The following is a 72089-nucleotide window of genomic DNA, read 5'->3' on the forward strand; positions in this document are numbered from 1 at the left end:
CATAAGATCGAAAGGGGGTAGATACACGATTTGTCTGGTTTGGATATATCTAGACCTTGTTTATCAACTTGATTGCTTACGATATGACATAAGAAGACTATGTGATTTGGTTTTTCATTTTTCTGATTTTTTTGAACATTGTGCCCACCCATTTGTATCTTCGTCAAATCCTAGGTTTGACCAAGATAATTAAAACAAGTTTTATAAAACATGAAAATGAAAAGGGAAGCATGTATCCTTCTTAGGCACTCTAAAATGAAGCTTTTGGGAGTTTTTTGAAATTTCCATGTTTGAAACCCAAAACCACATCTGTTCACATGCTTGACTTCATAAGACAGAGTTTAGGGGTTAGGGGTATAGATACATGATTTGTCTGGTTTGAATATGTCTAGACATTGTTTATCAACTTTAATGCTTACTATATGACATAAGAAAAATAATGTCATGTAAATGAGTTAACTTGGATTTCCTACCTTGAATCCATAGGAAACTTTGTTCTAATGCACTATAATAATCAACCGAGTTTTTACACCAACAGGTCTGTCACTTACGTGTGGTGCCCACGCGTGAGGTCCCACACTTCAGTGAGCACAAGTCACGTGCAATAGGTACGCAAACTCCCAGCCATCTTCTTTGTCAAGAGAAGACGCATCAGGATGCGTATTGGAAGTCTGTGGGTCCTTCTGGATCCTTCGGTTGTCCCTCTCACAAAAAAAAAACAAATCTCTCTCATTCTCGGCCTCTCTCGACTCGCTCGCTCGCTCGCTCGCTCGCACCTCCTGCGCACTGACAAACCCTGCACAAAAGTCAACATCATCACCCGAAAAAGGGGAGACACCATAATTCTCTCCCTTCTTCTCTCCTTCCTCCGAGTGATCCCTCTTCCTCCGAGTTTCACTCGACGGGCAAACACACTTGTGCTGCATAGTAATAATAAAAAGGTATAGAAAAATCAACCTACGAATCTATAATTAAATAGGTTAGTAATAATAAAAATGTAGAAAAATCAACCTACGAATCTGTAATTAAATAGGTTAAACTAGGGTTTTGCCCACTACTACAGATCAAGGTTCAAACCTTGTTTATCAACTTGAATATGCTTACTATATGACATAAGAAGACTATGTACTTTGGTTTTCATTTTTCTGATTTTTTAAATTTTCTGCGCATTTGAATCTTGGTCAAATCCTAGGTTTGACCAAGATTAGACAAGTTTAACACGTGAAAACGAATAAGTAAGCCTGGATCCTTCTTAGTCACTCTAAAATGAAGCATTTTGGGATGTTCTTGAAATTTCCATGTTTGAAACCCAAAACGACCTCTCTTCATGCTACACTTCATAAGATCGACCGAGTTTAGGGTTAGGGGTAGATACATGATTTGTATGGTTTGAATATGTCCAAACCTTGTTAATTCATCAACTTGAATGCTTACTATATGACATAAGAAGACTATATGCTTTTGTTTTTCATTTTTCTGATTTTTTTTTGAATTTTATGCCCATATATTTGAATCTTGGTCAAATCATATGTTTGACAAAGATTTAAACAAGTTTAAATTGTGAAAATGAAAAGGTAAGCATGGATCCTTATTAGTCACACTCTAAATTAAATCTTTTGGGAGGTTCTTGAAATTTCCATGTTTGAAACCCAAAACCACTTCTCTTCATGATTGACTTCATAAGAAAGAGTTTAGGGTTTTAGGGGTAGATATATACATGATTTTTTCTGGTTTGAATATGTCTAGACCTGGTTTATCAGTTGAATGCTTACTATACATATGACATATATAAGAATGCTATGTGCTTTGGTTTTTCATTCTCTTTTGATTTTTTTTCTAAATTTTTATGCCCATTTGAATCTTGGTCAAAATCTTTGGTTTGACAAGGATTTAAACAAGTTTAAAACATGAAAATGAAAAAGGGAAGTCTGTATATCCTTCTTTTAGTAACTCTAAAATGGAAGCTTTTGGGATGTTCTTGAAATTTCCATGTTTGAAACCGAAAACGACTTCCCTTCATGCTAGACTTCATAAGATCGACAGGGGGTAGATACATGATTTGTCTGGTTTGGATATATCTAGACCTTGTTAATTTATCAACTTGAATGCTTACGATATGACATAAGAAGACAATGTGATTTGGTTTTTCAATTTTCTGATTTTTTTGAATATTGTGCCCACCCATTTGTATCTTCATGAAATCCTAGGTTTTACCAAGATAATTTAAACAAGTTTAAAACATGAAAACGAAAAGGGAAACATGTAACCTTCTCAGTCACTCTAAAATGAAGTTTTTGGGAGGTTTTTGAAATTTCCATGTTTGAAACCCAAAACCACTTCTCTTCATGCTTGACTTCATAAGACAAAGTTTAGGGTTAGGGGGTATAGATACATGATTTGTATGGTTTGAATATGTCCAAACCTTGTTTATCAACTTGAATATGCTTACTATATGACATAAGAAGACTATGTACTTTGGTTTTTCATTTTTCTGATCTTTTTTTAATTTTCTGCACATTTGAATCATATCTTGGTCAAATCCTAGGTTTGACCAAGATTTAGACAAGTTTAACACGTGAAAACGAATAAGTAAGCCTGGATCCTTCTTAGTCACTCTAAAATGAAGCTTTTGGGAGGTTCTTGAAATTTCCATGTTTGAAACCCAAAACCACTTCTCTTCATGATTGACTGAGTTTAATTATATAGGATTTTAGGGGTAGATATATACATGATTTTTCTGGTTTGAATATATATGTCTAGACCTTGTTTATCAACTTGAATGCTTACTATACATATGACATATCTAAGAATGCTATGTGCTTTGGTTTTTCATTCTTTTGATTTTTTCTGAATTTTTAGGGCCATTTGAATCTTGGTCAAATCATTGGTTTGACCAAGATTTAAACAAGTTTAAAACATGAAAATGAAAAGGGAAGTCTGTATCCTTCTTAGTCACTCTAAAATGAAGCTTTTGGGATGTTCTTGAAATTTCAATGTTTGAAACCCAAAACGACTTCCCTTCATGCTAGACTTCATAAGATCGAAAGGGGCTAGATACATGATTTGTCTGGTTTGGATATATCTAGACCTTGTTTATCAACTTGATTGCTTACGATATGACATAAGAAGACTATGTGATTTGGTTTTTCGTTTTTCTGATTTTTTTGAACATTGTGCCCACCCATTTGTATCTTCATGAAATCCTAGGTTTGACCAAGCTAATTTAAACAAGTTTAAAACATGAAAATGAAAAGGGAAGCATGTAACCTTCTCAGTCACTCTAAAATGAAGTTTTTGGGAGGTTTTTGAAATTTCCATGTTTGAAACCCAAAACCACTTCTCTTCATGCTTGACTTCATAAGACAAAGTTTAGGGTTAGGGGGTATATATATATAGATACATGATTTGTATGGTTTGAATATGTCCAAACCTTTTGTTTATCAACTTGAATATGCTTACTATATGACATAAGAAGACTATGTACTTTGGTTTTTCATTTTTCTGATTTTTTTTAATTTTCTGCGCATTTGAATCATATCTTGGTCAAATCCTAGGTTTGACCAAGATTTAGACAAGTTTAACACGTGAAAACGAATAAGTAAGCCTGGATCCTTCTTAGTCACTCTAAAATGAAGATTTTGGGAGGTTCTTGAAATTTCCATGTTTGAAACCCAAAACCACTTCTCTTCATGATTGACTGAGTTTAATTATATAGGGTTTTAGGGGTAGATATATACATGATTTTTCTGGTTTGAATATATATGTCTAGAGACCTTGTTTATCAACTTGAATGCTTACTATACATATGACATATCTAAGAATGCTATGTGCTTTGGTTTTTCATTCTTTTGATTTTTTTTTCTAAATTTTTAGGGCCATTTGAATCTTGGTCAAATCATTGGTTTGACCAAGATTTAAACAAGTTTAAAACATGAAAATGAAAAGGGAAGTCTGTATCCTTCTTAGTCACTCTAAAATGAAGCTTAATTTTGGGATGTTCTTGAAATTTCAATGTTTGAAACCCAAAACGACTTCCCTTCATGCTAGACTTCATAAGATCGAAAGGGGGTAGATACACGATTTGTCTGGTTTGGATATATCTAGACCTTGTTTATCAACTTGATTGCTTACGATATGACATAAGAAGACTATGTGATTTGGTTTTTCATTTTTCTGATTTTTTTGAACATTGTGCCCACCCATTTGTATCTTCGTCAAATCCTAGGTTTGACCAAGATAATTAAAACAAGTTTTATAAAACATGAAAATGAAAAGGGAAGCATGTATCCTTCTTAGGCACTCTAAAATGAAGCTTTTGGGAGTTTTTTGAAATTTCCATGTTTGAAACCCAAAACCACATCTGTTCACATGCTTGACTTCATAAGACAGAGTTTAGGGGTTAGGGGTATAGATACATGATTTGTCTGGTTTGAATATGTCTAGACATTGTTTATCAACTTTAATGCTTACTATATGACATAAGAAAAATAATGTCATGTAAATGAGTTAACTTGGATTTCCTACCCTTGAATCCATAGGAAACTTTGTTCTAATGCACTATAATAATCAACCGAGTTTTTACACCAACAGGTCTGTCACTTACGTGTGGTGCCCACGCGTGAGGTCCCACACTTCAGTGAGCACAAGTCACGTGCAATAGGTACGCAAACTCCCAGCCATCTTCTTTGTCAAGAGAAGACGCATCAGGATGCGTATTGGAAGTCCTGTGGGTCCTTCCGGATCCTTCGGTTGTCCCTCTCACAAAAAAACAAATCTCTCTCATTCTCGGCCTCTCTCGACTCGCTCGCTCGCTCGCTCGCTCGCACCTCCTGCGCACCGACAAACCCCGCACAAAAGTCAACATCATCACCCGAAAAAGGGAGACACCATAATTCTCTCCCTTCTTCTCTCCTTCCTCCGAGTGATCCCTCTTCCTCCGAGTTTCACTCGACGGGCAAACACACTTGTGCTGCATAGTAATAATAAAAAGGTATAGAAAAATCAACCTACGAATCTATAATTAAATAGGTTAGTAATAATAAAAATGTAGAAAAATCAACCTACGAATCTGTAATTAAATAGGTTAAACTAGGGTTTTGCCCACTACTACAGATCAAGGTTCAAACCTTGTTTATCAACTTGAATATGCTTACTATATGACATAAGAAGACTATGTACGTTGGTTTTCATTTTTCTGATTTTTTAAATTTTTCATAGCATTTGAATCTTGGTCAAATCCTAGGTTTGACCAAGATTAGACAAGTTTAACACGTGAAAACGAATAAGTAAGCCTGGATCCTTCTTAGTCACTCTAAAATGAAGCATTTTGGGATGTTCTTGAAATTTCCATGTTTGAAACCCAAAACGACCTCTCTTCATGCTACACTTCATAAGATCGACCGAGTTTAGGGTTAGGGGTAGATACATGATTTGTATGGTTTGAATATGTCCAAACCTTGTTAATTTATCAACTTGAATGCTTACTATATGACATAAGAAGACTATATGCTTTTGTTTTTCATTTTTCTGATTTTTTTTTGAATTTTATGCCCATATATTTGAATCTTGGTCAAATCATATGTTTGACAAAGATTTAAACAAGTTTAAATTGTGAAAATGAAAAGGTAAGCATGGATCCTTATTAGTCACACTCTAAATTAAATCTTTTGGGAGGTTCTTGAAATTTCCATGTTTGAAACCCAAAACCACTTCTCTTCATGATTGACTTCATAAGAAAGAGTTTAGGGTTTTAGGGGTAGATATATACATGATTTTTCTGGTTTGAATATATCTATACCTTGATTATAAGATTAAATGCTTACTATAAATAACACATAAATAACAATGATATGTGCTTTGGTTTTTCATTCTCTTTTGATTTTTTTTCTAAATTTTTATGCCCATTTGAATCTTGGTCAAAATCTTTGGTTTGACAAGGATTTAAACAAGTTTAAAACATGAAAATGAAAAAGGGAAGTCTGCATATCCTTCTTTTAGTAACTCTAAAATGGAAGCTTTTGGGATGTTCTTGAAATTTCCATGTTTGAAACCGAAAACGACTTCCCTTCATGCTAGACTTCATAAGATCGACAGGGGGTAGATACATGATTTGTCTGGTTTGGATATATCTAGACCTTGTTAATTTATCAACTTGAATGCTTACGATATGACATAAGAAGACAATGTGATTTGGTTTTTCAATTTTCTGATTTTTTGAATATTGTGCCCACCCATTTGTATCTTCATGAAATCCTAGGTTTTACCAAGATAATTTAAACAAGTTTAAAACATGAAAACGAAAAGGGAAACATGTAACCTTCTCAGTCACTCTAAAATGAAGTTTTTGGGAGGTTTTTGAAATTTCCATGTTTGAAACCCAAAACCACTTCTCTTCATGCTTGACTTCATAAGACAAAGTTTAGTGTTAGGGGGTATAGATACATGATTTGTATGGTTTGAATATGTCCAAACCTTGTTTATCAACTTGAATATGCTTACTATATGACATAAGAAGACTATGTACTTTGGTTTTTCATTTTTCTGATCTTTTTTTAATTTTCTGCACATTTGAATCATATCTTGGTCAAATCCTAGGTTTGACCAAGATTTAGACAAGTTTAACACGTGAAAACGAATAAGTAAGCCTGGATCCTTCTTAGTCACTCTAAAATGAAGCTTTTGGGAGGTTCTTGAAATTTCCATGTTTGAAACCCAAAACCACTTCTCTTCATGATTGACTGAGGTTTAATTATATAGGATTTTAGGGGTAGATATATACATGATTTTTCTGGTTTGAATATATATGTCTAGACCTTGTTTATCAACTTGAATGCTTACTATACATATGACATATCTAAGAATGCTATGTGCTTTGGTTTTTCATTCTTTTGATTTTTTTCTGAATTTTTAGGGCCATTTGAATCTTGGTCAAATCATTGGTTTGACCAAGATTTAAACAAGTTTAAAACATGAAAATGAAAAGGGAAGTCTGTATCCTTCTTAGTCACTCTAAAATGAAGCTTTTGGGATGTTCTTGAAATTTCAATGTTTGAAACCCAAAACGACTTCCCTTCATGCTAGACTTCATAAGATCGAAAGGGGCTAGATACATGATTTGTCTGGTTTGGATATATCTAGACCTTGTTTATCAACTTGATTGCTTACGATATGACATAAGAAGACTATGTGATTTGGTTTTTCGTTTTTCTGATTTTTTGAACATTCTGCCCACCCATTTTTATCTTCATGAAATCCTAGGTTTGACCAAGCTAATTTAAACAAGTTTAAAACATGAAAATGAAAAGGGAAGCATGTAACCTTCTCAGTCACTCTAAAATGAAGTTTTTGGGAGGTTTTTGAAATTTCCATGTTTGAAACCCAAAACCACTTCTCTTCATGCTTGACTTCATAAGACAAAGTTTAGGGTTAGGGGGTATATATATATAGATACATGATTTGTATGGTTTGAATATGTCCAAACCTTTTGTTTATCAACTTGAATATGCTTACTATATGACATAAGAAGACTATGTACTTTGGTTTTTCATTTTTCTGATTTTTTTTAATTTTCTCACGCATTTGAATCATATCTTGGTCAAATCCTAGGTTTGACCAAGATTTAGACAAGTTTAACACGTGAAAACGAATAAGTAAGCCTGGATCCTTCTTAGTCACTCTAAAATGAAGCTTTTGGGAGGTTCTTGAAATTTCCATGTTTGAAACCCAAAACCACTTCTCTTCATGATTGACTGAGTTTAATTATATAGGGTTTTAGGGGTAGATATATACATGATTTTTCTGGTTTGAATATATATGTCTAGAGACCTTGTTTATCAACTTGAATGCTTACTATACATATGACATATCTAAGAATGCTATGTGCTTTGGTTTTTCATTCTTTTGATTTTTTTCTAAATTTTTAGGGCCATTTGAATCTTGGTCAAATCATTGGTTTGACCAAGATTTAAACAAGTTTAAAACATGAAAATGAAAAGGGAAGTCTGTATCCTTCTTAGTCACTCTAAAATGAAGCTTAATTTTGGGATGTTCTTGAAATTTCAATGTTTGAAACCCAAAACGACTTCCCTTCATGCTAGACTTCATAAGATCGAAAGGGGGTAGATACACGATTTGTCTGGTTTGGATATATCTAGACCTTGTTTATCAACTTGATTGCTTACGATATGACATAAGAAGACTATGTGATTTGGTTTTTCATTTTTCTGATTTTTTTGAACATTGTGCCCACCCATTTGTATCTTCGTCAAATCCTAGGTTTGACCAAGATAATTAAAACAAGTTTTATAAAACATGAAAATGAAAAGGGAAGCATGTATCCTTCTTAGGCACTCTAAAATGAAGCTTTTGGGAGTTTTTTGAAATTTCCATGTTTGAAACCCAAAACCACATCTGTTCACATGCTTGACTTCATAAGACAGAGTTTAGGGGTTAGGGGTATAGATACATGATTTGTCTGGTTTGAATATGTCTAGACATTGTTTATCAACTTTAATGCTTACTATATGACATAAGAAAAATAATGTCATGTAAATGAGTTAACTTGGATTTCCTACCCTTGAATCCATAGGAAACTTTGTTCTAATGCACTATAATAATCAACCGAGTTTTTACACCAACAGGTCTGTCACTTACGTGTGGTGCCCACGCGTGAGGTCCCACACTTCGATGAGCACAAGTCACGTGCAATAGGTACGCAAACTCCCAACCATCTTCTTTGTCAAGAGAAGACGCATCAGGATGCGTATTGGAAGTCTGTGGGTCCTTCTGGATCCTTCGGTTGTCCCTCTCACAAAAAAAAACAAATCTCTCTCATTCTCGGCCTCTCTCGACTCGCTCGCTCGCTCGCTCGCTCGCACCTCCTGCGCACTGACAAACCCTGCACAAAAGTCAACATCATCACCCGAAAAAGGGGAGACACCATAATTCTCTCCCTTCTTCTCTCCTTCCTCCGAGTGATCCCTCTTCCTCCGAGTTTCACTCGACGGGCAAACACACTTGTGCTGCATAGTAATAATAAAAAGGTATAGAAAAATCAACCTACGAATCTATAATTAAATAGGTTAGTAATAATAAAAATGTAGAAAAATCAACCTACGAATCTGTAATTAAATAGGTTAAACTAGGGTTTTGCCCACTACTACAGATCAAGGTTCAAACCTTGTTTATCAACTTGAATATGCTTACTATATGACATAAGAAGACTATGTACTTTGGTTTTCATTTTTCTGATTTTTTAAATTTTCTCATGCATTTGAATCTTGGTCAAATCCTAGGTTTGACCAAGATTAGACAAGTTTAACACGTGAAAACGAATAAGTAAGCCTGGATCCTTCTTAGTCACTCTAAAATGAAGCATTTTGGGATGTTCTTGAAATTTCCATGTTTGAAACCCAAAACGACCTCTCTTCATGCTACACTTCATAAGATCGACCGAGTTTAGGGTTAGGGGTAGATACATGATTTGTATGGTTTGAATATGTCCAAACCTTGTTAATTTATCAACTTGAATGCTTACTATATGACATAAGAAGACTATATGCTTTTGTTTTTCATTTTTCTGATTTTTTTGAATTTTATGCCCATATATTTGAATCTTGGTCAAATCATATGTTTGACAAAGATTTAAACAAGTTTAAATTGTGAAAATGAAAAGGTAAGCATGGATCCTTATTAGTCACACTCTAAATTAAATCTTTTGGGAGGTTCTTGAAATTTCCATGTTTGAAACCCAAAACCACTTCTCTTCATGATTGACTTCATAAGAAAGAGTTTAGGGTTTTAGGGGTAGATATATACATGATTTTTCTGGTTTGAATATGTCTAGACCTGGTTTATCAGTTGAATGCTTACTATACATATGACATATATAAGAATGCTATGTGCTTTGGTTTTTCATTCTCTTTTGATTTTTTTTCTAAATTTTTATGCCCATTTGAATCTTGGTCAAAATCTTTGGTTTGACAAGGATTTAAACAAGTTTAAAACATGAAAATGAAAAAGGGAAGTCTGTATATCCTTCTTTTAGTAACTCTAAAATGGAAGCTTTTGGGATGTTCTTGAAATTTCCATGTTTGAAACCGAAAACGACTTCCCTTCATGCTAGACTTCATAAGATCGACAGGGGGTAGATACATGATTTGTCTGGTTTGGATATATCTAGACCTTGTTAATTTATCAACTTGAATGCTTACGATATGACATAAGAAGACAATGTGATTTGGTTTTTCAATTTTCTGATTTTTTTGAATATTGTGCCCACCCATTTGTATCTTCATGAAATCCTAGGTTTTACCAAGATAATTTAAACAAGTTTAAAACATGAAAACGAAAAGGGAAACATGTAACCTTCTCAGTCACTCTAAAATGAAGTTTTTGGGAGGTTTTTGAAATTTCCATGTTTGAAACCCAAAACCACTTCTCTTCATGCTTGACTTCATAAGACAAAGTTTAGGGTTAGGGGGTATAGATACATGATTTGTATGGTTTGAATATGTCCAAACCTTGTTTATCAACTTGAATATGCTTACTATATGACATAAGAAGACTATGTACTTTGGTTTTTCATTTTTCTGATTTTTTTTAATTTTCTGCACATTTGAATCATATCTTGGTCAAATCCTAGGTTTGACCAAGATTTAGACAAGTTTAACACGTGAAATTTTGGGATGTTCTTGAAATTTCCATGTTTGAAACCCAAAACGACTTCGATCTCTTTATGCTAGATTTCATAAGACTGAGTTTTAGGGGTTAGGGGGTAGATACATGATTTGTCTAGTTTGAATATGTACATAGTACTCCCTCTATAGGAACTTGGAGAAAGCAACTGTTGTGCCACACAATTTTGTTGTTTTCCTATTTTTCTTTCATGAAGCTTTACGATGTGGTTCGTGTGTGGGGATCAAGCTCGTAATCTCGTTTCAATTACACAACCAACTACTCTGCTCATCCTTGCATGTAATTAACCAATATAGGAATTTGATTCCACGGAACTTTTTCAGTACATAAGTCTCCTCCTTAACTCCTCTAGTCTCTACCAAGCCGGCCGCCTCGCTACTTCCCTAGCTTCCTCCCTACAGCACACCTCGCCCCCGTACGCGAGCTAGGTCCAGCCGGAGATGGGGCACAGCCGCCCCCGCTGGAAGAATGCTCAGAGGAAGTCCGGGCAGGAGGACAAGGGTGACGCCATCCCGGATGAACTTCTCGGGCTGGTGTTCCTGCGCCTCACCTCGCCTCTGGATCTCGTCCGCGCCGCGTTCGCCTGCAGGAGCTGGCGCAAGGTCATCGCGGCGGAGGACTTCCGTGTCCTCTCCGCTCGCCACGGCGCGCCATCCTCCATAGTCGCCGGCCACTACCACATCAGCTTCTCCCATTGTCACTATCGGCCGTCTGGCTTGCTGCCCCACTTCGTTCCCTCTTCCTCGTCATGTTGGGCCGGGGTCGCCGCAAATAATCTCGCGCTCGACTTCCTCCCACGGGCGCCAAACGGCGACCTCGGTTTGGAGCTCGCCGACTCTCGGGGCGGCCTCCTACTCCTTGCGGACTTCGACCACACCGAACACGGAAAGCCTTTCGAGCAGCCTTCACGTCTCGTCGTCTGCGATCCCCTGGCAGGTCAGTATGTGACGGTCCCTCCACCCCCTGCTGTTTCGCACACAACATTCGTAAGCTTGTTCCTGGGCGCCGCCCTCCATGGCGAGGACGCTGCGGCGCGCATCAGTCTGTCAAATTACAGGGTGACGTGCCTGATCTATCATGACGGCATCTGCAAGACCTGCGTGTTCTCGCCTGGCCCTGGTGGCCACGCTTGGACCTCCTCCGGCGCCATCGTGCCTCTCCACGCCACGCACACAGGCCGGTCGGATATCCTCTTTGTGGGGTGCAACGCCCGTTTCTTCCAGTGGTACGTGTTCGGTGGGCTCGGAAACTTCATTCTTGCTCTCGACAGAGAATCCGGCGAGCTCTCACGCTTCGAGAGAGCTCGAGACGAGGACTGGCTTCACACCGTGCCGATTGAGATGCTGGGCGGGCCCTCGCGCGTGCTGAATTGGTACGTGCTAGAGCTTCCGTGGCCACCTACCTTCCGAGCTTGCTTATCCTAGGATTCTGGCTTCCTGGGTTGGATTAGTGTCGGCCATGGTGTCGTCGACATGGTCTGGAGGTTGAAGACGAAGGGCATCTCAAGGATTTTGTTGTAATTTCGTTTTTTTTCAGGTGTTTTGTACTATTTGATGTTTCTCTTAATGCCAGAGGGTTTATTTGCACTAGTCATACTTGACATAGTTGTACGTTTTGAAGATTAACTTGTTCATCATGATCCGAACTTCTCATACTCTTAATGCCAGAGGGTTTATTTGCACTAGTCATACTTGACATAACTTCGAACTTGTTTTGAGTAATACGTAGTATGGTATAGTACTAGAATAGGAGGAGTAACACTTTTCGCATTTGGGCCAAATATAAAGTACTACCTCCATTTCAAGGAATAAGGCGCACGCGTACTCCAAGACGTATCTTTTGGTCAGATTACCTTGACCATTGAATTGACAAGACAACACACAGAGCATTGGGGCGTGCTCGATGGTGCTAGCTGCGGCTATACAGACATGTGATAGGCATCGCGGAAGCGTCGCAAATAGAAAACAAATCATATTTTTTGGGGGAGGATGTTTTGGCTCCTGGTTGCGTATGCTCCCTTTAGTTTGAACTGCAACATCTATATATTTTGAAATGTAAAAAAAATCCAAACAAAAAATTAATCTTTTCATCTTCACATGCTAAGAGCGCATAAAGTCTTTCCATAAAAAACTAAATTGTCGTTTGGGCTATGTAAAAAAGATAAAATTTATTGCTAAAAATAAAGCTGTTTACATCAACCACAAAAAATATCGGCTTTTCACGAAACTACACGAACACACATAGATTATCGAGAAGTACATGCGGATTTTTTTGTTAGAATTTTTTGAAAATTAAAAATATGTTTTTTTGGGTCGAGGTAGCATATCCGCCCAATAGCCGAATTAAATTTCCGATTTTTTTGGACTGACAATTTCATCGGGAAGACATGGATGCGCGCAGACGGCGTGCAAGGCAAGGCATCGATTTGACCGGACGTACTTAGGGCAGGTCAGGCTGCCAGCGTACTTATTCCGGCCAGGTGAGGTACTAGAACTCAAAGTCCTCCTCAGCGTCTCTCCTCTCTCTCTGTCTTTATTGAGTGTACTAGCGCGCAGGGACTCAAAGTCAGGGAAATGTTTGAGATGCAAAGTAAGAGAATATTTACCAGTATAATTGGTTGATTAGAAGATTAAGTGGTGAAATCACAACAGATTGGAGCAGTACATGGTGGAAACCGCAAAATATCCTTCCAAATGGTGTTTTTGTGCAACATACGAAGTATGAGGTGGTGGAACTTGAGGCCAGTGACTTTACTTACTCCAAAATGCAACTTTACGTACATGAGCCATCGGATCAAGATCCAACGGACACAGTTGATCCAGAATTTGTAGTCACATTTTAAGTTGCTCGAAAAAAATCGAAAACATTACAGTAAGATATATATCTTTCTTAAGTATTCTGGTAAAGTTTTACTTCATTTGAAAATTGAGTTTAATTTTAAGTTTAAAATTTGGATCAACCATGTGCGTTGGATCTTGATCGAATGACTCACGTACAAGTCGCCAGTGAAGTTACTGGATCTCGTTCCTTGGTGGAATCTGCAATTCCCTCCCCTATATATACTACTCCCTCCGATCCATATTAATTGACTTCAATATGGACGTATCTAGAACTAAAATGTGTCTAGATACATCCATATTAGAGTCAATTAATATGAACCGGAGGGAGTATACAAGTCGAAGACTACGACCCTCTATCCCTATCTCCTTCACATCCTCTAAATTCATATTCCCATTTAGAATCGTTGGGCATGGAGGTCCCCCCTGGTAGCTTTAGATCGAGCTTTTGTCGACGATGCTAATTTGAGAAGACTGCTCACCTACGGTTTGTGCTCTCAATCCGCACAACCTCCATTTTGGCGGGTTAGTACTTTCTTCACTAGGTTCATCAAGATGTATTTTAATTTGGGCTAACAGTCGTGTTAATTTCCTTGTATTAAGCGGTCTTTGTTCGTGCAAGAAGGTTGCATGCGACAGCTGCGCTAGGAACCTGCCCGGTGGCGCGTGCCCGGGATGCCAGGGCGTCTTCCAAGGTGAAAGTCCTCCATCTGAAAGCATGTACTTTTCCCGTGAATGTGTTATGGAAAAGAACGTGGTGAGAAGAACGTTCATCTGCGGTTTGTGCTCTCAAATCGCACGACGTCCACTATAACGGGTTAGTACTTTCTTCACTAGGTTCCACCCAACTATATTTTTCTTTGGGCCAACAGTCATGTAAATTTCCTTGTATTAAGCAGTGCATTCGCATGGGGGAGGGACATCACATTGCATGCGGAAGCTGCTTAAGAAACCTACCCAGTCTCGTGTGCCCGAACTGCGACGGCATCTACGAAGAGGATGAGGATTTAAGTAGATTTGCCTCCTTGTTGAAGGTGGATTGCAGCAACGATGGTTGCGACATGAGCGGCGACTTGCTCGAATACTTTCAACATGAGGCGACGTGCCCGCATGCGCCAACGAGACGGTAGGTGGTTGATCTTGCCGGTCTCGATGGAGAAGATGATCGCGCTTTGAGGCTAATCTGAGCTCGGTGGAGAAGGACCGGATGGAGTTTCCTTTTCTAGAACTAGAGTTCTTTTTGTACTTTTGGATGTCTTGTCTGTAGTTTCCTTTTACTTGGAGGGTCCTCCTAGCTTGCAGTCTGTAATCCCAGCGTCATCATAATATAAAAGCAGTGTCGCGAGGTCCTTCGGGACATTTCTGTGTTCAAAAAATGTATGATTTTAGACATGTCGTCTATTTATGTGTGCGATGTTGTATCATCTATTACCGTGATTAGTTTGAACGTGTCCATGTCCTAGAACAAAACTTCGGCATGATGTACTTGTATGTTTAATTGAATTCGACCAAGTATAATGTGGAACCGATCATTGCGAGCATATGGAGATTGCGAACCGGTAATTGACAGGTGGTACATGCTCTATCTTAGTCTTGTTTATCTAATGGTAATTGCAATTTATGCGGTACTGAAATAATTAGTTTTAGTTATAAACAGGGACTCTTCGGATGGGGGCTCCTTTTCAAACAAGACCGGGGAGATTTATGAAGTGCTAGAAGGGAACAAATTACTACATGAGTGTTTTGCGTGAAATGGTTAAAATTTGTAGTGGCAGATTGCCGCCAATGCAATTTTTTCATGTGGTTGATATGGTAGGATGGACATTTCAAAATTTCACGAATTATTTCGGTTTGTGACCATATATTAAATTAGTTCTGGGCTCATTTCCATATAATTTGAAATTTCAACGCGAAGTACACGAAGTACAATTAAAAAAGGGGAAACTATATATACGTGATGTGCACTAAATGTGTGGTACCCCCCAAAAAATGACCAAACATATGCGTTGCATCCAAGTACGTAACACCCATATGGCAAACGAAAGCATTGAGTAGTTGTTTGTGATGTAAGTAATCTACATATATATCAAAATACCAAACATGGCACACCAAAATATTTTTTAGAAGAACTTACCAGATTTTGGCACCATGCATGTTGGAGTTTTTTTTTTTGACAGAATCCATCTTGGAGTTCGCATGGCTCTCTTCCGAAGTGAGAGGTGAGTTGGTTAATGCTAGAACCATGGCAAACTTCCGAATGTTAGTAATTTATCATGGATTCATCATTTGTGATGAAATACCTAGGAACAATGCCAAACATGACCTACCTATGTTCTTGAGAATATTCCCTTTCACCGATTTTGGCACCATGTGTGTTTTTAAGTACGTTTGCATGCCTTCTTGATTGGTTATTAAAATACCATGTCAAACTGTCGATACATGGAAAATTCCTTTGCTACAATCAAATAAACTTCGGGCTCCTTTTATTCAAAGGAATATGGAGGGCGTAGGAATATGAAAGGTGCATGATTGGAATGTTATGCCAAGTTGAATCCTATAGGAACATGATGTGTCTTTGATTGTGGCAAAGGAACTTTTCCATGAGGTATTAGCTAATGGTTTTTTTCCTATAAGATTTGCACTACAAGATTCCTATATGAATAGTTCCTATGAATCAAATGACTTGTATAGGATTTTTTCCCATAAGAACCGAATCCAACATAATTCCTATGACAATCATATGAATCAAAGGAGCACGATTCCCATAGGATTGAAGTAGACATGACATCCCAATTCTATGATTTTCCTTTTCCTATACTTTCCATTTCCTATGAACCAAAGGAGGCCTAACTAGTTGGCCATACTGAAACAATTGCCAAATAAATGCCGTGCATCCTATGGCCCCCGTGAGTTTGACCTAAATTTGAAATCATGGTAAAAGGTGCTTAAAATAGGCAAATAAAAGCATGTAGTCAATTTTTTTTAGGATGTAGTACTACCTAGGGAAAATACCAAACATGCCATAATGCAAACTGTGTTTTAGAGAGTAGCCCTTCAAAAAAGTTGGCATCCACTTGTTGATTTTGCCATCGACATGACAAAATAACTGATCAGATGACCAAGTGGTAAAAATTGCAACAGATTAGACCACCACATGGTGGAAACTGCTAAAAATCATGAAAACTGCGAAGAAAAAGTTAAAGTGGTGGTTTGTGCAGCATATGGAGGATTGAGTAGTACAAGTTGGATGTGCACTACCGTGTGCCCGTGGTAATGTTCGCCTATTATGATGATGGCAAGAAAAAATGATGTTTTCTCTGCTGAAACTGTCCCGAGCTGATTTGACGAGACAAAATACAGCTACACGGCGTGCAAGGGACGGCTATACAGTACATTAGCTTCTTCTCGGGTCACACGCACGCACCACAGTGCGATAAGTGCGCAGAGACCAGAGAGAGAAGGAACGCCCGTATTATATTTGATTTCAATTCATATTGTTTTTTTCCTTGCCTCTCCGTCTTCTTCACCGCCATCTTCTCGGTGTTTTCAAGAGTGATTATCAAGTGGAGAGACAATTGCATTGGGAAAGTCTCTCCACTTGATAATCTCTGTTGAAAAACTCGCACGTCTTGTGAAATGTGAAGGCTGCACGCGTGGGGAAGGGAGACGCAAACGCCGCACCGCATAGTATACTACCTTTCTCTCCTCAGGCACCCCGGCTGGCCGCCCGCCGCAATAGTTCCTTGCATAGCGCTTGCCGTCTCCTCCAAAAACCCCCAGCGCACTTGCATCCGCCATCCACCTAAATCCACCGCCGAGTACCTTTCTGTCCTCACCACCGCCGCTGCGCCTATTCCCCTGTCCAGCAGACGACTGCGGCGTTGCGTGTGTCGCCGCCGTGTCAGATGGAGGCGGAGCCGCTCAACTCCCGAAGGCGGGTCGAGCCAGATCGGGAAGAGCCTCCGTCGAGCCTCGACCTCATCAGCCGCCTCCCCGACGAGATGCTGCACATCATCATCTCCCTCCTGCCCATGATATCCGCTGTAAGGACAACATTGCTCTCCAAACGGTGGCGCCACCTCTGGCGCTCCGTCCCACTTAACCTCCTCGTCGGCGACAACGACCTCATCAGCCGCCTACCGGACCAGATTCTCCACATCATCATCTCCCACCTGCCCACTGTATCCGCTGTAAGCACAACCTTGGTCTCCAAACGGTGGCGCCACCTCTGGCACTCCGTCCCACTTAACCTCGAGATCGACGACGAACTCGCCAAGCAAAACCACAAACGCATCGCCGCGGTCTCCAGTATCCTCGCCGCTCACCCTGGCCCCGCCAGAAGCGTGTCAATCGACCAGTTCTGAACCACTTGCTAGTTCGACACCACTCTAGAAATCTGTTTCAGGTCCAGCACCCTATCTTGCGTGGAGAACGTATGATTCGATTCTTTAACTGTGATGCGCTCCTTCCCGCTGTCCGCGTTCCGCTGCGCGCCCACGCTGCGCATTGTCAGCATTTCTACTTGCTATTTGCCCGAGATTCATGCCAACTCCATGCTTCTTTTCCCCCAACTCAAAAGGCTCTTGCTCTATGACGTCTACATCTGTAAGGCGACGAACATCGACCGCCTGTTCACCCGCTGTATTGTGCTCGAGGCACTTCACCTTGAGGGGGTCCACGGGTTCACCCAACTCAACATTCAAATGCCAAATCTTCGTACAATTAGTGTGGCTAGCTATTGGAAACGCAACACCACCGAACTTATTCAGTTAGACACGGTGCAAATTATGGATGCATCTTGCCTCGAGAGATTGGTCATATGCGTTGATGATGTTCCACTACTAATCCAGGTCGCCAACGCACCAAAGTTGATGGTGTTGGGCTTTGCGTCGTACCCTGGCTGCCAACTTGTTATTGGACGCATAAACTTTTTGGTAGAACAGCCTTCTTCTTGTTGAATTAACTCACATTTTTGTTATTTTTTTTGACATATGTACCATTGTCCTGTAGAGGATGATGCCCATAAGCTTGGAAAATTCTCTCAGGCACGGTGAAGAACTTGGTTCTAAAATCGACGGCCCTCGTCTGGATCAACTACTTGCATTTCTTAGATGCTTTCCACACGGAGAAGCTATATATCCAGGTAAATTCGTTGTTGTTAACTGTTTACCACTATGAGCAAAAACTGTAGAGTTACATGGAGTTAACCTGTTATTACTTATTAGCCTAGATCAGTTGAACAATTGTACTAGAAGAACATCCACAATGGAGTTATATTATGTTGGTTCAAAACTAAACTTCTTGTCATACAATGTGTTGTATCTTGTGCATCTGTGAAGTTTCATATAAACACATGATAATATGTGATCTGTGTAAAAAAGAGAAGACATATGTAAATAGTGTGACTTACTATTTACACATCATTTGTTCTTTTTTTGTGTAGATCACATATTATCATATTTTTGGATGAAACTTCACGAGCACATGATAGAACACAATGTATGTCCAGATTTTTAGTTTACATTTTTTTGGAAACTTGGAAGTGTCAAAAGAAAAATGGGGTGCACCGCAACTAGTTGCGGATTGGAGTTTCCCATGTTGGTAACCTTTCCCCAACTTTACAATGACAATAACAGATGTAAAAAAGTGCATCTATCAAATTGGAACGTGTCAGGGGATTATGTTGTTCCACGGTCCTCAATTAACACATGATTCAACTCACCTGAGATATTCATTAGTTGATAGCTATGAAGTACTTTGTTATTGTACTGACTACTTAATTTGACTTCTTTGCAGTTTTATAGAACCGGCAATAAGGTTCATGTGCTGCATAATGAGCCATTTGTCCCATTGAATGCCTTGATCTCCACCTCAAAGAAATTTCGATTTCTGACTACCGAGGAAGGAGAAATGATGTTATTGTCTCCAGGTTCTTTATACAGAACACTAGAATGCTCAAAGTAATGAATTTTGGTGTAAGATATCATCACAAGGAGATCTGGTGGGATACCCAGTTCAAGCAGCTAGACCTGAAGAACACCGCTTATAGAGATGTTGATTTTCAGTTTGGATATTTACCATCCTTAGATAAGTTCAGCTCGGACGGTGTTCTTAGCTGGTTGGTACATGACTTGTCAGTGGCTGATCCCTTTGCTAGAGGGATAGATGCAAGAGAAGGGCCAATTTCTGCATAGTGTTAGTTTAACTCCCTATATTTTGTACTGGTCTGAACAATATATTTTATCACTCTGTTAATGTAGTTCAGACTTGATGTTATTCTTGTGAACATGGTCTAATATTCTAATGCTTTCGCGATGTATGTACTACTAGTGATATTTACAGAAGCTAGCAATTGGTTGACAAAATTTACTAAAAAAAGCCTGTAACGCATGTTCACATTCAGTTCGTCAATGCTAGTGTTCACAGAGGAAAGGTTTATTGTTCACAGAGGCTGACATGTGGGGCCCATGAGCCAGCAGAGTCCTCAACGTTTCAAAGGCGGCAGGGAATCAAAAAAAAAAGAAGTAGCCACAAATTAGGGTAAAAAATAACTCCAAGAAAGGAAACTTCTTTTGTAAATAGAGGACGACATGCGGGTCCCATTTTGCACGGGATCGAAAGAAAAAAGGCAAGTGACCAAATATCAGGAGCCAAAAATAATCCACGAAAAGAAACTTTTATTGTACATAGAGGATGACATGTGGGTCCCATTTTGCAATAAGCGGTCTCATAGTTTCCAAAGCGGCACAGATCAAAAGAAAAAGGAAGTAGCCAGAAATTAGGGTGTCAAAAAATCCATGAAAAGAAAGATTTCAATTGGGCTGCATCTCGGACATCTCTGGGCCTTTCGAACTATCGTCTTTGGAAGCCTTTTGACTCGTACAATTTAAGCCCACTCCAAAACAGGAAAGTCCTATGCTTGGCAAAAACAAAAAACAAGGAGATTCAACATATAAGTTTGTTTATGTAAAAACAAAGATTTAATTTATCCCTTTGAAATAGCTCAGAGCGAAATACACTGTTTATTGTCTGCAAAATAATCAAGATATCACATGTTTCTTGTACGGGAGGCTGACATCGAGGGACCCATGAGCCAGAAGCGTCGTCAACGTTTTAAAGGCGGCGAGGGGATCGAAAGAAAAATAAACCAAAAATCGGTTGGTAAAAATCCAAGAAAATAAACATTTATCGTTCTAAGAGGATGACATGCGGGACCCTTGAGGCAAAGCATCCTCAACCTTTGCATAAAGAGGATTTGCGATACGGGAGGCTGACATGTGGGACCCATGAGCCAGCAGCGTCGTCAACGTTTTCAAGGCGGCAGGAGATCGAAAGAAAAAATAAGCCAAAAATCAGTTGGTAAACAAAACCAAGAAAAGAAACAATTACCTTTCTGAGGGGATGACATGCGGGACCCATGAGGCAGCAGCATCATCAAATATTCATAGGCTGCAGGGATCAAAAGAAAAAGGAAATAGCCGAAAATCGAGGGTAAAAATAAATCCAACAAAGGAAACTTTTAGGATTTGCTAAGAAACGATCGACTTATTCTTTTTTGGCCATCGACGAATTTCTGTCCAACCAATTAGGCATCGCGATTGTGGACTTGCACGTGTTTCTCTGAGCCACTGTGTACCGTACTTAGCCATCTGCTATAGCTGCACACGTTTGTGTCGGGAGGTTTTGGATGTAAAACGCGTGCATGACTAAGTCAGCGGATAGATATTTACTGAACTTTTTGTGTAAATTTGTATATGACGAATTACAGTCCATTACACTGGTATTTACATGATTTGGAACATGTAAAATTAGGCAAACAAGTCTGTAATTTTACTTTCAAATCATGTAGACGATTTTCTTTCAGTTTCCCCATCTCACAGTTTACAGTCCATTACAACTATGTTTACATAATACAAAACATGTAATTTTCGCCCAACAACGTTTTAAGGTCTTTAAATCATGTATTATGGATTTTTTTTCTGTTTGCAACTTGTTTGTCTGTTGCTAATTATAGGGATTTAGCCCACATACAAGGCTTGGTAAAATTCTTTTTTTATGGGCTTGACTGATTTTTGCCTATGCCATGTGCCGTCTTATAATTTGAAGAAAAACTGACTTACGCTGAATTGAAAATCAGTCAGCTGACAAATAGACATCCCCAACTTTTATTGTTCATAGAGGATGACATGCGGCACCCATGAGCCAGCAGCCTCAACGTTTCAAAGTCGGCATGAGATCGAAAGAAAAAGGCAAGTGACCAAATATCAGGAGCCAAAGATAATCCAAGAAAAGAAACTTTATTGTACATAGAGGATGACATGCGGGTCCCATTTAGCAGCAGCTGTATCAACGTTTGAGAGGCGGCAGGCGATCGAAAGAAAAAGGCAAGTGACCAAATATGAGGTGCCAAAAAAAATCCAAGAAAAGAAAGTTTTATAGTACATAGAGGATGACATGCGGGTCCCATTTAGCATCAGCGGTATCACCGTTTGAGAAGCGGCAGGGGATCAAAAGAAAAAAAGGAAATAACCAGAAATTAATTAGGGGTCAAAAATAAATCCACCAAAGGAAACTTTTATTGTTCATAGAGGATGACATGTGGGACCGACCTGCCAACAGCGTCCTCATCGTTTCAAAGGGGGCAGGGGATCAAAAGAAAAAGGCAAATATCCAGAAATTAGGGGTAAAAAATAACTCCAAGAAAGGAAACTTTTATTGTTCGTAGAGGATGACATGCGGGACCCATGAGCCAGCAGAATCCTCAACGTTTCAAAGGCGGCAGGTGATCAAAAGAAAAAGGCAAGTGACCAAATATCAGGAGCCAAAAATAATCCAAGATTTATTGTACATAGAGGATGACATGCGGGTCCCATTTTGCAGCAGCGGTCTCAATGTTTCAAATGCGTCTTGAGATCAAAAGAAAAAGAAAGTAGCTAGAAATTAGGGGCTCAAAATAATCCAAGAAAAGAAAGTTGATGGACATAGAGGATGACATGAGGGTCCCATTTAGCAGCAGGTTCCTCAACGTTTCAAACGTGGCATGAGATCGAAAGAAAAAGGCAAGTGACCAAATATCAAGAGCCAAAAATAGTCCAAGAAAAGAAACTTGAATGTACATAGAGGATGACATGCGGGTCCCATATAGCAGCAGCTGTATCAACGTTTGAGAGGCGGCAGGCGATCAAAAGAAAAAGGCAAGTGACCAAATATGAGGTGCCAAAAAAAAATCCAAGAAAAGAAAGTTTTATAGTACATAGTGGATGACATGCGGGTCCCTTGAGCCAGCAGCTTACTCAACGTTTCAAAGGGGGCAGGGGATCAAAAGAAAAAGGCAAGTGACCAAATATCAGGAGCCAAAAATAATCAAAGAAAAGAAAGTTTTCAACGTTTCAAAGGCGGCAGGGGATCAAAAGAAAAAGGAAGTAGCCAGAAATTAGGGGGCAAAAATAACTCCAAGAAAGGAAACTTTTATTGTTCGTAGAGGATGACATGGGGGACCCATGAGCCAGCAGCTTACTCAACGTTTCAAAGGTGGCATGAGATCGAAAGAAAAAAACGCAAGTGACCAAATATGAGGTGCCAAAAATAATCAAAGATTTATTGTACATAGAGGATGCCATGCGGGTCCCATTTTGCAGCAGCGGTCTCAATGTTTGAAATGCGGCTTGAGATCAAAAGAAAAAGAAAGTAGCTAGAAAGTAGGGGGTCAAAAAAAAAATCCAAGAAAAGAAAGATGATGGACATAGAGGTTGACATGCGGGTCCCATGTGCCAGCAGCTTACTCAACGTTTCAAAGGGGCCAGGGGATCAAAAGTAAAAGGCAAGTGACGAAATATCAGGAGCCAAAAATCAGAGGGTGAAAAAAAATCCAAGAAAACAAACTTTTATAGCACATAGAGGATGACATGCGGGTCCCATGAGCCAGCAGGTTCCTCAACGTTTCAAACGTGGCATGAGATCGAAAGAAAAAGGCAAGTGACGAAATATCAGGAGCCAAAAATAATTCAAGAAAAGAAACTTGATTGTACATAGAGGATGACATGCGGGTCCCATGTGTAAGCAGCTTACTCAACGTTTCCAAGGCGACAGGGCATCAAAAGAAAAAAGGAAATAGACAAAAATCAGAGAGTGAAAAAAAACCATAGAAAATAAACTTTTATAGCACATAGAGGATGACATGCGGGTCCCACGAGCCAGCAGGTTCCTCAAAGTTTCAAACGTGGCATGAGATCGAAAGAAAAAAAGGCAAGTGACCAAATATCAGGAGCCAAAAATAATCCAAGAAAAGAAAGTTTATTGTACGTAGAGGATGACATGCGGGTCCCATTTTGCAGCAGCGGTATCACCGTTTGAGAGGCTGCACGGGATCGAAAGAAAAAGGCAAGTGACCAAATATCAGGAGCCAAAAATAATCCAAGAAAAGAAATTTTATTGTACGTAGAGGATGACATGCGGGTCCCATTTTGCAGACGACGGTCTCAACGTTTCCAAGGCGGCACAGGACCAAAAGAAAAATGAAGTAGCCAGAAATCAGGGGGTGAAAAAAATCCAAGAAGAAAGATTTCAATTGGGCTGCATCTGGACATCTGGGCTTTCGAACTATCCTGCTTGGCCTTTTGACTCGTACAATTTCAGCCCACTCCAAAACAGAAAGTTCCGAATTTTCTAAAAAACAGAAAGTCCTATGCTTCGCAAAGACAAAAAAACAAGGAGATTCAACATATAAGTTTGTTTATGTAAAAATAAAGATTTAATTATCCGTTTGAAATAGCTCAAAGCGCAATACATTGTTTATTGTCTGCAAAATAATCAAGATATCATATGTTTCTTGTACGGGGAGGCTGACATCGGGGACCCATGAGCCAACAAATCGTCAACGTTTTAAAGGCGACAGGGATGGAAAGAAAAAATAAACCAAAAATCTGTTGGTAAAAAATCCAAGAAAAGAAACATTTTCGTTCGAGAGGATGACATGCGGGACCCATGAGGCGTGAGATCCTCAGCGTTTATTGTTCATAGAGGTTGACATGTGGGACCCGTGAGCCAGCGGAGTCCTCAACGTTTTAAAGGCTGCAGGTGATCGAAAGAAAAAATAAGCCAAAAATCGTTTGGTCAACAAAATCCAAGAAAATAAACATTTACCGTTCTGAGAGGATGACATGCGGGACCCATGAGGCAGCAGCATCCTCAACGATTCCAAGGCGGCAGGGGAAATATCGAGAAATTAATGAGGGGTTCAAAATAAATCCATCAAATGAAACTTTTATTGTTCATAGAGGATGACATGTGGGACCGACCTGCCAACGTCCTCATCGTTTCAGAGCGCGCAGGAGATCAAAAGAAAAAGGCAAATAGCCAGAAATTAGGGGTAAAAAATAACTCCAAGAAAGGAAACTTTTATTGTTCGTAGAGGATGACATGCGGGACCCATGAGCCAGCAGCTTACTCAACGTTTCAAAGGCGGCATGAGATCGAAAGAAAAAGGCAAGTGACAAAATATCAGGAGCCAAAGATAATCCAAGAAAAGAAACTTTATTGTACGTAGAGGATGACATGCGGGTCCCATTTAGCAGCAGCGGTCTCAGCGTTTCAAATGCGGCTTGAGATCAAAAGAAAAAGAAAGTTGATTGTACATAGAGGATGACATGCGGGTCCCATGAGTCAGCAGCTTACCATACGTTTCCAAGGCGGCAGGGGATCAAAAGAAAAAGGCAATAGTCCAAAATCGTTGGGGGAAAAAAAAAACGAAAAAAAAAGTTTATAGAACAGAGAGGATGACATGAGGGTCCCATGAGCCAAAGAGGTTCCTCAACGTTTCAAACTTGGCATGAGATCGACAGAAAAAGGCAAGTGACCAAATATGAGGAGCCAAAAATAATTCAAGAAAAGAAAGTTTTATAGTACATAGAGGATGACATGCGGGTCCCATTTAGCAGCAGCGGTATCAGCGTTTGAGAGGCGGCAGGGGATCAAAAGAAAAAAGAAATTGCCAAAAATCAGATGGTGAAAAAAAAACCAAGAAAATGAACTTTTATAGTACATAGAGGATGACATGCGGGTCCCATGAGCCTGCAGGTTCCTCAACGTTTCAAACGTGGCATGAGATCGAAAGAAAAAGGCAAGTGAAAAAATATCAGGAGCCAAAAATAATTCAAGAAAAGAAAGTTTTATAGTACATAGAGGATGACATGCGGGTCCCATTTAGCAGCAGCGGTATCACCGTTTGAGAGGCGGCAGGGGATCGAAAGAAAAAGGCAAGTGAAAAAATATGAGGAGCCAAAAATAATTCAAGAAAAGAAAGTTTTATAGTACATAGAGGATGACATGCGGGTCCCAGTTAGCAGCAGCGGTATCACCGTTTGAGAGGCTGCAGGATCGAAAGAAAAAGTAAAGTTACCAAATATTATGTGCCAAAATAATCAAAGAAAAGATAGTTTTATAGTACATAGAGTATGACATGCGGGTCCCATTTAGCAAAGTATCAACGTTTGAGAGGCGGCAGGGGATCAAAAGAAAAAGGCAAGTGACCAAATATGAGGTGCCAAAAAAAATCCAAGAAAAGAAAGTTTTATAGTACATAGAGGATGACATGCGGGTCCCATTTAGCAGCAGAGGTATCACTGTTTGAGAGGCAGCAGGTGATCGAAAGAAAAAGTCAAGTGACCAAATATGAGGTGCCAAAAAAAATCCAAGAAAAGAAAGTTTTATAGTACATAGAGGATGACATGCGGGTCCCATTTAGCAGCAGCGGTATCACCGTTTGAGAGGCGGCAGGGGATCGAAAGAAAAAGGCAAGTGACCAAATATGAGGTGCCAAAAATAATCCAGGAAAAGAAAGTTTTATAGTACATAGAGGATGACATGCGGGTCCCAGTTAGCAGCAGCGGTATCACCGTTTGAGAGGCGGCAGGGGATCGAAAGAAAAAGGCAAGTGACCAAATATGAGGTGCCAAAAATAATTCAAGAAAAGAAAGTTTTATAGTACATAGAGGATGACATGCGGGTCCCCGATTAGCGGCAGCGGTATCACCGTTTGAGAGGCGGCAGGGATCGAAAGAAAAAGGCAAGTGACCAAATTTGAGGTGCCAAAAAAAACTCCAAGAAAAGAAAGTTGATTGCACATAGAGGATGACATGCGGGTCCCATTTAGCAGCAGCGGTCTCAACGTTTCCAAGGCGGCAAGGGATCAAAAGAAAAAGGAAGTAGCCAGAAATCAGGGGGTCAAAAAAAATCCAAGAATAGAAAGAATTTTGGTTCATAGAGGATGACATGCGGGACCCATGATCCTGCATCGTAAACGGCTCGATCGGAGAACGTTGAACGAGATGGCGCGATGTAGAAAAAAAACAATGCCAGAGAGGCTGCCATCTGGGCCCTACATCCCTCGGCGGTGCGGATTTGCGTTGACTCGGCCGGCGAACCCGAGATTTCGAGATGCACCACGTCCCGGGCCACCATACGCCACGTTTTGGCCGCTTTCGTCGGGCTAGGTGGCCTCAAAAACGAGAAAAAAAAAAGTTTTGACATGCACCACGGAGGGACCAAAATCGTCGGCCATGGTACACCAGCAACCACGGCGCGACTTCAACTTCGTCGGCCATGGCAACTTTTCTTGTAGTGTTCTAGTATTGAGTTTTGAACAACAAGGAAGACGGTATAGAGTCTTATAATGTTTACAATATGTCTTTTATGTGAGTTTTGCTGCACCGGTTCATCCTTGTGTTTGTTTCAAATAACCTTGCTAGCCTAAACCTTGTACCGAGAGGGAATACTTCTCATGCATCCAAAATCCTTGAGCCAACCACTATGCCATTTGTGTCCACCATACCTACTTACTACATGGTATTTCTCCGCCATTCCAAAGTAAATTGCTTGAGTGCTACCTTTAAAATTCCATCATTCACCTTTGCAATATATAGCTCATGGGACAAAATAGCCTTAAAAACTATCGTAGTATTGAATATGTACTTATGCACTTTATCTCTTATTAAGTTGCTTGTTGTGCGATAACCATGCTTCTGGGGACGCCATCAATTCCTCTTTATTGAATATCATGTGAGTTGCTATGCATGTCCGTCTTGTCTGAAGTAAGAGGGATCTACCACCTTAATGGTTGGAGCATGCATATTGTTAGAGAAGAACATTGGGCCGCTAACTAAAGCCATGAATCATGGTTGAAGTTTCAGTTTTGGACATATATCCTCAATCTCATATGAGAATAATAATTGTTGCTACATGCTTATGCATTAAAGAGGAGTCCATTATCTGTTGTCCATGTTGTCCCGGTATGGATGTCTAAGTTGAGAATAATCAAAAGCGAGAAATCTAAAATGCGAGCTTTCTCCTTAGACCTTTGTACAGGCGGCATGGAGGTACCCCTTTGTGACACTTGGTTGAAACATGGCATTGCGAAGATCCGGTAGTCCAAGCTAAGTAGGACAAGGTGCGGGCACTATTAGTACACTATGCATGAGGCTTGCAACTTGTAAGATATAATTTACATAACTCATATGCTTTATTACTACCGTTGACAAAATTATTTCATGTTTTCAAAATAAAAGCTCTAGCACAAATACAGCAATCGATGCTTTCCTCTTTGAAGGACCTTTCTTTTACTTTTATTGTTGAGTCAGTTTATCTATCTCCCTCCACCTTAAGAAGCAAACACTTGTGTGAACTGTGCATTGATTCCTACATACTTGCATATTGCACTTGTTATATTACTTTATGTTGACAATATCCATGAGATATACATGTTATAAGTTGAAAGCAACCGCTGAAACTTAATCTTCCTTTGTGTTGCTTCAATGCCTTTACTTTGATTTATTGCTTTATGAGTTAACTCTTATGCAAGACTTATTGATGCTTGTCTTGAAGTACTATTCATGAAAAGTCTTTGCTCTATGATTCATTTGTTTACTCATGTCATTACCATTGTTTTGATCGCTGCATTCATTACATATGTTTACAAATAGTATGATCAAGATTATGATGGCATGTCACTTCAGAAATTATCTTTGTTATCGTTTTACCTGCTCGGGACGAGCAGAACTAAGCTTGGGGATACTGATACGTCTCCAACGTATCGATAATTTCTTATGTTCCATGCTACTTTATTGATGATACCTACATGTTTTATACACATTATATGTCATTATTATGCATTTTCTGGAACTAACCTATTAACAAGATGCCGAAGTGCCGCCTCGTTTTCTCGCTGTTTTTGGTTTCAGAAATCCTAGTAACGAAATATTCTCGGAATTGGACGAAATCAACGCCCAGGTTCCTATTTTGCCCGGAAGCATCCAGAACACCCGAGAGTCGCCAGAGGGGGGCCACACAGGCCCCAGATGATAGGCCGGCGCGGCCCACCCCCTGGCCGCGCGGCCCTATGGTGTCGTCGCCCCTTCGACCTTCTGACGCTGCCCTTTCGCCTATATAAAGCCCCTGCATCGAAAACCCTTACAAAGGAAGCCACGGTACGCGAAACCTTCCAGAGCCGCCGCCATCGCGAAGCCAAGATCTGGGGGACAGGAGTCTCTGTTCCGGCACCCTGCCGGACGGGGAAGTGCCCCCGGAAGGCTTCTCCATCGACACCGCTGCCATCTCCACCGCCATCTTCATCATCGCTGTTGCTCCCATGAGGAGGGAGTAGTTCTCCATCGAGGCTCGGGGCTGTACCGGTAGCTATGTGGTTCATCTCTCTCCTATGTACTTCAATACAATAATCTCATGAGCTGATTTACATGATTGAGATTCATATGATGATGCTTGTAATCTAGATGTCATTATGCTAGTCAAGTGAGTTTTACTTATGTGATCTCCGGAGACTCCTTGTCCCACGTGTGTAAAGGTGACAGTGTGTGCACCGTGTGGGTCTCTTAGGCTATATTTCACAGAATACTTATTCACTGTTATGAATGGCATAGTGAAGTGCTTATTTATATCTCTTTATGATTGCAATGTGTTTTGTATCACAATTTATCTATGTGCTACTCTAGTGATGTTATTAAAGTAGTTTTATTCCTCCTACACGGTGTAATGGTGACAGTGTGTGCACTCGTGTTAGTACTTGGCGTAGGCTATGATTATGATCTCTTGTAGATTATGAAGTTAACTATTGCTATGATGGTATTGATGTGATCTATTCCTCCTACCTGGCGTGAAGGTGACAGTGTGCATGCTATGTTAGTACTTGGTTTAGTCGTGTCGATCTTTCATGCACTCTAAGGTTATTTAAATATGAACATTGAATTGTGGAGCTTGTTAACTCCGGCATTGAGGGTTCGTGTAATCCTACGCAATGTGTTCATCATCCAACAAGAGAGTGTAGAGTATGCATTTATCTATTCTGTTATGTGATCAAAGTTGAGAGTGTCCACTAGTGAAAGTCTAATCCCTAGGCCTTGTTCCTAAATACTGCTATCGCTGCTTGTTACTATTTTACTGCGTTACTACTGCTGCGTTACTACTGCTTGTTTACTTCCTACAATATTACTACCATCAACTGCATGCCAGGAAGCTATTTTCTGGCGCCGTACTACTGCTCATATTCATGCATACCACTTGTATTTCACTATCTCTTCGCCGAACTAGTGCACCTATTAGGTGTGTTGGGGACACAAGAGACTTCTTGCTTTGTGGTTGCAGGGTTGCTTGAGAGGGATATCTTTGACCTCTTCCTCCCTGAGTTCGATAAACCTTGGGTAATCCACTTAAGGGAAACTTGCTGCTGTTCTACAAACCTCTGCTCTTGGAGGCCCAACACTGTCTACAAGAATAGAAGCACCCGTAGACATCAAGGACGCGCCGTAAATCTCCCAAGTGCCCATCCACCGAAACAGACTTGACCACCACGTCATCGATGTAAATCTCGACCAATTTGCCGATCAAATCGTGAAAGATGTAATTCATGGCCCTTTGGTATGTTGCGCCAGCATTCTTCAGTCCAAACGACATGACTACATACTCAAACAAGCCCACCGAGCCTGGCACTCTGAACGCAGTCTTGTTTATATCTTCTGGAGCCATAAAGATTTGGTTGTAGCCGGCATTACCATCCATGAAGCTTAAAACTTTATGACCAGCCGCTGCATTGATCAAAGTCTCTGCTACTGGCATTGGGTATTCGTCCTTTGGGGTGGCACTGTTGAGATTCCGAAAATCTATGGCGACGCGCCACCGGCCATCCTTTTTCTCCACAGGTACGACATTGGAAATCCATTCAGCGTACCTGCATGGCCTGATGAACCCGGCGTCTAACATCTTCTGGATCTCTTTCTTGACTTCCACCAAGATTTCGGCCTTCATTTGTCGTGCGCGCTGCTGGAACGGCCGAAATCCTTTCTTCAGAGGGAGCCGATGCTCGATAATGCTCCTGTCTAACCCAGGCATTTCTGTGTAATCCCATGCGAAACAATCTGGGTATTCCTTCAACAGGGCTATCAACTGGATCTTCAGCTGCGGATCCAACTTTTTGCTGACAAATGTTGGTCGTGGCTTATCCCCAGGGCCAATGTCAATCTCTTCCAGTTCATCAGCCGATGTAAACCCATACCCCAGCTTTCCGTCGCCTGCTAAATCCATGCTGCGCACCAGCAGAAGGCATGTTGAGGTTGGTTTTAGCCGATCGCTAGAATCGGCCTCCTTTTCCATCGTAATTCTTACTGAAGATTCACCACTTTTCATCGTTTGGGGCCGATCGTGTGGATCGGCCTCCTCTTCACCTTTGCCGCGGGAGCGACTGCTCTCGGGCTTATCCTCGCCATGGCGATCTGCGAGCCCTGCCATGTTTATATCAGAAGAGAAACCTGGCTCGCGTCCTATGCAGTGACTGAGATCGACCATGTTGACTTCCGGAAACGGCTGCGTGTCAACTCTCATGGCAAACTGACCGAAGAGTAATCGGCCTTGTTCTATCGCCATCTGAATCTGTCCGCGCAAGACTTTGCAGTCGTTGGTGGCATGGGTGAACGTGTGATGCCATTTGCAGTATGGCCTGCCGTTCATCTCTTGTACCGTGGAGATTTTGTGGCCTTCGGGTAACTTCAGTTGTTTCTCCTTCAGCAGCAAATCAAAAATTTGCTCCGTTTTGCTCAAATTGAAGTCAAACCCCTTCAGAGGCCCGGGTTGTTTCACCCACTTGCAGGACACGGGTTTTGCCCCCCGAGTCCACTCCGCTACAGCGACCTCCTGATCTCCTGCAGAATCTTCATCTTCGTCCGTCTCGATCAGGGCGACGCGCTTGTACTTGTCCTGCTACAATTCTGGATGGCGCTGTTCATACGCTGTCAACTTCTGAACCATGTGTGCCAGTGAATTGTACTCTGCTTGGAAGGTCACATCTTTGAGCGGCGCTGACAGGCCTGCTATCGCCAGCTCGCATGCTTCCTTCTCAGATAGACGAACCGAATAACATCGGTTCCTGTCGGTCCTGAAGCGCTGAATGTATTCAGACACCGTCTCTCCTCGCCTCTGCCGAACCTGGGTCAGATCGGCAATGCCAGCTTCAGTAGCTTCTGAGTGATATTGTACCTGAAACTGCTCTTCCATCTGCTTCCACGTCCGAACCGAGTCTGGTAGCAACGAGGTGTACCACCCAAAGGCCGGACCCGTGAGAGACTGCGAGAAGAACCTCACGCGTAGCTCGTCTGAGGCTGAGACCATACCAAACTGTGCCAAGTATCGGCTCACGTGCTCAATTGAGCTGGTTCCTTCTGATCCACTGAATTTGGTGAAGTCAGGGAGCCGATACTTAGGTGGCAGCGGGATCAGGTCATACTCGTTGGGATACGGCTTGGAATAGCCGATCATTCTCTTCTTCGGCAGGATGCCGAACTGATCTCTCATGATTGCGGTGATCTCATCCACCGTAGGAGCTGCGGAAGTTGATCGTTCATGACTTGTGCTGGTGGCATATTTAGTTAGCCACGCCTGTTTCTCAGCATCTGCTCCAGAACTGCTTCCTGCTCCAGCGACTCCTCTTGCCGTGGCAGTCCTTCCTGCTGTAACCTAGGTCATCCAGTTGTTGCAGTCCGGCACGTATGTGCACACGTATCCATGTGGAATTTCCTTGGGCGGCTCATACAGGAATTGGTAGTCGCCAGGATCACCTCCAACCTTGTAGACGACGTACGCCGGTGAACCTTGCTGCCGTGGAGCTGCAAACGTGTATTGAAGTGGTGGCCTTGTGTAGAGCGGTATCTCCCCTTGGTGAGTTCCTAGAGCAGGTCCTGACGGAGAGTACTTGTGCTTCATGATTTCTTGCACCACATTGAGCGCGACACGCTCCAGAGTGTTCACCAGGCTCTCAGAATGCCGATGAAGAGAGTGCGCAACGGCATAGTTAATCTCCTGTCGCAGGGCTCTGGTACGTTCATCCGAAGGGAGAGATAGATCTAGTCCCTCCAGCGCACCTTCGGGTTGGAACCCTTTGAACTTGATCCCGTGCGAACGGGTTTTCTCAAAAGCGCTGATGAGATCGGCTTCCAAAATGGCCTTGAGATCATCGTATTTCTTCTTATTCTCAGGAGGGAGATCTTGGTACTTGACCGGTTCTTCCGCCATCTCAGATGCAGATGTCGACGTGGTTGCTGCGGAAGATTGTCCCGATGTCCCACTGGGCGTGCCAGAATGTGTTGCCTGCCAAAACCCACCGGCGAGCAGTGGTTAAGCAACACGAAGAGCCGGGAGGCTTCCAAGGCGGCAGTGGGCCCTGGTCCCTCGACGTCATCCCGCAAATTCTCCGGCACACGACCTAGCGGTTGCAAGGGCATGCCACCTGACCTATACCTGGTCAGGAAGGTGTTGGATTGCTTCGATTAGTTTCCTGCATGGCAGACACGTAAACATTAAATACGAGCCCTATCGGCTCTCAGGTTGCCCTGCGGATCGGCTCAAAGAGCCGATCGCCCCATGGTTCACGTTGGATTTACAATGACATGGGGATCCTGCTTGATCAAAACAAAGCTAAACCAATCTACGACAGTTTAGGGTTTTCACCGCATAACCGGAACATCCTACGCGTAGTTGGGCCTAGCAGATACGAAAGATGATGAAAACTACCCCTATAAGAGGCCTAAAAACCAACGTTTAAGTCAATTACCGGAACATCCCTTATAGGAACGGCAAACAACACCTAATGCACTACCGGATCGTCCAACCCCAGCGTAAGGCCTAATCATGCAGATATTAAACTAATCCTTGAAGAACAAGGAGCAACTATAACAGATCGGATCTACTAAGTAACGAACAAGCAAGATGCTGCCCTTACACCTGGATAGGTATAAGGGCAGCTAGATATTGAGGGACAGCACAGCTAAGCAGATATGCGTAAGAAAAACATCTATGCAAGCCCCAAAACATCTACGATAAGTAGTGCTACTCGCCATCAACAACGCTTCAGTACGAGCAGCACAAGGTAAACGAATAAACGTGTGCTGCCTAGATCGCAAGATGCGATCTAGGCAGCATGATGCTTACCCGGGAGAAACCCTCGAAAGACGGGGTGGCGATGCGCCTGATTTGTGTTTGTTGTGAACGTGATTGTCCTCCTTTTCCGATAACCCTAGATACATATTTATAATCCAAGGGACTTTCTAATTTGGACGTGCACCTAACCGTGCACGAGCTAAACTCTATCTTTTAATCTAAACCAAAATACGATCTACTATATTTACAGATACATGGGCAATCTAGCCCAAACTCCTCGCGCAAGGCCGCTTCAAAGATGCTCCACGCGTGTATCCTTCAAGCCCATCTTCACTTACGGCCCATCTTCTGATTTGGCCAAAATCTGGTGATAACAGTCGCAGCTGAGGCGCTCTGAGAATATATTGTCGAGTGCCTTTTTCGGCTGTTGGAATAGCACATTTGTTCGAGTCATATGATGACATATATTTTTATCTTGTTCTCCCGATGGGAGTATATGAAGAGTATTTCATAACTCGAAATATGCTCACCATGACTTCTTCAATTTCATCGGGTACGCGACCAGCGTTCCCGATGGGAGTAGCCCCCGAGGCTACAGCCAAGTGCTTGTACTTGGTTGTAGGCTCACCTTTTTATTATCTTTGTCGCTATATTGTCAACTCTTCTAGTACTTCCATCTTTATCGGGTGCGCGACCAGCGCTCCCGATGGGAGTAGCCCCCGAGGCTACAGTCGAGTATTTATACTTGGCTGCAGGCTCAACTTGTGTTACTTTTGAACAACTCTATGTTTTTGTTCTCCGCATTATCCTCTTATCAGAAGTATAGACAATACTCCTGATAAGAGTAGCCCCCGAGCATATGAGAAAATGCTTGTATTTGATCATAGGCTCTCGTCTTTTCTTTGTTGAAATACTCGAAATTTCCCTGTCGACATCCTTGATGAAGCTATTCGAAATTCTCTTCTTATGCCATTACTGCTGATGATGGTTGTAAGCTCATATTTGTCTTTCTGAATCAACTCCTTTATCAAACTCCTTTTAAAAGTAGCCCCCGAGCATTTGAACAAAAACTTGTATTCGATCAAAGGCTCCCGAAATTTCCAATAATACTTCTCTGTCGATGATCCTCATAGCATTTGCAGCCGAAATTTTCTCTATAGTGACGTCATCGCTGACGATAGCCACGATTGCTGTATCGGGAAGACGCGAGTTCTGTCCTGTCACTGACTTGTGGGCCCAAAACTCTGCGGTATTTGACATGTTACGCAAGTGGGGGACACACGTCCTCCACTTTCCCTGCCACGCGCGCTATAGCGCTTGTCTAGTTACTTCATAGTAAAAATACTGTTTTACCCCTGGAAACACGTGTAAGGTCCTAGATCCATTTCTTCTGCATCCAACGGCGCGGCGATTCGTTGGTTCGCTATAAATGACCTTCTTCTTCCTCCGTTTATCCCCTTCGCTGCACCGCGCTCCTTCTCTATCTCGCTCCAAAAACCTCCATTGTTACTATGAAGCTCCTGCACCCTTGCTCTTCCCCAAATTCGCCAACACTCACGTTGATGCCACCGCGGGCAAGGCTCTCAAGGCACACCTCTCCAACGGCGGCGGAAGATTTGGAGTTCTCTGAGTGGGAGAGATCCAAGATCTCATACCAAGACGTGAACCTACTCAAGAAGCTTGGGCTAACAAAGAAGGACGAGACATTGATCTTCCCCGGCGAAGAAAGCTTCCCGACGCCCCGCATCGGATACCGGGTAACCTTCGTTGACCATCTCATCCGTGGCCTGTCCACTCCTATTCACGAATTTCTCCGTGGATTACTCTTTGTTTATGGGCTGCAGCTACACCAGCTGACTCCCAATTCTATCCTCCATATCTCCATCTTCATCACTCTATGTGAGTGCTTTCTCGGGACTCCTCCAAATTGGGGCCTGTGGAAACGCATCTTTCTTGTCCGCCGCAATAGTTCCCACAACATCGCCTACAATGTAGGTGGTGTTGTTATCTGCGTCCGTCCTTATGTTGAATATTTCGATGTCAAATTCCCTGATTCTGCCCAAGGGTATGGCTATACATCCGCTATGACAATATCGCGCCTTTTGATGGTAGCGAAAAAATCCTTCGACGCCGGTTGTGGGATGCTGAAGCTACCGACGAAGAGAAGATGGCGACAGATGCGCTGATGAAGTGCATCCACGAGCTTCAGAATACCCGTGGCAAGGAATTGTCGGGCATTTAGATCACCGCATATTTCCTTAGGATCAGGGTGCAGCCTCTACAGGCTCACAAGAACCCCTTCTGGATATACGCCGGTGACAAAGACGCGGACCGCATATCCAAGGATCTTTCGGTGAAGGATTTGGAAAAGCTTGTCCGGCGTATTTCGTCGCTGAGTAAGAAAGACACGATTCCAACCTCGTGTCGCGTGGAGCCATATAGCGGTACCAACGCCCTCCCCAAGGTAAACTACTTGTCCTCTCGAATTTATTTGTTCGACAACTATCTTGTTGAATTTCTTAACTTCCCATTGGTGTAACTTTTCCTTCTTCAGAAACATCAAGTTTTATCCTCCCTGCCTCCCCTTCCTGAAGGTGGGGAAGTCGACGAACGAGCCGTCGTTATCGACGATGCGCAGGGTACTTCTCGCCCTGAGAGTGAAGTCGCGGGATCTCACAAATCCGCGGCTTCCTCTGAAAGAGAAACTGCATCTGAGGCTTCCAAGTCGGTGCATTCTCTCCCTTCCGCTGCTTCCCCAAGGAATAAGAGGAAAAGGGGTGATGTCGAAAACTCCGGCACCACCAAACTGAGTAGATCACCTGCTGAGGAAACTGCTCCCGAGGAGGAGGGTGCCTTCTGTCCTTATGAGGATGCCATCGTTAGCTCGTAAGCTAATATGCCTCCTCTTTTTATTTTTATATATTTCTGGTAAATATTCTCATTATATCTTTGCGGGTAGTGGCGAGGAAGAAGAAGAGCCACCCGCCAATGTGACTGCTCCGACGAGCACGTCGCAAACTTTGGTTCTCTTGGAAGCTCACCGAGTAACGGAGGAAACCTCACCTCTTCCTGATCAAGACTTGGAAACATTGACTCATGTCGCCAGCCCCCGAGCCCCCTCGCCAAAGAGAGCGAGGATTGAGCTTGGCGAGGAACACAACTTGACCGGGAGTTTTGCGGCTCCTCCCTTGGATGATGTAAGGATCCTTGCAGCTTTTTGGTATTTTTTGTCCAGTTTTTGCCGCTCTGAACCTTTTCTATCGTCTTTCTTTCTACAGCCTCTGATGCAACACTTCATTAGTCTCGGCACTCAATTTATTGGGTACCGTGGCACTGTCAATGGTTTGAAAGGTACTCCGTCATGTGAATAAGCTATCTTGTTTTTCATCGAGTAAACTATATTGCCATCTTTATCTTGACTCCTCCTTTGTTTCTTTCCTCTAGTGGCTCTCGCCAAGGCTAACAAGCGTGCCGATGATCTCGCCGTCAAGCTGGAGCAAAATGAAAAAGCTCGCAAGAAGGCTGAACAGGACGCTGCCTCCGTTGGAGATCTTCGAAAGAGACTCCACGAAGCTGAAACTGCTTTAAGCGAGAAGATAACTCAACAGATTGCCCGTGACGAAGATATCATTGGCCGTTTGGAGTCGCAAAATCGGCTTTTTGTCAGTAAGTTTGAAGATCACTTTACTCGGGTCTCTTCTAAGATTAGCTCTCCTTATACTTGTTGATAACCCGAACTTTTGCTTCAGCAGGAAAAATGGGTCAAGATTTTGAACTTCAGGAGCCTGAAGGGAATCGTCTTCTCGATGCCCTCTCTCTCCTTGAAATTCATGGGGATCTGGCGCGCCGCACTATTGTTGATGCTCGAACCGTCTTTACGCGCCTCTTCCCCTACTTCTTCCCAAAGCAAAAACAACCATAGACCTTCTCCGACCTTGCCAAGCACTTCATTCCTCAAGAGGATCTTGCGCAGACTTTTTGGCAAGAGAGTTTGAAGATTGGAGTTGAAGGCACGATAGCCCTAGTTGCCGAGAGCCAACAGAATGTTGACTGGGCGAAAGCTGGTGAAACGAAGGGGTAAACAAGGAGAAGTGGAAGTCCTTGATTAAGGCTGCCAAACCGCACTCCAAGAAGATCCTCTCCTTCCTCGGATACAAACCAGCTGCTTCCTCCAGTACCGCTAAGCCGGAGGTCAAGTAGACCATCCTGTCTCTGTTTTTTTCCTTTTTCTTCTTCTTTTGACGCTGTCGCCTTAGTAGTGGCTTGCGACAGCCTACCATTGGCTCACTAGGAGCCAACTTTTGTAGTGAACATGTAGATATCCCAATGATTAATGGAATGCTATTTTGCAAATTGATTGATGTCGAGATTTTCTTTCCAGTTGGTTTTTGACAACTATACTGCGGCACTTGGTTCCTCGGATGCTTTGCCTGCTACTTCCCACTCGAGGAAAACTTCTGTTGATGATTTCGTTGAAGATTCTTCGAGTGCTGATCCTTTGCGGGAGTTGAATGAACTGCGACAACAACTTCAATTGATGAAGAAGCAAACACTTGTGGTGATGGAGCAGTCACGAAAATCTTCGGAATGTGTACGGGCTGCTCTCCAGCAAGCGCAAGAAGCTCTGAAGTTGAAAGACGACGCCATTGCCAAAGCTTCGCGTGCATCCGAACGCGAAAATTATATGCTTGATCTTATGACCGACGCTTCTCAGGATATGTCGGGTACGTGTCCATGGTTTCTCTTTTTCTTCGTCTTCTCTCTTGTTCTTGCTCCGATTTCCTTATTTCCCTACAGGTTCTTTTATCGATGCCGATGCTGAAGATCAACACGTAAAAGCTCGGGTGGAGGTCCTTCTTCGGCATTCCCAACAAAGTGACAGCACCTTTTGGACAGACATGGCCCATAGCCCTCAAATTGTACGGTTCCAGGATCACGCTTCACAGGTTAGAGACTTCCTGCATTCCTGTGCCAACATTTTGGCCATGATATATAGGCGATGTTTCCCCGAAACCCACAACCTGCGGGTCTTCCTCAGTTGATGGATAAATTCAAAAGCGTAGTGCAGATCCACAATTTTGTGAAGGTTCAACTGGTAGCTGGCGTTAGGTTTGCCTTAATTGTGCTGAAGATTTGCTACCCGAAGTTAAGCCTGAAGAACATTGTCAGTATCTGCCATGCCAAAGTGAGGGAGAAAAAGCAGTACGTCGACAGGATCAATGAGAAGATAACTCCCACAGCTGAAGATATGATTGACGAACTTTTGCGGATGGATGCTGACTTTTTTCGAGAACACCATTATGCTGACGCCTTGGATGTTCCTACCGAAGCCAATAGAATAAGTATTGATAGCTTAATATAGGTTTCCAATCCTTCTGCTGTATTGCAACAAATCTGTATGTTGCTTGAGTTGTATGTATATCGAAGTGAATCGTATGTACAGATGGTGTATATTTTTATTTCCTCTAGCCCCCGAGAATTTTGGTAGCTATTGTGTTTATATTTATTGTTTTGCGAGGTGTTTAAACCAAGGCAAATATCTTGCGAGTTGTATATTGTAGAATTTCTATATGTTAAAGAATTTTTTCGGGTGATGAGCCCCCGAGCCTGTCGAAGAAAAAGATGTATATCACCAATATCTTACTATATTGCAGCACTGTGAGCCAGCCTCATTAAAAACCTTTCAGCCCCACTCGGTGCCCTGAAAGGAAAAGAGTGCGTCTGAAAACTCGCGGGCGTTTCAGTATATTGTATGTTTATATGTAGAACTATATTTTCGACTTATGCGTAAAAACGCCTAAGGTGCGCCACGTTCCAAGGGCTTGGTTCTGCGATCCCTATCTTCTTGTCCTTTATTATGTATGCTCCTCCGGCAATTACTTCAGTGACGATGTATGGGCCAATCCAGGGTGACTCGAATTTTTCATGGCTGTCTTGTGTGAGCCGAAGAACTAGGTCACCAACTTGAAAAGATCTTGGTCGCAAACGTCGACTATGATAGTTCTTCAGGTCTTGCTAATACTTGGTTACTCTGGACAACACCTCATCTCTAGCTTCGTCGAGTGCGTCAACATCATCCTCCAATGCCTTTCTCGAGGTTTCTTCATCGAACTCCGCCACTCTCGGAGAATTGTGTTCTATTTCTATCGGGAGCACTGCCTCAGCTCCATGAACCAGGAAAAACGGAGTCTCTTGTGTCGCTGTACTGGGTGTTGTCCTTATACTCCATAGTACGCTGGGCAATTCTTCTAGCCAAGTGTATCGAGCTTTTTCCAGAGGTGTTAGCAGCCGTTTCTTGATACCATTGCAGATGATACCGTTTGCTTTTTCGACTTGGCCATTTGTTTGCGGGTGTGCCACCGACGCGAAGTGTAGTTTGATCCCTACCTCTGCACAATATGCCTTGAACTCCTTGGAGGTGAAGTTGCTACCGTTGTCTGTGACGATGCTGTGAGGGACACCAAATCGATAAACTATGCCTTTTATGAAGCTTACCACCGAAGCTGCATCTGCCGATGTTACTGGCAGTGCCTCAGTCCACTTGGTGAACTTGTCGACAGCTACGAGCATGTACACATATCCTCCTAGCCAAGATTTATGCAACTTTCCTACCATATCGAGTCCCCATTGTGCGAAAGGCCACGACAGAGGTATTGGCATCAGCTCTGCTGCCGGAGAATGAGGTTTCGCCGCAAACCTTTGGCATGCATCGCAGGTCCGCACAATATCTTTCGCGTCTTCTATTGCAGTCAGCCAATAAAAACCTGCTCTGAAAACCTTGGCTGCTATTGCTCGGCTACTCGCGTGATGGCCACATACTCCTTCGTGTACGTCCTTCAGTATTACTCTTCCTTCTTCGGGTGTTACGCACCTTTGCAAAACTCCCGAGATGCTGCGTTTGTACAACTCTCCCTTGACCACGGTGAACGCTTTGGATCGTCGAATAACTGGTCTTGCTTCCACTGGATCTTCGGGTACTTCTTTTCTTAAGATATATGCTATGTAAACCTGCATCCAAGGAACTTGCACTATCATCACCTCATGTGGTTCCTCTTCATCTCCCGATATGTTTGCATCTGATTGTACTGGAGCCCCCGAGTTTTTCGCAAGCTTTTCTTTTTTCTTTGGCTGTTTCTTCGCCTTTGTTGATCTTTCATTGATCTCGTCCCAAAAAACGCTGGGTGGTATTGCTAAGCACTGCGACCCCCGCCAAAACATCGGCTTCATCGTTGCTGAGTCTAGTGATATGATTCACTTCGCACCCATCACAGAGTTTTTCGAGTTCGTTGTATACTTCCGTATACGCTATCATGCTGTCATTGACTGCGTCGCACTGGTTCATCACCTGTTGAGCTACCAGTTGGGAATCGCCAAAATTTTTTAATCGGGTTGCACCGCAGGCTTTCGCCATCTTCATCCCATGTATAAGTGCCTCATACTCCGCCTCATTATTAGACGCGTTAGGAAACGTCATCCGCAACACGTACTTCATCTTATCTCCTTGAGGTGACACTAATATCACGTCTGCTCCAGCTCCTTCTAACCTTTTGGACCCATCAAAGTTCATGGTCCAGGTTCTCGACAAATCCGGGGGGTCCCGTGTTTTGTAGCTCCATCCACTCTGCGACAAAGTCTGGTAAGATCTGCCACTTTATTGCTTTTCTTTTTTCATACGTTATGTCCCGAGGGGAAAGTTCTATTCCCCAAAGGGAGACTCGACCCGTGGCTTCTGGGTTGTTTAATATGTTTGATAAAGGCGCCTCATTGACCACTATTATCGGATGCGCCGAAAAAGTGTCGCAACTTTCTTGCAGTTGTAAATACTCCATATGCCAACTTCTGATAGTGCGGGTACCTCTGTTTTGAAGGCGATAAAACTTCACTGATGAAATATACCGGCCTCTGGACTCCATGAAGTTTCCCTTCTTCTTCTCTTCTCAACCACAAGTACCGTGCTAACCACCTGAGGTGTGGCTGTGATATACAACAAGAGAGGTTCCTTTTCCTTAGGTGCCACCAATATTGGAGGTGTAGAGATTGTGCGCTTAAGGTCCTCAAAGGCTCTGTCTGCTTCCTCGTTCCACTCGAACTTTTCTCCTTAATTGATCAAGGCGTAAAATGGCAATGCCTTTTCTCCCAACCTGGCGACGAATCTGCTCAAAGCCGCGACTCGTCCCGTTAGCTGTTGTATTTCCTTTAGCTTGGTTGGTTTCCGCATTGTTACGCTGGCTTGAATTTTTTCTGGGTTAACCTCAGTTCCTCTTGCTGACACCAGAAACCCGAGAAGTTCTCCTGCAGGAACTCCTAAAGAGCATTTCGTCGGGTTCAGCTTGAGGCAGAATCTATCAAGGTTGTCAAAATTTTCCTTAAGGTCCTCGATCAGGGTTGACCCCTGCTTTGTTATTACGACGACATCGTCGATATATACTTGAACGTTCTTGCAAATCTCCGTGGCAAGACACTTTTGCATCATCCGCTGATATGTTGCTCCCGCGTTTTTAACCCGAAATGGATTGTTCTGTAGCAGAACACGCCATAAGGTGTTATGAAAGCTGTTTTGACTTCGTCTTCTTCTTTTAGATGGATCTGGTTGTAACCAGGAAGGAAAGACGTTCACATCCTGCCGCGGAATCCATGATTTGATCGATCCTCGAGAGGGGAAAGTGATCCTTGGGACAGTGTTTATTGAGACACGTGAAGTCGACGCACATGCGAAGGACCTCCGTGTTTTTCTTCGGGACCAGCACTGGGTTAGCTACCCACGTGGCTTCCGTGTGCATCTCCTTGATAAATCCTGCTTCTTTGAGTCGATTAATTTCTGACAGCATAGCTTTGCGGTTTGGTTCCGAAAAACGCCGTTGGATCCAAATTAAGAGGGTGCTCGGCAAGTTCCCTGGGTACTCCTGGCATGTCAGCAATACACCATGCGAAGATTTCCCAGCGCTCACGGAGGAACTCGACGAGCGCGCTTTCCTATGCGAGGTCCATGTTTGTTGCGATAGCTGTCGTTTTCTATGGATCTGTCGGGTGAATCTGCACTTCCTTCGAGTTTTTGGTGGTATCAAAGGTTGGTTCCTTTAGTGGCCGTCCGCCATCTGGCAGCACGTCATAATTAGTTGTTAGCCTTGACGCCATATATTCTGCTTGCATCCCGAAAGTTTCTGACAACCGATGAAAATCCTTGTTGCACTTATCCGCTAGCGCGAAGCTGCCTTTTACCGTGATTGGGCCATTGGATCCAGGGAGTCTCCACAACAAGTATGTATAATGTGGTACCGCCATAAATCTGGCGTACGCGGGTCGTCCTAGCAGAGCGTGATACTGTGACGGGAAATCCACGACTTCAAATTCCAGCTTCTCTCTTCTGTAGTTCTCTCGGGTTCCAAACTGAACATCGAGATTGATCTTTCCCAATGGATAACTTGGCTTATCTGGCGTAATACCATGGAAACGTGTGTCGGTTGGTGTCAAATTCGCCAAGGATATATTCATCTTCCTCAATGTATCTCCGTACATGAGGTTTAAACTGCGGCCTCCATCTATAAACACCTGTGAAACGTCGAATCCTGCAATCACCGCTGGCAGAATCAAAGCTGATTGTCCTGGTCGAGGGACTTGCTGCGGGTGGTCCGCTATGGTGAAGCCGATGTCCTGTCCCGACCAGTTCAGATACTCAATTGTTGGTGGAGGCATCTTTTCTGCCATAAAGACTTGTCGCGAAATTACTTTTTGAGCTCTATTGGATGGCATGCCCTTCTGAATCATCGAGACCTCCCCATTGGTGTTGATATAAGGCACGTTCATTGGAGTTGCCGCTATTTGTAACTGGTGTCGATTTTCGTCCGTAATTGCGGGAGGAGGTGGGAGGTGGATCTCACTCCTTGGCCCCTGGGGGTTCCTGTTTGTTGTCTGTGCGTTGGCATGCCCTGCGTACCTATGTAGCGCCTGGAAAGTTCGGCAATCCTTCTGCAAATGCTCCGCCTGCCTCTTCCCTTTGTTATCGAGAAAGAAGTGCATTTGGCATGGTCCGTTCAACATATCTTTGGGAGATACATACGGCCTTTGGAACCTTGGTCCATTATTTGGCCTGCTGGGGCGGGGACTGGCACTGTAGTCGCTATGCTGTTTACCGCTCTTTTGATAATCGTCTCGATTGTTACCTCCATTGGTTCCTCGGAAGCCAGCCGATATTTTGCCGGGACCGTCATAATCTGAAAACTGGCGAGAAAAACGTCGTCTATTTTGAATATTTCGGTTACGATCATCCTCAGGCGACCTATGCCTTTTGTTGTGAACAACATCTTCTCCATCTGCCCAGCGATTCGCTATTTCCATGAGCGCCGCTATTGTTTTTGGATTAGTCCTTCCAAAATCCTCGACCAAATCCTTCCTTCGGTTCCCAGCGACAAACGCATATATCGCTCGTTCGTCAGATGTGTTTTCTGCCGAATTTTTGATTATGTTCCACCTCTGGATGTACATCCTCATCGACTCATCATACTTCTATCGACAGGCTCTTAATTGCTCTATTGACGCAGGTTTCTTGCATGTGGATAAGAAGTTTTTTACGAACATGTCCTCGAAAGTCTCCCAACTGTCGATAGATCCAGGTGGTAACTTTTTTATCCATGATCGCGCTGCCCCACTTAAGTGTACTTGGATGCTCTGCATAGCAGTTGCTTTGGTTCCACCCGTCAGTTTTACCGTCTCCAGGTAATCCACTAACCAGTCCTCAGGATCTTGCAACCCGTCGAACTTCTTATAGTTGTCATGCAACTTGAATCCAGACGTGACCCGCGTTTTACGAACTCGTCGAGTAAAACAAGGGAGCCCGCACATATCCTCCTCATCTACCTCGGGTGAATGCCAACGTTCTCTCCTTTCTTGTCGCGCCCTGTCGACCCGCGCCTGTGTCGCTGTATCTCTTGTCAGCGTTCTTGGAGGGTCCTGCACCGCCACTGTAGGTCGTGGACTATTTTGCCTTGCAGCACCGTCGGGAGGTGTACTTGTGCCTGCGAACGCTGTCCCCATGACTCCGACTCCTGCCATAGCCATGTTATACAATGCTTCTCTTGGATCTCCTGGAGGTGGCCTGTTTACCAGTATAAAGGCCTGTGTCGCCATGTACCCAGCTGACAAAGGATTAATTTGTCAATGCCTACAGATTGTAGACTAGGGTTTTGCTGGAAGTAGAGGGCAAGTAGATCTCGAAGGTTTAGGCGAAAAGTACTCGGCGATTATGAAAACTAGGGTTATGTTGACAGTCGATTCGATCCTTTCTTTGTCCCTCGACTCCCCCTTATATAGGAGGTGGAGCCGAGGGTTTCGTATCGTACAAGTTACAGAGTTCGGGACGGTTTCTAACTCGTCCCGCCAGATTACAAATAATACTTCCTATTACAACTCTAGCTTTCCTTAATACATCTTGGGCTCCCGAATCTTCTTATTCTTCGGATAGTGGGCTTTCAGTAAATCCCGGGTACTATCTATGGCAGGCCCATTTGGGGTGCCTATGTCAGTAGCCCCCGAGATTTTGCTTGAATCGTAGAGTCAGGGAAAATCTCTCCCGTTTATTTTTGTTCGAGAGCCTTTATTCATACTCCACATAAAATTCTATATTGTACAGGGATAATGGTAGTTGGGGCTAGTTCATCTGACGGATCAGGTACTAGTTAACTGCTCTAGTGGCAATCCGCAAAAACCTACTTCAAGATCACGTCCCCGGACATGATCTCGGGATACTGGTGTAAACTTCGACAGGTGCCGCTTAAGGTCTTACCATTCTGTCAAGTCCCAGTCAAATTTATCGGGTACCTAACGCGTCCGTTAGGATTTTTCTTCGTATCTGTTGATACGGATAAAAGTAGCAGAGCGCAGTCTTTGGCGATGCCACGCCCAGCAGAACGGATCTGGGGTCTTACCTTCGCAAATTTGCGGCATTCAGAAATTTATCGCAACTTTTTGGCGTTCTGAGAATATATTGTCGAGTGCTTTTCGCCTTTGGAATAGCACATTTTATTGAGTCATATTAGATGACTTTATTTTGTCTTCCCGATGGGAGTATATGTAGAGTTATTTGCGTAACTCGAAATATACTCACTTTTTTTTCTCTATTTCTGATCAAATTCATCGGGCACGCGAACAGCGTTCCCGATGGGAGTAGCCCCCGAGGCTACAGCCAAGAACTTGTGCTTGGGTGTAGGCTCCACAGATTAACATCCTTTGCCGCTATTTTTATAATCCTTTTCGATATTTTCATATTTATCGGGTGCGCGACCAGCGCTCCCGATGGGAGTAGCCCCCGAGGCTATGAACAAATTCTTGGATTTGGTCATAGGCTCTCGCCATTTCTATATTGTCATACTCGAAATTTTCTATTTTTCCAGAGTAGCCCCCGAGCATTTGAGCAAAAACTTGTATTTGATCAAAGGCTCCAAGAGTATTCGAATATTTAACCCTGTCGCCATTCTCTTTTTATTTTTCTTGTCGACATATTTTCCCTTGTCAAATTCTCTTCATCTCTGTCAATAATTGGATTTTTGTTTCTGCCTTGTGGGTCCACTGTTCCCACCACGTTGACACGTCGTGCAAGTGGGGGACACACGTCCTCCGCTTTTCCTGGCGCACGTTCTGTAACCTCGTCAATGTTGAAATACTAATTTGCCCTCGTTGCCACGTGGTAATCATCTCCTGCATTCTTTCTTCATCCAACGGTTCCGTCGCTTCACCGCACCTCTATATAAGATCTCCTTCTTCTTCCTCGAGCACTTCCGCTCGCGCCGTTCTCTGCTCTCCTCTGCAAAATCTCCCCTTGCGCTCCACTGCTGCCAAAGCTCTTCTCTTCGCTGCTGCTCGCCATTGCCATTGTTGATGCCACCGCGTCGCTTAACCGAGCACAGCACTCCTGATTCTTCCATGGCCGCCGCGGATCTAGGAACTGCGGAGTGGGAGAGGTCCAAGATCACAAACCAAGACCTGAACCTCCTGAAGAAACTGGGAATCACCACGAAGCCCAAAGCGGTTTGCTTCCCCAGTGAAGAAAGCTACCCAGCCCCTCCAATGGGGTACCGGGTAAGTTTTGTCGACCATCTCATCCGTGGTTTATCCACCCCCATCCATCCTTTCCTCCGTGGATTACTCTATGTCTACGGTCTCCAGCTTCACCACCTCACGCCAAACTCAATCCTCCACATTTCTATTTTCATCACGCTTTGTGAAGCCTTCCTTGGCGTCTCACCCAATTGGGCGCTTTGGAAGCGCATTTTCTTCTGTCGCCGCAATGGCTCTCCCAATGTCGCCTATAATATAGGCGGCGTTGTTATTTCTATTCGCTCCACTGCTGATTACTTCGACGTCAAGCTCCCTGATTCCGTTCAAGGTTGGCGCAAGAGGTGGCTATACATTCGCGAAGAAAACGATGGCTGCCTCGAGGATAATATTCCTCCTTTTGACGGTGCCGAGAAAATTCTTCGTCGCCGTTCCTGGGATGCAGAGGCTACCGAGGAAGAAAGAACTTCGATCAATCCCTGATGGCTCGCATCCATGAGTTGCAAAATACTCGCGGCAAAGAATTGTCAGGTATCCAGATTATAGTGTATTTCCTTAAGAGTAGAGTTCAGCCTCTTCAAGCTCGCAAATTCCCTCTCTGGAAATATACTGGCAACGAAGACGTGGATCGGCTGTCGGTGGATTTGGAAGTCAAGGACCTGGAGAGGCTTGTCCGAAAAATCACCTCCCTCAGCAAAAAAGATGCCATCCCTTCTTCTTGTCGCGTAAAACCATACAGCGCCACCCATGCGCTTCCTAAGGTAAACATTGTCGCGCAATTTTTTACTGCCTTGCTTTTTTGCATTGTTTGCTTCGTTCTGATATCCTTCCCTCTTTTTGGACAGAATCATCCAAATCTTTTTTCACTTCCTCCTCTTCCTGAAGGTGGGGAAGTCGAAGAAAGGACCGTTATCTCTAATGATAACCAAGAGGCCTCCTCTTTTGTGAATGAACCCGCAGATTCTCGAAAATCTGCGGGATCTGCTGAAAAAGATGCTGCTTCTGAAGACACTACATCGGCCCGCCTCCTCCTCCCGCTGATTCTCCAAAGAACAAAAGGAAGAGGGGTGATGTCGAAAGATTCCGGGACTTCTAAACCCGAAGAAGCTGCTCCTTTACCGCAAAAGGCAGCTTATGACCCATATCTTGCGAGTATCATCGCCGTAAGTTCCCTCTTTTATTTTTCTATTCGAAGAATTTTTGCTTGCCTTGCTTTTTACACTGCCACCCTTTTGCAATAGTGATGATGACGAGGAAACGCCAGCTTTGGATGTGGCTGCTCGAACGAGTATGTCACATACCCTAGTTATTTCAGAGCCACGAGTTGAAGGAGAGGAATCTTCGCCTCCTCAACAAAACATCGGCGCTTCTACTCCTCCTTCGAGCCCCCGAGCTCCTTCACCGAAAAGGGCAAGGACGGAGATTGTCTCGGAGCCTACTCTCCAATTGAGTAGCTCTTCGAACCTTCTCATGGAAGATGTAAGTTCTTTACTTTTTTGTCAGTGTCTATGTTTTCTCTGTTTGCTTCTGTGCATCACCATATTTTTCTCATACCCCCATTTTCTCTTTGTTTTCTCTTTTTGGTTAACAGCCTGTGATCAAGGATCTTCTTCGCATCGGTGCCCAATTTGTTGGGTACCGTGAATATGCGAATAAAGCTGAAGGTAATGCTCTGCTCCTTCTTTTTGCCTCTGTTCTTTTGTTCCTTCTTTGTTGTCGAGATTTGTAACTATATTTATCTTCCATTGTAGAAAAACTGGCGGAAGCCAATGATCGTGCCAATACACTTGCTCAGCAATTAGAGCAAAGTGAAAAGGCTCGCAAAAAGGCTGAGTCAGATGCTATTGATGCACGAGCAGAGGCTGATAAAGCCAAGGCTGACGCTGCTGGTGTCGAAGACCTTAGAAAGAGGCTTCACACCGCTGAAACTTCCCTGAGCGATCACATAGCCGCCCAGTCTGCTCGCGAGGAGGCGATCCGTAAGCGTTTAACGACGCAGAGTCGCCGCTTCGTAGGTAAGTACCACTCATTATTCTCTTGTATTTTCTTCTCTGCACTCGTTTGTTGCTCAATTTTTTCTTTCTTGACAGCTAGAACAGCTCAAGAATTTCAACTTGATGAACCCGCCAATGATTCTCTTCTTGACGCCCTTTCACTCCTTGAAGTTCATGGATCAGAGGCACGCGGAGGCATTGATCAGGCTAAAGCGGGGTTGTCGCGGCTTTTTCCTTATTTCTTCCCAAAGAAAGAGGAACCCGCAACTTTCCTTGACCTCGCCAAGTGTTTCAATCCGTCTGAAGATCTTGGGTTAAGGGTGCGCCATGAGAATATGAAGATTGCCGTGGAAAATACTGTCGCCTTGGTTGCTGATAGCCAACAATCTATCGACTGGTCGAAAGTTGGCGACACTGATCAGATAGAACAGTCAAGGTGGAGGTCTTTGATCAAGGCAGCTAAGCCCAACACGAGGAAAATCCTGGCTTATATCGGGATCAAGCCATCTTCGACTCCTAGCTCATCAAAGCCGGAGGTCTAGTTGAATGCCTCTGCTTTTTCTTTTTTAGCATTCCTCTTTCTTTTGGCTTTGTCGCCGTAGTGTTATTGGCGAGAACTATTTCAGTATCCCTCTAGAAGGTCCTTCTTTTGTAATAGACATGTATATATTATGGAGATGAATGAAAATCTATCTTTTGCTCAGTGATTGATGTCGAAATATTTCTTTTTCCAGTTAATTTTTGACAATTATACGCCAGCTCCTGGTTCTTCCAATATTTTGCCTTCTCCCCCAAGGAGAACTCCTGCTGATGCTTCGTCTGCCGAGGATTCCTTGTCGCAAGAATTAGACGAACTTCGACACCAACTTCAGTTCGTGAAGAAGCAATCACTTGTGCTGATGGAGAAGGCTCGTAAGTCATCTGAAGCCGAGGAAATTGCACTCCAACAAGCACAAACTGCCATTGCTGAAAAGGACTCTGCTGTTGCTGAAGCTGACGCGGCTGCATCTCGAGAAAATTCTATGCTGCAGCTGCTAACAGATGCTAGCTTGGATATGGCGGGTAAGTTTCATTGTCTTTATCTCGCTTCTTCGTTTCCTTTGCTGCTTGCCTCCTCATTGCCCACTGAATTGTTTTATGAAACCATAGGTGCTTTTTTGGATCCTATAACTGAAGATGAACGTGTCGAGGCTCGTTCCAATGTTCTCCTTCGGCTTGCACATGAGCACGGATCGACTTTTTGGGGTACACCTGAGCGGACCCGCCAAATCGTGAGATTTCAAGATCGTGCACTTCAGGTTCGCGAATATCTTGACTTCTGTACAAGAACTTTATCTCTGGTGTATGGTACCATGTTTCCTCGCAATAAGATGCCAGAAACCCTTCCTGCATTGATGGACAAATTTCGAGATGCTCCTCGCATCCACGGCTTTGTACGAGCCCAACTAGCTGCTGGTGCAAGGTTTGCGATGATCATGATAAAGATTTGCTACCCGAAGTTAGATGTAGGGCAAATTGTCCCAAAGTGCCTGGAAAAGATGTCGAAGAGGAAGAGGAACTTCGGCAAATATGATGACATAGTTACTCCTGTTGCTGAAGATATGATGGATGAACTTCTTCGGATGGATTCCGAATTCTTCGTGAAGGGTAGCTATGCTGAGCATAGTACTCGCGCTGTAAATAACGAGCGCTTAACCATAGATAATATATTGGGAAATCCTTGACATTTATTCCGAACTTTGTATCCTGTATAGACGAGCTATATTGTAAAGTCATTGTATTTTATTTTTATCGCCAAGCCCCCGGGCGTTTTGATTGCAGTGTCTTTTGTTTAATATCATGCGAGGTTGTCCCAAGGCAAGATAATATACACTGTATACTATTTTTGTGGGTGTAAGCCCCCGAGTCTTTTGTTGATCACTATTTTGTCTGTATCTCTTTTTATTTTGGCGAGGTATGTTTACCAGGGCAATATGCTTCTTTTGCGTTTGTCGACACTGTGTTTATATATATATTGTATCATGTAGGGGAAAACCCCTGATCTTGTCGAGAAGAAGATATATAATTCCACTATCTTTATTATATTGCAGCACCACGAGCCCGCCTCATTAAAAACCTTTTCCGGCCCCACTCGGTGCCCCGAAAAAGGAAAAGAGTGCGTCTGAAAACTCGTGGGCGTTTCAGTACATTGAAGCTTTACAAAGGACTATATTTTCAACACCTAGGCGTAGAATCGCCTAAGCTGTGCCACATTCCAGGGATTTGGCTCGTCAATCCCTGTCTTCTTGTCTTTGATTCTGTATGCTCCTCCTTCGATTACTTCTGTGACGATGTAGGGTCCGAGCCATGGTGATTCGAGTTTTTCGTGACTTTTTTGGTTGAGCCGCAGAACTAAGTCACCAACTTGAAAAGACCTTGGCCGCAATCGTCGACTGTGATAGTTTTTCAGGTCCTGCTGATATTTGGCGACTCTTGACAGGACTTCGTCTCGAGCTTCATCGAGTGCGTCGACATCATCCTCCAAAGATTTCCTCGATGTTTCTTCGTCATATTCTGTGACTCTTGGAGAATCGTGCTCTATTTCTATTGGCAGGACTGCTTCGGCGCCATGAACCAGAAAGAACGGTGTTTCCTGTGTCGCCGTATTTGGTGTTGTTCGGATACTCCACAACACACTTTGTAACTCCTCCGGCCAAGTATGCCGGGCTTTTTCCAATGGTCCTAGCAGGCGTTTCTTGATGCCATTGCAGATGATGCCATTGGCCTTCTCGACTTGTCCATTGGTCTGAGGATGTGCAACAGACGCAAAACTTAATTTAATGCCCACTTCTGCGCAGTATGCTTTGAACTCCTTGGACGTGAAATTGCTGCCGTTGTCTGTCACAATACTGTGAGGAACTCCAAATCTGAAGACAATGCTTTTCACGAACTTAATCGCTGACGCGCCGTCCGGTGAATTTATCGGCTTTGCTTCGATCCATTTTGTAAACTTGTCGACAAAGAACAAGCATATACTCATAACCTCCTGGCGAAGCTTTGTGTAATTTACCTACCATGTCGAGACCCCATTGAGCGAAGGGCCAAGACAATGGGATTGGCATAAGTTCTGCGGCAGGAGAGTGAGGTCTTGCCGCAAATCTTTGGCACGCATCGCAAGTTCGCACTATTTCCTTCGCATCCTCGATTGCTGTTAGCCAATAAAATCCTGCTCTGAAAACCTTAGCCGCGATAGCTCTGCTACTCGCGTGGTGCCCACATATTCCTTCATGCACGTCCTTTAGGATGATCCTTCCTTCTTCGGGTGTAACACACCGTTGTAGCACACCCGAAATACTGCGTTTGTACAGTTCCCCTTTTACCACAGTGAAAGCTTTTGATCGCCTAATTATTCGCCTTGCTTCGACTGGATCGTCGGGTATGACTTTCCTTAGGATGTATGATATGTAGGCCTGCATCCATGGAACTTGTACCATCATGACTAGTTCTTGCTCTTCTTCTTCTTCTTCTGCTGTGCCCTTGGTGACAGTCGAGGTTTTCTCTTTCTTCTCCTTTTTTGTTTTTGCCGGCTTTGTTGATCTTTCGCTTATCTCTTCCCAAAACACACCTGGAGGGATTGCGAGGCATTGTGACCCGATGTTTGCGAGAACGTCGGCTTCATCGTTGCTCATCCTGCTGATGTGGTTTACCTCACAACCATCGAATAGCTTCTCCAGCTCATTGTACACCTCCTTGTATGCTATCATACTCTCGTTGACTGCGTCGCATTGGTTCATTACTTGCTGTGCTACCAACTGTGAGTCGCCGAAAATTTTCAATCGGGTTGCACCGCAAGCTTTCGCCATCTTCATCCCGTGTATGAGAGCTTCATATTCTGCTTCATTGTTAGATGCGTTTGGGAACGTCATCCGCAGAACATACTTCAACTTGTCGCCTTCAGGTGAAACTAATATCACGCCTGCTCCGGCACCTTCCAATCTCTTGGACCCGTCGAAGTTCATGGTCCAAGTCCTCGATAAATCTGGGGGTCCTGTGTTTTGTAGCTCCATCCATTCTGCAATGAAATCTGGTAAGACCTGCGACTTTATTGCTTTTCTTTTTTCATACGTGATGTCCCGAGGGGAAAGTTCTATTCCCCAAAGGGAGACACGACCCGTGGCTTCTGGGTTGTTCAGTATATTTGATAAGGGAGCCTCATTGACCACTATTATCGGGTGCGCCGAAAAGTAGTGTCGCAATTTTCTTGCTGTCGTGAATACTCCATATGCTAGCTTTTGGTATTGCGGGTACCGCTGTTTTGACGGCGACAGTACTTCGCTGATGAAATATACTGGCCTTTGAACTCCATGAAGCTTGCCTTCTTCTTCCCTTTCGACCACTAGGGCCGTGCTGACCACCTGAGGTGTAGCTGCAATGTACAAGAGGAGAGGTTCTTTCTCTTTTGGCGCCACCAATATCGGCGGTGTCGAAATTGCTCGCTTGAGATTCTCGAAAGCTCTGTCTGCTTCCTCGTTCCATTGAAATTTTTCCCCTTGCTTGATTAACGCATAAAACGGCAGCGCCTTTTCTCCTAGCCTGGCGACGAATCTGCTTAAAGCTGCGACTCGCCCCGTTAACTGTTGTATTTCCTTCAACTTTGTTGGCTTTCTCATAGTAACGATGGCCTGTATTTTTTCGGGATTAGCTTCAATCCCCCTTGCTGATACTAAGAACCCGAGAAGTTCTCCTGCGGGTACTCCAAAAGAGCACTTTGTCGGGTTCAGCTTGAGGCAGAACTTGTCGAGGTTGTCGAAGGTTTCCTTCAAATCTTCAATCAACGTTGACCCTTTCTTTGATGTTATTACGACATCGTCGATGTAGACTTGTACATTTTTCCCGATCTGTGTTGCTAGGCACTTCTGCATCATCCGCTGATATGTTGCTCCCGCGTTTTTCAGACCAAAGGGCATTGTTTTGTAGCAAAACACGCCATAAGGTGTGATGAACGCTGTCTTGGCTTCATCTTCTTCTTTCAATCTGATCTGGTTATAACCAGAATATGCGTCCAGGAAGGAAAGACGTTCACATCCTGCCGTGGAGTCGATGATTTGATCGATCCTTGGGAGGGGAAAGTGATCCTTGGGACAATGTTTATTGAGACACGTAAAGTCGACGCACATGCGAAGGACTATTGTGTGTTTCTTCGGCACCATCACTGGGTTAGCTACCCATGTGGCTTCTGTAGATATTTCTCTGATGAACCCGGCATCTTTGAGTCGATCTATTTCTGATAACATAGCTTTGCGGCTAGGCTCTGAAAAACTCCGCAAAGGTTGCTTTACTGGTCGTGCGAGAGGATCCAAATTGAGGTGGTGCTCGGCAAGTTCCCTGGGTACTCCTGGCATGTCGGCTGGACACCATGCGAAGATTTTCCAGTGCTCACGGAGGAACTCGACGAGCGCGCTTTCCTATGCGACATCCATGTTTGCAGCAATGGACGTCGTTTTCTTTGGATCTGTCGGGTGGATCTGTACCTCTTTTGAATCTTTATTTATATTGAAAGTTGGCTCCTTAGATCTTCCTACCTCTGGCAGCACATCATAATCAGTGAACCTAGGTGCCGCATATTCTGCTTGCATCCCGAAAGTTTCTGACAGTCGATGGAAATCTTTGTCGCATTTATCGGCCAGTGCAAAGCTTCCTTTGATTGTGATAGGTCCCTTAGGCCCAGGCAACCTCCACAACAGATATGTATAATGCGGCACTGCCATGAACCTGGCGTACGCTGGTCGTCCCAACAAAGCGTGATATTGCGATGGGAAATCCACAACTTCGAACTCCAGGTTCTCTATTCTGTAGTTTTCTCGGGTTCCAAACTGAACGTCGAGGTTGATCTTGCCCAATGGGTAACTTGGCTTCTCTGGTGTGATCCCGTGAAAGCGTGTGTCAGTTGGTTTCAAGTTTGCCAGGGATATGTTCATCTTCCTCAATGTGTCTGCATACATGAGGTTTAGACTGCTGCCGCCATCTATGAAAACTCGCGATACGTCGAACCCAGCAATTACTGCGGGTAGAATAAGTGCTGATTGTCCTGGTCGAGGAACTTGCTGCGGATGATCCGCGATTGTGAAGCCTATGTCTTGCCCTGACCAATTTAGATACTCGACTGTTGGTGGAGGCATCTTCTCTGCCATAAACACTTGTCGAGATATGACCTTCTGCGCCCTGTTGGACGGCCTAGCTTTCTGAATCATCAAAACTGCGCCATTGGAATTGGGATCGACATATGGGGTGGTTGTGGTGCTGCCGCTATTCTGAGCTGGTGTCGATTTTCTTCGGTTATTGCGGGAGGAGGTGGAAGGTGAATCTCGCTCCTTGGCTCCCGAGGATTTCTGTTATTTGCTTGGGCATTTGCGATTCCTGCGGCTCGCAACATTGCCTGAAAATTGCGGCAGTCTTTCTGGAGATGTCCTGACTGTCTCTTTCCATTGTTGTCGAGGTAAAAGTGCATTTGACACGGACCGTTCATCATCTCCTCGGGAGACACGTAAGGTCTTTGAATCCTTGGTCCACTATTTTGTCTGTTGCCGCGAAAATCACCTCTATTGTCGCCTTGTTGCTCGTTGCTCCTTTGATAATCATCTCGACTATTTCCTCCAGGGTTTCCCCGAAAACCAGCCGATATATGGCCAGGAGCATCGTTGTTGTAGAACTGGCGAGAAAATCGCCTTCTATTTTGATAATTTCGACTACGATCCTCTTCTGGCGACCTGTGTCGTTTGTTGTATATTGCGTCTTCTCCATCTGCCCACTTGTTAGCGATTTCCATCAACGCTGAGATTGTCTTGGGATTAGTTCTTCCCAAGTCCTCGACGAAGTCTGCTCGTCGGATTCCTGCCACGAACGCATCTATTGCCCTCTCGTCAGATATGTCTTCTGCCGAGTTTTTGATAATGTTCCACCGCTGTATATATTTTCTCATCGACTCGTCATGTTTTTGTCGACACGCTCGTAATTCTTCCAACGACGCGGGTTTTTTGCAGGTGGATCGGAAGTTCTTCACGAAGATGTCCTCAAAGGTTTCCCAGCTGTCGATGGAGTTCAAAGGGAGTTTCTTTATCCAAGATCTTGCGGCACCACTCAGGTGAACTTGGATACTTTGCATAGCTGTTGCTCTGGTTCCTCCTACCAGTTTCACCATCTCGAGATAATCCACGAGCCAATCCTCGGGATCTTGCAGGCCGTCGAACTTCTTGAAATTCTCGGGTAACTTGAACCCTTTTGGGACTCGAGTTTTTCGCACTCTTCTCGTAAAGCATGGGAGCCCACACATATCTTCGTCGGCAAGCTCTGGCGAGTACTGACGGTCCCTCCTTTCTTGTCGCGCTCTGTCCACCCTTACTTGGACTGCTGTGTCTCTTGCTCCACTTGCTCTTGGTGGGTCTTGAACTGCTGCGGTGTGTCGTGGACTATTTTGTCTGGGATTTTCTTCGGGAGGCGTTGTTGCAAACGCTGTTCCCATAACCCCTACTCCAGCCATTGCCATATTGAACAATGGTTCTCTCGGGTCCCTGTGAGGTGGTCTGGACGCCAAGATATATGCTTGTGTTGCCATGTAACCTGCCTCTGGCGTTTTCGGGATGATATTTCCTCTTTCGTCGATCGACATAAAGGACATGTCGAGATTTTGGATTATGTTTCCTCTTTCTGCTTCAGGTATGTTTTGCAGTCGAGACATTGCTCTCCTCCGAGCTTCTCTGTGACTATCTCCTGTATTTCCTGAAAGGCGACTTAAATCTGCCCGGCGTCTGCTTGATGCAGAAGCTGCTTCTTTTCTCCTATTCAAGGATGCTGTCTGTTTTTCCAACTCTCTGCTTACTCGAGCAAGTCTATATTGATATGCTTGAAGTTCTTGTGCAGTAGCGGTGTTGGTCATGGGTTCTGAACCATCCATGGCTTTCGCGGCCCTATCCCACGCACTTTGCGGGAGCTGTACTCTTGCGCGAGTTGTGGTTCCAGGATATTTGGTGCCTAGACCATGTCTGAGATCAGCGGGATCGACGTATGGATTTCCCAATTCGTCGAAAGCCTCTGATGTTGGCGGGTCTGATGTGCCTGCCCCTTCTACCACATAGATCTGATGATATTTTGTGCATTGATTTTTGTCAGATCGGTGACACCATCATATAGAGTGGTGAAGACCTTTCCGATGGCAGCAGACTTGTCGATGAAGTTGAAGCTGTCGACGCTGTCGGAGTTGCTGCTTATAAAGGAGTCCGCAGATGACTCGAAGGATGTGTTGCTGAAGATCTTGGCGAGCTTTCCGCTTGCCTTGTTGTCGACGAAGTATGTCGACGAAAACTCCTCGTCAGTCGACGAAAAGTTGGAGTCGACCGCTGAAAATTCCGACGAGATCGGAACTTCGAGACGGTAGGATCCTTCCTTGTTGACGCCAAATCGGAATTCTCCGAACGTCATGACGATGGGCTCCTCCAGATAGGCACATGCATCCATACGGGAGGGCGGGTGAGGAATAAAATTGAATAGATCAGTTTTTCCCTTGTTACCTCGATCCATCGCGTTGCTTGCTGTTGATGAAGTCGAAGATCTTGAACGTGCCATCGAGATCAGATCCTTGCAGCCTCTAGTTCCCACAGACGGCGCCAATTGACAAAGGATTAATTTGTCAATGCCTACAGATTGTAGACTAGGGTTTTGCTGGAAGTAGAGGGCAAGTAGATCTCGAAGGTTTAGGCGAAAAGTACTCGGCGATTATGAAAACTAGGGTTATGTTGACAGTCGATTCGATCCTTTCTTTGTCCCTCGACTCCCCCTTATATAGGAGGTGGAGCCGAGGGTTTCGTATCGTACAAGTTACAGAGTTCGGGACGGTTTCTAACTCGTCCCGCCAGATTACAAATAATACTTCCTATTACAACTCTAGCTTTCCTTAATACATCTTGGGCTCCCGAATCTTCTTATTCTTCGGATAGTGGGCTTTCAGTAAATCCCGGGTACTATCTATGGCAGGCCCATTTGGGGTGCCTATGTCACCAGCTTCTGGTGTTTTGGGATAATGTTCCCTCTCGTGTTTATTTACATAAAAGACATGTCGAGGTTTTGGATCAGATGTTCCCTCTCGCCTTCAGGTATGTTCTGCAGCCGAGATCTTCCCCTATTGCGGGCGTCTCTGTGATTATATCCCGAAGTTCCTAATTGTCGACTCAAGTCAGCTCTTCGCCTGTTTGACGCGGAAGCGGCGGCTCTTCTTTTTTCAAGTTCAATCCTCTGTTTTTCGAGTTCTCGTCCCGCACGGGCGAGTTTATATTGATACGCTTGCAACTCTTTAGCTGTTGCAGTCATATTCATCGGCTCTGTGCCGTTCATGGCTCTTGCCGCTCTGTCCCAGGCTGCTTGCGGAAGTTGCACCATCTGTCGCGTTGCATGCCCGACGTATTTGGTGCCTAAACCTCGCATAAGGTCAGCAGGATCGACGTATGGATTTCCCACATCATCGAAAGCCTCCGACGTTTCTGCCTCCAGTCGACTTGACTCTCCAATTATGCAGATTTGATGATATTTTGGAGTCTTGTTCTCTTCGAGATCGGTGACACTGTCGTAAAGATCGGCAAGGAACTCTCAAACGGAAGTAGATCTGTCGATGAAATCAAAAGTGTCGACACTGTCTGAGTCGCTGCTTATATTTGAGTCCGCAGACGACTCGAAGGACATGCTGCTGAAGATCTTGACGAGTTTTCCGCTTGAAGCGGGCTTGGTGAAGATTGATAGCGAGATCTCTTCTTCGCCCGACTCGAACGATGATGCCGGTCCCGAAAAATCAGAATCAGCTGCGACCGATCTCGACGAATCCGGTATCGCGAGACGGTGAGATCCCTCCTTCCCGATGCGGAAGTGGAACCTTCCGAATGTCATCTCCATGGGCTCCTCCAGATACGCATATGCATCCACACGGGAGGACGGGTGAGGAACAAAATCGAGTAGACCAGTTTCGATTTGTTTACCTCTATCCATCGTGTTGCTTGCTACTGAAGATGTTGTCGATGTTGCCGAAGATGTTGATGATGCCATCGAAATCGTCTCCTTGTCGCCTCTAATTCCCACAGACGGTGCCAATTGACAAGGTATCAACTTGTCAATGCCTACGAGTTGTAGACTAGGGTTTTGAGGAAAGTAGAGGGCAAGTAGATCTCAAAGGTTTCAGCCGGAAAAGTACTTGACTGTTAGAAAACTAGGGCTATGTTGACAATGAAATCGATCCTCTCTTTATCCCTCGACTCCCCCTTATATAGGAGGTGGAGCCGAGGGTTTCGTGATGTACAAGTTATAAACACCGGGGTACTCTTTGAGTCTGTCCCGTAATAGTTACAAATCATTATTCCTAATACAACCCTATCTTTCCAAACGCATACTTCATTGGGCTTCCGAGCTTCATATTCTTCGGGTCCTGGGCCTCCAGTGAACCCCAGGTACCATCTTCGCCAGGCCCATTGGGGATGCCTATGTCACCGACGTATCGTCCCACCTTGGTCGGTGGATGATCTTCATGGGTCCCTGGTTGGGCTGTAAGAGGTAGCATAACATTGGTTACTCGAAGGGTAAAGCCCACATCAGTAGCCCCCGAGTGACTGGCCGAAATAAAGCTTCGGACAGGGACTAAAATTGTCTTCTGTCGAACGTCCATAATTGTCGGAAGATCTTGATCTCTTGAAACCAAAAGCTCGTCTTTATCGGGTGCACGTCCAGCGCTCCCGATGGGAGTAGCCCCCGAGTCTAGGCACGGATGCTTGCAACCGTGTGTAGACTCAAGTTGTACTACTCGAATGTTTTTGGTTGTCGATGTTTTTTGCAAGCTGTCGTAATCAACCGATATCTTTTTTATATCGGGTCCTTGATACGTCTCAAACGTATCTATAATTTCTTATGTTACATGCTAATTTTATTACAATACTTGAATGTTTTATGCATACTTTACAGCATTATTATACATTTTCCGGCACTAACCTATTAACAAGATGCCGAAGTGCCAGTTGCTGTTTTCTGCTGTTTTTGGTTTCAGAAATCCTAGTAAGGAAATATTCTCGGAATTGGACAAAATCAACGCCCAGGGGCCTATTTTTACACGAAGCTTCCAGAAGACCGAAAGGGAGACGAAGTGGGGCCACGAGGTGGGGACACACCAGGGCGGCGCGGCCCAGGCCCTGGCCGCGCCGACCTAGTGTGTGGGCCCCCCGTGACGCCCTTTGACCTACCCTTCCGCCTACTTAAAGCCTCCGTCGCGAAACCCCCTGTACCGAGAGCCACGATACGGAAAACCTTCCAGAGACGCCGCCATCGCGAATCCCATCTCGAGGGATTCAGGAGATCGCCTCCGGCACCCTGCCGGAGAGGGGAATCATCACCGGAGGGGCTCTACATCATCATGCCCGCCTCCGGATTGATGCGTGAGTAGTTCATCCTTGGACTATGGGTCCATAGCAGTAGCTAGATGGTTGTCTTCTCCGCTTGTGCTTTCATTGTTATAGATCTTGTGAGCTGCCTAACATGATCAAGATCATCTATTTGCAATGCTACATGTTGTGTTTGGCGAGATCCGATGAATAGAGAATACTATGTTAAGTTGATTATCAATCTATCATATATGTGTTGTTTATGTTCTTGCATGCTCTCCGTTGCTAGTAGAGGCTCTGGCCAAGTTGATACTTGTAACTCCAAGAGGGAGTAATTATGCTCGATAGTGGGTTCATGCCTCCATTTAATCTGGGACAAGGATGTAAAGTTCTAAGGTTGTGGATGTGCTGTTGCTACTAGGGATAAAACATTGATGCTTTGTCTAAGGATATTTGTGTTGATTACATTACGCACCATACTTAATGCAATTATCTGTTGTTTACAGCTTAATACCGGAAGGGGTTCGGATGATAACCTGAAGGTGGATTATTTAGGCATAGATGCATGCTGGATAGCGGTCTATGTACTTTGTCGTAATGCCCTGATTAAATCACATAGTAATCATCGTTGATATGTATTGAATCTTTATTTGTCAATTGCCCGCTTGTAATTTGTTCACCCAGCATGTTAGTTATCTTATTGGAGAGACACCACTAGTGAACTGTGGACCCCGGTCCATTCTTTTACATCTGAATACATTCTACTGCTTTTACTGTTCTTTGCAAACAAACACCATGTTCCACTCGATACATTTAATCCTTTGTTTTCAGCAAGCCGGTGAGATTGACAACCTCACTGTTACGTTGGGGCAAAGTACTTTGATTGTGTTGTGCAGGTTCCACGTTGGCACCGGTTTCACTGGTGTTGCGCCGCACTACATTCCTCCACCAACAACCTTCACGTGCTTCTTGGCTCCTACTGGTTCGATAACCTTGGTTTCATACTGAGGGAAACTTGCTTCTATACGCATCATACCTTCCACTTGGGGTTCCCAACGGACGTGTGCATCTACGCGTATCAAGCTAAATTTCTGGCGCCGTTGCCGGGGAGATCAAGACACGCTGCAAGGGGAGTCTCCACATCCAATCTCTTTACTTTGTTTTTGTCTTGCTTTATTTTATTTACTACTTTGTTTGCTGCACTTAAACAAAACACAAAAAAATTAGTTGCTAGCTTTACTTTATTTACTATCTTGTTCTCTATATCAAAAACACAAAAAAATTAGTTACTTGTCTTTACTTTATTTGCTTAGTTTATTTTACTACTGTTATAATGGGTACTCCTGAAAATACTAAGTTGTGTGACTTCACTAGCACAAATAATAATGATTTTATATGTACTCCTATTGCTCCACCTGCTACTACAGCAGAATTCTATGAAATTAAACCTGCTTTACTGAATCTTGTTATGAGAGAGCAATTTTCTGGTGTTAGTACTGATGATGCTGCTGCCCATCTTAATAATTTTGTTGAACTTTGTGAAATGCAAAAGTATAAGGATATAGATGGTGATATTATAAAACTGAAATTGTTTCCTTTCTCATTAAGAGGAAGAGCTAAAGATTGGTTGCTATCTTTGCCTAAGAATAGTATTGATTCATAGACTAAATGTAAAGATGCTTTTATTAGTAAATATTATCCTCCTGCTAAGATTATATCTTTGAGAAGTAGCATAATGAATTTTAAACAATTTGATAATGAACATGTTGCTCAAGTGATGACCCACAAGTATAGGGGATCGCAACAGTCTTCGAGGGAAGTATTACCCAATTTATTGATTCGACACAAGGGGAGGTAAAGAATACTTATAAGCCTTAACAACTGAGTTGTCAATTCAGCTGCACCTGGAAAAGTGATACGTCTCCGTCGTATCGATAATTTCTTATGTTCCATGCCACTTTATTGATGATATCTACATGTTTTATACACATTATATGTCATTATTATGCGTTTTCCGGAACTAACCTATTGACGAGATGCCGAAAGGCCAGTTGCTGTTTTCTGCTGTTTTTGGTTTCAGAAATCCTAGTAACGAAATATTCTCGGAATCGGACGAAATCACCGCCCAAGTTCCTATTTTTCCCGGAAGCTTCCAGAGCACCGGAGGGGGATGAGAGGGGAGCCAGGGGGGCCCCACACCACACCCCGGCGCGGGCCAGGGGGGGGCGCGCCCCCCTAGGGTGTGGGCACCCCGTGGCCCCTCCGACTCCCTCTCTTCGCCTATTTAGGCCTCTCTGACCTAAAAACCCCGACAGAGACTACGATACGGAGAAAAACTTTCCAGAGCCGCCGCCATCGCGAAATCAAGATTCGGGGGACAGAAGTCTCTGTTCCGGCACGCCGCCGGGACGGGGAATTGCCCCCGGAAGCCGTCTCCACCGCCATCTTCACCGCCATCGCTGTTCCCATGATGAGGAGGGAGTAGTTCTCCCCTGGGGCTGAGGGCTCTACCGTAGCTATGTGGTTAATCTCTCTCTCTGTACTCCAATACAATGATCTCATGAGCTGCCTTACATGATTGAGATCCATATGATGAGCTTTGTATCGCTACTAGTTGTGTGCTACTCATGTGATGTTATTAAAGTAGTTCTATTCCTCCTACTTGGTGTAAAGGTGATTAGTGTGTGCACCCTGTGGTTCTTGTCGTAGGCTATGATCACGATCTCTTGTAGATTGTGGAGTTAATTATCATTATGATAGTATTGATGTGATCTATTCCTCCTTCATAGTGTAATACGGACAGCGTGTGCACTATGTTAGTTCTTGGTTTATTTTGCAATGATCTATTATGCTCTAAGGTTACTTAAATATGAACATGGAATTGTGGAGCTTGTTAACTCCGGCATTGAGGGTTCGTGTAATCCTACGCAATGATGTTCATTATCAAACAAGAGTGTATGTAGCACATTTGAGAAGAATTATTTATTATGCGATCAATGTTGAGAGTGTCCACTAGTGAAAGTATGATCCCTAGGCCTTGTTTCCAATACTGCAAACACCGTTTACTTACTGTTCTGTTGCATGTTTACTCGCTGCCATATTTTATTCAGATTGCTATTACCACTCATATACATCCATATTACTTGTATTTCACTATCTCTTCGCCGAACTAGTGCACCTATACACCTGACAAGTGTATTTGGTGTGTTGGGGACACAAGAGACTTCTTGCTTTGTGATTACAGGGTTGCTTGAGAGGGATATCTTTGACCTCTTCCTCCCTGAGTTCGATAAACCTTGGGTGATCCACTTAAGGGAAACTTGCTGCTGTTCTACAAACCTCTGCACTTGGAGGCCCAACACTGTCTACAAGAATAGTAGCACTTTTCTGGCGCCGTTGCCGGGGAGGAAAGGTAAAAGGCACTCATACTTCGGTTCCAGGTAACAGTACTTTTCCGGCGCCATTGTGTGTGTGCTCGAAGCTATTTCCTTTAGACTCTGCAATTGCATCTTTTTGTTTCTTGTTTTTACTTACACTAGTTAGGCATAATGGACAACAAAGAGCTTCTTATTCTATTTCCTGATTTAAGACATGGATGGTTTGATACAAAAATTAAAAAACCTATGGAACCTTATTTACATGATAGTAGCAATGTTATTAGTATGAATGCAATTACTGCTAATGCTATGAAGAAGTCTAAGCTTGGGGAAGCTGGTTTACATAAAAATAATCTTTTTAGCTCCTCCGCTTTGGAAGAAATATTTTGTTCTGATAATGCTTTATCTCCCATATGCGATAAATTTAATGATGCTTCTGATATTTTAAATCCACCTGCTGAAAGTATTCCGTATAAAATACCTATGAAAATTATTGAACGTGTTATGGATAACCGCTATGAAGGGGATGGAACTGTCAATCCTAGGAATCATTTACTGTTTTTGCATGAATTATGCGGGTTATTCAAGTGTGCAGGTATTTCAATGGATGAAGTTAGAAAGAAATTATTTGTTATGTCGCTATCTGGTGAAGCGGCGCATTGGTATAAATTATTGACGGACGGGCGCTCTCTTGATTGGAAGGATATTGTGCCTCTATTTTATTCCAAGTTCTATCCTCCAAGTGAAATTCACAAAGATCGAAACCATATATATAATTTTTGGCCTCATGATGGAGAGAGTATTGCCCAAGCATGGGAGAGATTGAAGACTTTAATGCTCAAATGCCCCAATCATGAGCTTCCAGGTAATATCATCATTGATAATTTCTATGCAAGACTTTCTTTTCAAGATAAGACCTTGCTGGATACTACTTGTTCTGGATCATTCACGAGCAATAAAGAAGAGTTTAAAAGGGACCTTCTTGATCGGATTAAGGAGAACGCTGAAGATTGGGAGAACGACAAAGGTAAAGAGTCAGGTATAAACTATGATTATGAATGCATTGAAACTTTTATGGATACCGATAAATTTCAAAATATGAGTGCTACTTATGGTCTTGACTCTCAAGTTGCTGCAAATCTTTATAAAGCCTTTGCTTCTCATTTAGAACTGCCTAAAAAGAATTTTGATAAGTATCATGAACCTTTTAAAGAGGCTTGCATGAAGAATGACATTGTTGTTAATGATTGCAATAAGCATGCTCAAACTCCTAAGAATGCTATTTCCTATAAGCATGTTAATTTTTGTGGAATACATAGACCTTGTGGAATTAATCAAATAGAAGATGAATATTGTATCCATCACAGAAATGAAAAAACTAGAAAGTGGTCTAGAGCTCTAGATGATCTTGGAGAAAAAGTGTGTGCCCTCTATCCTTTTATTTGTGAACTTTGCCATAGAGTTGGTCATTTTAATTTTCAATGTTCCTCCAATGATAATTCAAACCCCATGAGTGCTGCAAATTTGTATTGTGATGATGAAATTATTCCTAATCAGCATGATGAACTTACCTTATGTTTAAAGTATGAAGAGTTGTCAAGAAAAATTTCTTTGTTAAATTTTAACGATCTTGATATTGATGATGTCCTGCATGGTTGTCTTTCTTATTGCATTGATAATAGCCATACAAATACTTACATGCAAAATATTTTAGAAGATGACACCTTGCCGAAATATGATAGGACCGCTGTGTGTTTTCAACTAATTAATGAGAAGGAGGGATCCTCCCAAGTTTCTTCTATTGTTTCTAAAAGTAAATCAGGTTATGCGGACAAGCCACCCTTCAAGCCTCTTCCTCCTAAAGAAGGGAATGAGGAGAAGGAAGAGAAGAAGAAGAAGGGAACGAAGAAGAAGAAGAAGGAGAATAAAAAGAAAGAGGTAACGGCGTATCCCCGCGTGAATGAGATAACGCTAGGTAACCGTAAGTATGTTGCTCCTAATGATTATTATGATAATGAATCTGAGTACGATGATCTTCCTATACCCTTTACCCATATTAGTGATCATGATTTGGATGAGCACGCTGCCTTTGATATTGAAAATCTCTTTGGTACTGATTATGAAATTAATGATGATAGCATTATTCATGTCCCCTTAAACGATGATATTGAAAGCTCTAAGCTTGGGGATGTTGTGCTTGAAGATCCTGTATTTGAGACATCTACTTTTAGTGAAAATGATGATATTACATATTCAGGTTTAGATAATTGCTATAGAGATGTATATGACACATGTTACAATTATCCTTATGAAACTTGTCATAGTTATGATGGGCTTGCCAAAAACAATTCTTTTAATATGCAACTTGTTTACCATGTTCAAATTCTTGATAATAATCTTGCTCCAATTACTATTAATGAGAATAACTCTTCTTATGCCAAAATTAATGATACTTCTATGCATATGAACCATGATAAGAATGTTTTAAGTGACGGGTATATTGTGGATTTCATCAATGATGCTACTGAAAGTTATTATGAGAGAGGGAAATATGGTTATATGCGTCTTAATAATATTAAGTTTCCCCTCTTTATGTTGAGAATCTTTAAGTTACTCGTGTTTTATCCTCTTATGCTTGCCACTTTGCTCTTCATGAATTCATTTGTGTATAAGATTCTTTTGCATAGGAAGCATGTTAGGCTCAAATGTGTTTTGAATTGCCTCTTGAAGCTCTCTTTTGCTTCAAATACTATTTCTTATGGTGCATCACCAAAATTGCTGAGCCCATCTTAATGGCTATAAAGAAAGAACTTCTTGGGAGATAACCCATGTGTTATTTTGCTACAGTACTTTGTTTTATATTTGTGTCTTGGAAGTTGTTTACTACTGTAGCAACCTCTCCTTATCATGTTTTTGTGCCAAGTAAAGTTTCTATGTTAAAGTTGATGTTATATTTGGGATCGCTGCGCAGAAACAGCATTGCTGTCTGTCACGAATCTGGGCACAGTTCTCTGTAGAAAATTCTAAAAAATCTGCCAATTTACGAGCGTGATCCTCAGATATGTACGCAACTTTCATTAGTTTTGAGTTTTTCCATTTGAGCAAGTCTGGTGCCAGCTTTAAATTCGTCTTTACGGACTGTTCTGTTTTTGACAGATTCTGCCTTTTATTTCGCATTGCCTCTTTTGCTATGTTGGATTCATTTCTTTGATCCATTAATGTCCAGTAGCATTATGCAATGTCCAGAAGTGAAAAGAATGTTTGTGTCACCTCTGAACATGTGAATTTTTGATTATGCACTAACCCTCTAATGAGTTTGCTTGAAGTTTGGTGTGAAGGAAGTTTTCAAGGGTCAATAGAAGAGGGTGATATAATGTGATCGAGAAGAGTGAAAGGTCTAAGCTTGGGGATGCCCCGATGGTTCATCCCTGCATATTTTAAGAAGACTCAAGAATCTAAGCTTGGGGATGCCCAAGGCATCCCCTTCTTCATCGACAACTTATCAGGTTTCTTCTAGTGAAACTATATTTTTATTCGGTCACATCTTATGTGCTTTACTTGGAGCGTCTGTACGTTTTTGTTTTTGTTTTTGTTTGAATAAATGATTGTTTGGGAGAGAGACACGCTCCGCTGGTTCGTATGAACACATGTGTTCTTAGCTTTTAATTTTCATGGCGAAGGTTGAAACTGCTTCGTTAATTGTTATATGGTTGGAAACGGGAAATGCTACATGTAGTAATTGGTATAATGTCTTGAATAATGTGAAACTTGGCAATTGTTGTGCTCATATAGATCTTGTTTAAGCTCTTGCATCATGTACCTTGCACCCATTAATGAATAATTACATAGAGCTTGTTAAAATTTGGTTTGCATGATTGGTCTCTCTAAGTCTAGATATTTTCTGGTTGAGGTGTTTGAACAACAAGGAGACGATGTAAAGTCTTATAATCCTTACAATATGTTTATATGTGAGTCTTGCTGCACCATTTCATACTTGAGTTTGCTTCAAATAACCTTGCTAGCCTAAACCTTGTATCGAGAGGGAATACTTCTCATGCATCCAAATACTTGAGCCAATATTCATGCCATTTGTGTCCACCATACCTACCTACTACATGGTATTTCTCCGCCATTCCAAAGTAAATTGCTTGAGTGCTACCTTTAAACCATTCAAAATTTATCACCTCTGATTTGTGTCAATGTTTTATAGCTCATGAGGTAGTATGTGGTGTTTATCTTTCAATCTTGTTGGGCAACTTTCACCAATGGACTAGTGGCTTCATCCGCTTATCCAATAATTTTGCAAAAAGAGCTGGCAATGGGATTCCCAGTCCCAAATTAATTAACAAAAATAGACACTCCTCCATGGTATGTGATTGTTGGACGGCACCCGAAGGATTCGGTTAGCCATGGCTTGAGAAAGCAAAGGTGGGGAGGAGTGTCATCATAATAAAACTAAAATAAAAAGGCACTCCTTCATGGTATGAGATTGTTGGCAGGCACCCGAGGATTCGGTTAGCCATGGTTTGTGAAAGAAAGGTTGGAAGGAGTGCCACCCAAAAACAAAATAAAATGGGAGCCGCTCTTTGAAGGTTTGTTTGGCAAGGGGGTTAGAGTACCCGCTACCATTCGTTGACAACAACAAACACTCCTCAAAACTTTACTTTTATGCTCTCTATATGTTTTCAAAATCAAAGCTCTAGCACAAATATAGCAATCGATGCTTTCCTCTTTGAAGGACCATTCTTTTACTTTATTGTTGAGTCAGTTTACCAATTCTTTCTATCTTAGAAGCAAACACTTGTGTGAACTGTGTGCATTGATTCTTACATGTTTACCTATTGCACTTGTTATATTACTTTGTGTTGACAATTATCCATGAGATATACATGTTAAAGTTGAAAGCAACCGCTGAAACTTATATCTTCCTTTGTGTTGTTTCAAAGCTTTCTACTAAGAATTTATTGCTTATGAGTTAACTCTTATGCAAGACTCATTGATGCTTGTCTTGAAAGTATTATTCATGAAAAGTCTTTGTTATGTGATTCATTTGTTTACTCATTATCTTCATCATTGCTTCGAATCTCTGCATTTATCTCATATGCTTACAATAGTATGATCAAGGTTATGATGGCATGTCACTTCAGAAATTATCTTTGTTATCGTTTTACCTGCTCGGGACGAGCAGAACTAAGCTTGGGGATGCTGATACGTCTCCGTCGTATCGATAATTTCTTATGTTCCATGCCACTTTATTGATGATATCTACATGTTTTATACACATTATATGTCATTATTATGCGTTTTCCGGAACTAACCTATTGACGAGATGCCGAAAGGCCGCTGTCAAGTTTTCTGCTGTTTTTGGTTTCAGAAATCCTAGTAACGAAATATTCTCGGAATCGGACGAAATCACCGCCCAAGTTCCTATTTTTCCCGGAAGCTTCCAGAGCACCGGAGGGGGATGAGAGGGGAGCCAGGGGGGCCCCACACCACACCCCGGCGCGGGCCAGGGGGGGGGGGCGCCCCCCTAGGGTGTGGGCACCCCGTGGCCCCTCCGACTCCCTCTCTTCGCCTATTTAGGCCTCTCTGACCTAAAAACCCCGACAGAGACCACGATACGGAGAAAAACCTTCCAGAGCCGCCGCCATCGCGAAATCAAGATTCGGGGGACAGAAGTCTCTGTTCCGGCACGCCGCCGGGACGGGGAATTGCCCCCGGAAGCCGTCTCCACCGCCATCTTCACCGCCATCGCTGTTCCCATGATGAGGAGGGAGTAGTTCTCCCCTGGGGCTGAGGGCTCTACCGTAGCTATGTGGTTAATCTCTCTCTCTCTGTACTCCAATACAATGATCTCATGAGCTGCCTTACATGATTGAGATCCATATGATGAGCTTTGTATCGCTACTAGTTGTGTGCTACTCATGTGATGTTATTAAAGTAGTTCTATTCCTCCTACTTGGTGTAAAGGTGATTAGTGTGTGCACCCTGTGGTTCTTGTCGTAGGCTATGATCACGATCTCTTGTAGATTGTGGAGTTAATTATCATTATGATAGTATTGATGTGATCTATTCCTCCTTCATAGTGTAATACGGACAGCGTGTGCACTATGTTAGTCCTTGGTTTATTTTGCAATGATCTATTATGCTCTAAGGTTACTTAAATATGAACATGGAATTGTGGAGCTTGTTAACTCCGGCATTGAGGGTTCGTGTAATCCTACGCAATGATGTTCATTATCAAACAAGAGTGTATGTAGCACATTTGAGAAGAATTATTTATTATGCGATCAATGTTGAGAGTGTCCACTAGTGAAAGTATGATCCCTAGGCCTTGTTTCCAATACTGCAAACACCGTTTACTTACTGTTCTGTTGCATGTTTACTCGCTGCCATATTTTATTCAGATTGCTATTACCACTCATATACATCCATATTACTTGTATTTCACTATCTCTTCGCCGAACTAGTGCACCTATACACCTGACAAGTGTATTTGGTGTGTTGGGGACACAAGAGACTTCTTGCTTTGTGATTACAGGGTTGCTTGAGAGGGATATCTTTGACCTCTTCCTCCCTGAGTTCGATAAACCTTGGGTGATCCACTTAAGGGAAACTTGCTGCTGTTCTACAAACCTCTGCACTTGGAGGCCCAACACTGTCTACAAGAATAGAAGCACCCGTAGACATCAAAAAGCACTAGTAACAGGGGTGATGTGAAAGCAGCAGTAATATGGGAGCAATAGTAACAGTAACAAAGCAGCAGTAGCAGTAACACAGAGGAGATGGCACCAGAAAATAGTTAATACTACTTCCAATGACATGTAGAACGAGTATATGATGATGAGATATGGACCGGGGTTCCCAGCTATCTACACTAGTGGTAACTCTCCAATAACAAGTGTTGGGTGAACAAATTACAGTTGGGCAATTGATAGGATTGAAATAGCATTAAGACAGAACATCAAGATTATTAATCATGTAGGCATGTTTTCCATATATAGTCATACGTGCTCGCAATGAGAAACTTGTACAACATCTTTTGTCCTACCAGCCGGTGGCAGCCGGGCCTCTAGGGAATCTACTGGAAATTAAGGTACTCCTTTTAATAGAGCACCGGAGCAAAGCATTAACACTCCGTGAAAACATGTGATCCTCATACCTACGCCTTCCCCTCCGGTTGTCCCAATTTTTGTCACTTTGGGGCCTCGGGTTCCGGACATAGACATGTGCAAACAACTTGTAGATACAATCTAAGCAATAAATATAGAGCTTAAATCTAAGATCATGCCACTCGGGCCCTAGTGACAAGCATTAAACACAACAAGATTGCAGCAACAATAACTTCACAAACTTATATAGATAGACTAATCATAATGTAACAATCCATCGGATCCCAACAAACACAACACCGATTACATCAGATGAATCTCAATCATGTAAGGCAGCTCATGAGATCATTGTATTGAAGTACATAGGGGAGAGAATACCAACTAGCTACAGCTAGAACCCGTAGTCCATGGGGGAACTACTCACGGAGCATGATGGAGGCGGTGGCGTTGATGGAGATGGCTTCCGGGGGCACTTCCCCGTCCCGGCAGGGTGCCGGAACAGAGACTTCTGTCCCCCGAATTGGAGTTTCGCGATGGCGGCGGCGCCCCTGGAGTCTTTCTGGAGTTTCGTCAATTGGTATCGCGTTTTTAGGTCGAAAGGGCTTATATAGGCGAAGAGACGGAGTCGGAGGGTGCCTGGGCCCCCCTCACAGTAGGCCGGCGCGGCCAGGCCTGGGGCCGCGCCGCCATGTTGTGTGGTGGCCCCCTGGCCCCTCCCCGACTCTCCTTCGGTGTTCTGGATGCTTCCGGGAAAAATAGGATGCTGGGTCTTCGTTTCGTCGAATTCCGAGAATATTGCCCGAACAGCCTTTCTGAAACCAAAAACAGCAGAAAACATGAACTGGCACGGTGGCATCTTGTTAATAGGTTAGTTCCGGAAAACGCATAAAAACATTATAAAGTGTGAGCAAAACATGTAGGTATTGTCATAAAACAAGCATGGAACATCAGAAATTATGGATACGTTGGAGACGTATCAAGCATCCCCAAGCTTAGTTCCTGCTCGCCCTCGAGTAGGTAAACGATAAAAAGAATAATTTCTGAAGTGACATGCTACCAACATAATCTTAATCATACTATTGCAAAGCACATGAGATGAATGAAGTGACTCAAGGCAATGATCTATATTTGCTAACAAATAGATAACATATAGCAAAACTTTTCATGAATAGTATTTTCAAGACAAGCATCAAAAGTCTTGCATAAGAGTTAA

This window comes from Lolium perenne, chromosome 5 (genome assembly GCF_019359855.2).
Source record: "Lolium perenne isolate Kyuss_39 chromosome 5, Kyuss_2.0, whole genome shotgun sequence".
Taxonomy (NCBI): Eukaryota; Viridiplantae; Streptophyta; class Magnoliopsida; order Poales; family Poaceae; genus Lolium; species Lolium perenne.